The following is a 72089-nucleotide window of genomic DNA, read 5'->3' as shown; positions in this document are numbered from 1 at the left end:
GGTCGACTGTACGTTACATGCTCAAGAGTAAGCTCAGCACACAGCTTGGTCATATTACAACTGGAGGGCCGAACTCACACTGTGGTATACAAAGAGATTCTTAACAAATAATTATTTTTATGTTTTCCCTCAGTTTAAAAAAGGTTTAATTTTCTTCTTAATAAAATTTTTAAGGCAGTACTTCACCGCCGCGAAGCGCGGGTATTTTGCTAGTAAGTAATAAGTCAAGGTGGACAACAACTAATTAAAGGAATACAACACATAAATAACAATATACTGCCTTTTCAACACCCTGTTTACCTATGACGGTGTGGCCTCTCAGAACAACATCAGCATCATTCAATTTGCTGATGACACTACAGTCATAGGGGTGGAGGCAAAATATAGGACAGATGTGGCAGGACTTGTGGCCTGGTGTCAGGAAAACAACCTCTCCCTGAATACAGATAAAACCAAGGAGATGATTATCAACTCAAGGAGGAGGAAGATGCAGCACACTCCCATTTACATCGGTGAGGCTGAGGTGGAGAGAGGAAAAATCTTCAAATTCCTTGGAACCCACATCAGCGAGGACCTGACTTGGTCTTCCAATACACAACAACTCATTAACCAAGCACACAAAAGACTGTTCTTTCTGAGGAAGTTGAAGAAATTTGGTGCGCCAACCAAAATTCTCACCAATTTCTACAGGAGTACAATACAGAGAGTTATCACCTGCTCTATTATTGTATGGCAGAAAAAGAAGGCACTCCAGCGTGTAATTGAAACTCCACAGCACATCTCTGGAGCAACCTTCTCCTCCCTACTGGACATCTACTCTAGTACGGTCATCAGGAGGACGTGTGACATAACTAAAGACGATACTCATCCTCAACACATGCTTTTCACGCTGCTTCCTTCAGAGAGGTGCTACAGGAGCGTGAAATCACACACCATAAGACTTGACTAATATCCACAAGCAATCAGACTTCTCAGCAATGCTAAAAGGTAAAGTCAATTCAAACCACAACTCATAGCCTCATAAATGGTACTGACTGCTGCGGTATGTCATCAGGCACTGTGCACCTTATATTCTGTAATCTTATAATTGTAATTGCTATTTGGTTTTATACTTCTTTTGTCTTTCTGTCTTTGTATACGAAGGTGAGCAAGCAAAGTAAGAATTTCTTCACATGGTTTTAAAATGTGTTTTTACTGTGTATATGACAATAAACTTCTTGTATCTTGCATCTTGTAAAAGTCGACATTCACCCTGAAAGAGTTATAAGACGATGAGTCACCAGGGAAGAGTCACCGATAGTATGAGATGGCATTTCATTGGCAGTGGCAAGCTGGCAGTCACAAACAAAATTCAAAGTCAAAGTGAACTTCATTGTCATCTCAACCATATACAAGTACAGTATGCAGATAGACGAAATTGCGAAGCTCAGGGTCCATAGTGTAACAACATGAAGTGCAAAGAATAAATTAATAATAGAATTTAAATTTAAAATTAAAACACAAACAAGACAAGACAAAGAAGTGGCAGCAATATTGATGTGTAGTTAGCAATATGAACATTGATGCAATGAATGGTATCTGCAATATAGATGCATAAATATAGTCAATAGATGTATAATATAATAAATAAATAATAAATAATAGATATACAGTCATATGAAAAAGTGTGTGACCACTCTCAGCCTCCATAATAATTGACTCTCCTTTCAACAATAAAGATACCAGTGGTATGTCTTTCATTTCCTAGGAACATCTGAGCACTGGGGTGTTTTCTGAACAAAGATTTTAGTGACGCAGTATTTAGTTGTATGAAATTAAATCAAATGTGAAAAACTGGCTGTGCACAAATGTGGGTCCCCTTGTCATTGTGCTGATTTGAATGCCTGTCACTGCTCAATGCTGATTACTTGTAACACCAAATTGGTTGGATGAGCTCGTGAAGCCTTGAACTTCATAGACAGGAGTGTCCAATCATGAGTGGTCAAAGGTATTTAAGGTGGTCAATCGCAAGTTGTGCTTCCCTTTGACTCTCCTCTGAAGAGTGACAGACAGCATGGGATCCTCAAAGCAACTCTCCAAAGATCTGCAAACAAAGATTGTTGAGTCTCCTGGTTTAGGGGAAGGCTACAAAAAGCCATCTCAGAGGTTTAAACTGTCAGTTTCAACTGTAAGGAATGGGATCAGGAAATGGAAGGCCACAGGCACAGTTGCTGTTAAACCAACACAGCAGGTCTGGCAGGCCAAGAAAAATACAGGAGCGACATATGAGCAGGATTGTGAGAATGGTGACAGACAACCCACAGATCACCTCCAAAGACCTGCAAGAACATCTCGCTGCAGATGGTGTATCTGTACATCGTTCTACAATTCAGAACAATTTGCACAAAGAACATCTGTATGGCAGGGTGATGAGAAAGAAGCCCTTTCTGCACTCACGCCACAAAGAGAGTCACTTGTTGTATGCCAATGCTCATTTAGACAAGTCAGATTCATTTTGGAACAAAGTGCTTTGGACTGATGAGACACAAATGGAGTTATTTGGTCAGAACAAAAAGCTCTTTGCATGGCGGAAGAACACTGCATTCCAAGATAAACACCTGCTACCTCCTGTCAAATTTGGTGGAGGTCCCATCATGCTGTGGAGCTGTGTGGCTAGTTCAGGGACTGGGGTCCTTGTTAAAGTCGAGGGTTGGATGAATTCAACCCAATATCAACCAATTCTTCAGGATAATGTTCAAGCATCAGTCACAAAGTTGAAGTTACTTAAGCAGGGGTTGGATATTCCAACAAGACAATGACCCAAAACACAGTTCGAAATCTACAAAGACATTCATGCAGAGTGAGAAGTACAATGTTCAGGAATGGCTGTCACAGTCCCCTGACTTGAATATCGTCGAAAATCTATGGGATGATTTGAAGCAGGCTGTCCATCAAATTGAACTGAACTGGAGAGATTTTGTATGAAGAATGGTCAGAAATACCTCCATCCAGAATCCAGACACTCATCACAGGCTATAGGAGGACAGCGTCTAGAGGCTCAACGGAGCAAAAGGAGGCTCAACTAAGTATTGATGTCATATCTCTGTTGGGTGCCCACATTTATGCACCTGTCTAATTTTGTTATGATGCATATTGCATATTTTCTGTTAATCCAATAAATTTAATGTCACTGCTGAAATCCTACTGTGTCCATAAGGCATGTCAGATATTAAAATGAAGCTCAGCCAATGATAAACAAAAATCCAAAGAATTAAGAGGGGTTCCCAAACTTTTTCATATGACTGTAGATAATACAGAAATGATCAGTGTATGATGATAGTTGTTTAAGACATGTAAACAATGACAGGTCAGAATGTTTCACAGCAGAAAGATATTAAGAGTGTCAAAATCCTTAAAGGCCAGTATGAGATTTTCAGTTCTTTTCTACATGCACACTCGTCTTTGTAGGAAAATGGCTTGCATGTATAAAAGTTCTGTTTTCAGGGGTGGTTGAGGCCATGTGGAAGATCCCTGGGGGCAGCCTGGTGTTAAGGAGTCTGACAGCTTGGGGTTAAAAACTCTCCTGCAGCCTGGCAGATCTGGCTCTGATGCTGCAGTATCTTCTCTTGGACGGCAGAAGTGTGAAAAATCCATGTGAGGGGTGTGAGGGGTCCTGCACAATGCTGCAGATCTTGTGGGCACTACGTTTGTAAAATATATCCTGTAGTGAAGGGAGAGGCACCCCAATAATGTTCTCTGCTGTCATCCATCTTGCGCAGCAGCAGTGAGCAGCCTCAAAGAGCCATGTAAGGAGCAAAGGGTCCATTCTGGCACTTGGCAATGGAGTTTCATTGGTGTCAGAAGTGGGATGGAAAGAAGACCAAATTTGCAATTTTCACAAGCGCTGAGTACAGCAGAGACCATACTGGTCTTGTTTGACTTTTCTAAGTAGTGTTGATCGGTGTAATTCGCCAAAGCATTTTTTGAAGCAAATATGAAGTATTCACCCATGACATTGTTTGCCATACCAACCGGTTTAGAACAACTTTTATTTTTTCCCAGCACCTCAGGCCAGCGTGACATTCCAGAACTCTGAGATGTCACACTAGCCTCACAAAGCTGTAGCATCAGGATTAGATGAGAATACCAACCTATGGTCTGACTGACAAGCCTGTAAACTGGCCCCCATGCACACATGTGTGACACCAGGCATGCAAAGCTTGTAGAGACATACCCAAGAAGCCTCAAAGCTAGAATTGCTATTAACAGGGCCTTCTGAAAAGTGCTGAATTAAGGATCTGAAAATTTCTGTGAGGGCGGCATGGTGGCGCAGTGGTAGCGCTGCTGCCTCGCAGTTAGGGGACCCAGGTTCGCTTCCCGGGTCCTCCCTGCGTGGAGTTTGCATGTGTCTGCGTGGGTTTCCTCCGGGTGCTCCGGTTTCCTCCCACAATCCAAAGACATGCAGGTTAGGTGGATTGGCGATTCTAAATTGGCCCTAGTGCGTGCTTTGTGTGTGTCCTGCGGTGGGTTGGCACCTTGCCCAGGATTGGTTCCTGCCTTGTGCCCCGTGTTGGCTGGGATTGGCTCCAGCAGACCCCGTGACCCTGTTTTCAGATTCAGCGGGGTTAGAAAATGGATGGATGGAAATTTCTATGAATGAGAGGTTTCAGTTTTTGGATTGTAGTAAATTTGTAAACTTTCCGAAAAACATGTCTTTGCTTTATCATTATGGGTTATTTGAGTGTAGACTGATGGTCAAACAAGGCAAATGTATCCATTTAAAATGAAATGTACAAGAGAATAAAGTGTGCAGAAATTGAAAGACACTGAATCCACCATATATGGGACCATCCCAGGAGATAAGAGACATCCGGTCACCTTAGGGGCCCTCGCACTGAATTGCCCTCTCAATGTGTATGGAGTCAGCCCTCTTCATTTCCAATATATTGTACATTTCTGGGCGGTAGGAGCGAGCACTGCCAACTTCTGAATTGTGACCACGTATTGTGCTGCCATTGCACACCTGCTGAATGCGTGTATTTCTGAAAAAAAAAAAGAATCAAACCCCCCTGAGTAAGTGGCAGGAATCCAAAAAAAATAAAAAAAAGGAAATACAAACCTGGAAAAGCAGTTGTTGGCTGAAGGAGCCATCAGCAATTGTAGAAGGAAATTTTTTTATTAGCATAAGAGAATAGCAAATTAGCATATAGAGCCATAGAAAGTAATTAAAAGCTTCTAAAACATTAGATTAAGCATACATTAGAATATAAAAGCAAAATACGATAGGTCTAGCAAATGGTTAACTAAAAAATCAGTTATATTGCATTATTTTATAGGCTTACAGCAAACTTTCCAAAGTAATGAAAAGAAGAGCTAAAAGATGCAGCGAAATCAGTTTTGGACAGGATAAGAGTGGAAGACACCTGTGAGTCAAGGCTAGGAAGAGATAACATGGAAAAGAGGCCTCTGAGAGCAGCTGGATTGATGAATCAACAAAAGGCCTTTTACTACAAACAAGGTCACACTGTAATGCATGTTAACAAATGCAGGCATTAGTTCAAATATTATAAGAATATATTAGCAATTAACTTTAGTGTAGAAATTAAGACAAATCAAGCATGGCAAGCAATGATCAAATGAAAGCACATACTATACTTCTTTTTTAATTAAAGCTTAAGTTTCAGGTCACTATAGTAAAAAGTTTGGAAAGCTTAAGAGAGGAAAACCCATATATGGATTAGTAGCCTTGGCCAGTTAGAAAAAATGGGAACAGAATAGAAAGAGAACACATTTCACTAGCAGACCAGTCTAAGGAGATGATAAGGGTTCCCACGGAAGCTCAAGATTTGGTCGGATGGGAGTCAGCGGAGGTAAGCAAACCAGCTCATTAGAGCAAGGTTAGAAAAGATAGCAAATTACATCAGGAAAGCCCAAAGATGGAAAGAGGAAGCCATCCTCCCAGTCTTAGACCAATCAGAATAAGCCAAACAGACACCAAGAGGAACAATAGACAGTAAAACCAGGTGTAGAATGAATTAATTAAATGAGCTAAAATGATAAGAAATTGTTATAAAAACTCCAATGGCTGTAATGATCTTTGCTCAATCTAATTTGGCCGTATTGGGTTGAGTCCTTGTTATTTTTTGTGGTTGTTTTATTGCAATAAATCCTTAAAATTCTGTCTGTCTATCTTGAGTTCTAATAGCCTTTATTTTTAGGTAAAAAGCCTTCTGATGATGAATTTTTCGCCACGACACAATTCAAAATGGGGAAAAGGAAAAAATCCTCTACTCGCCATTTATGAAAAGCCCGAATAATAGAGCAGATCCATCTGAAGAGGGTGGGCAAACTACTTTGTAAATCGTTACGTACCGTATATGTGACCTTTCTGAAAGGCTCTATACCAAAAATGGATGGCTTGCTTTGAGAGCAAATTAAATAAAAAGGGTGGATTAATTTGGATAGAGATGACAATGCAATACAATACAATTTATTTTTGTATAGCCCAAAATCACACAAGAAGTGCCGCAATGGGCTTTAACAGGCCCTGCCTCTTGACAGCCCCCCCAGCCTTGACTGTCTAAGAAGACAAAGAAAAACTCCAAAAAAATAAACCCTTGTAGGGAAAATAAAATGGAAGAAACCTTGGGAAAAGCAGTTCAGGTAGGTTGAGCATTCAGTAGGCATCAGAAAAAGGGGGTCAATACAACACAATATACAGAACTGAACACAAGTCATCCTCATTACAATACAATAGTGCAATAGAAATATTACAAGTACAGAGCAGAATTTAACAGTAGATGATATCACATAATAGAATTTGGATTTGTCCAGAGTCCTGGAGATGTCGGCCATCAAGCTGCTGGGCCAGCCAATCTGATGAAAGGACCCCTCTACCCGACAATTCCTGCAATCCTCCATCAGAGATGACTTTTCCTTAGGCAGGCAGAACAACTTGGCAGGTGGGCCGTGGCACCAAGTGCCACATTTGAGTACAGAGATTAGAAACAGAATAGGCGAGGGTTAGTATTCAATTCTAACTATCATGTTACTTATGTTTTAGTGCTAATGACTGACAACAGAGATGCAGTCTGTACAGTTAATCAGCAGCTCTAGTCAGGGTGTGCTGAACTGAAGTAGTGAGTCTTTGAAAGCTGAGACCGAAGGGGCATCTCTTACAGCAGCAGGCAGACCAGTCCACAGATTAGAGGCTCTGTTGTGTAAACTAAACACTAATGTATGGCTTTATATAAGAATAGAACAGAATGCCTTTTATTAGCATAAGAGAATAGCAAATTAGCATATAGAGCCATAGAAAGTAATTAAAAGCTTCTAAAACATTAGATTAAGCATAAATTAAAATATAAAAGCAAAATACGATAGGTCTAGCAAATGGTTAACTAAAAAATCAGTTATATTGCATTATTTTATAGGCTTACAGCAAACTTTCCAAAGTAATGAAAAGAACAGCTAAAAGATGCAGCGAAATCAGTTTTGGACAGGATAAGAGTTTGAGGACACCTGTGAGTCAAGGCTAGGAAGAGATAACATGGAAAAGAGGCCTCTAAGAGCAGCTGGATTGATGAATCAACAAAAGGCCTTTTACTACAAACAAGGTCACACTGTAATGCATCTTAGCAAATGCAGCCATTAGTAAAAATATTATAAGAATATATTAGCAATTAACTTTAGTGTAGAAATTAAGACAAATCAAGCATGGCAAGCAATGATCAAATGAAAGCACATACTATACTTCTTTTTAATTAAAGCTTAAGCTTCAGGTCACTATAGTAAAAAGTTTGGAAAGCCTAAGAGAGGAAAACCCATATATGGATTAGTAGCCTTGGCCAGTTAGAAAAAATGGGAACAGAATAGAAAGAAAACAAATTCCACTAGGAGACCAGTCTAAAGAGATGGTAAGGGTTCCCACGGAAGCTCAAGATTTGGTTGGATGGGAGTAAGAGGGAGTCAGCGGAGGTAAGCAAACCAGCTCATTAGAGCAAGGTTAGAAATTACATCAAGAATAGAACAGAATGCCTTTTATTGTCACTAGATACATGTACAATGAGATTAAAAGCAGCTCCTTCATTGCAGACATAACTATTGCACTATTGGGTTATTGCACCTTAACTATTGCACAATAATGATGATTATGTGAAGTGAGTAGTGGATGTTGGAGCCTGAGAGTAATGATATTGCACAGTTATTATCAATACCATTTAGATATTGGATATTTCACAGTTGATGGATAGGAGGAAGTTCAGGGGTTGGGGGTTAGACTGTGTAGTCAGTGCGTGTGTGAGTTTAGAATGGCTATGGCTTTTGGGAAAAAACTGTCCTTGAGTCTGTTTGTCCTTGTTGTGAGGCACCTGTAGCGCCTCCCTGAGGGCAACAGGTCCAACAGATCAGAGCCAGGGTGAGAGCTGTCCTTGATGATGTTTTTTGCTCTGCTGAGGCAGCAGGAGGTGTAAATGTACATTCCAGTTGTGTCCTTCTATGAAAGGCACTATACAAGACAAACATTGATGGATTTTTTGGATAGAGTCCAGCACCTATGCTCGTTTTGAAAAAATAGCCTTGTAAATTAAAAATGAATATATGGCTTTATAAGTACATTGCAGGAGTGCACTGTTGTGAAAGGCGCTACACAAAATAAAAATGGATGGACAGCTGTGGAAAGAGATTAGCGTGTTCGTTCCACTGTATAAGTCAAAGCCCATTGAAGCAGTAGTGCATTACCATGAAAGACACTATACATAGCAATGATGGATTTATTTCTTGGATAGACGTTAGCGGTGTTGAGAATTTTGATCGAGGATCAATGCGCTTCATTATTAGTTTGAGTGCTCTTAGCTAAGTCTAGGCCTGGAACGATGTTAAAAGGACACCATTTATTTTGTTAGAGAGGCCTCTTGCCTGCCTGTCCTCTTCTTACTTGCCTTCTTTTGAGTTTCTGTGAGTCGAGCTGTGAGACACGATCACCATGTGCTCTCTGAGGAAGCAAGCAGGCAAACTTTGTTTTGAAAAATGCAGGAGCGGAGCTTCTTACTGACAGAAGATGAAACAAACTGCATGCCAGGCCATTGCCTGTGTGAGTAAAGGGCAAGCTCTCAAGCTAGAGCACAAAACATATAAGCAATTAAATGGCATTTAGAAGTATTAGAGCTCATCAATACCTTAGACAATAAAATTAAAACACAATGTATTATGAAATCAGTTTGAACACTATAGGGGCTTAAGAGTTGATTATTGAAAGTTAGGGGACTTTTTTCCTGAACAAGTGCCATAATGTAACCAGTAGCTTGGCGTCTGTGAGACCACCGGTCATCTGTGTGCCATGACTTAACAGTGCTGCTGTCTGCATCCATGGGCTTTTATATTAGCACGCACGTATATGTTTTACAGTAGCCTTTAAGTTTATATGGCAATGTTTCTTTATACAGCTTAGTGATAATAATAATAAGATATAGTAGCACATATGAGTGAGCGATTGTTAAAGGCTTGTCTCTCAAACATGAAGCGCTGTGTCAAGGTTCTTTGCAGCTTGGACTTTATCAGTGAAGCTGTACGCTGCTGCTCACTGGCACAGTCGCCTATTATGTTAGCCTTTGCCTTACAGGACTCTGGTGCAACAAGTTCTCATGTATTGAATTATAATTAAGCAGTCCAGTTTTCATACATGGGCCCTTCTGGTCTCAACTTAATTGTTAAGTTAAGAATTGTTTAACAACTGAAAGGCCATCAATCTTAACAGCTCAGGATTAGGCCATAAGAATGAAGGGGGTTGATGCCTACTGCCAGATGGCAAATATGTCCTGCCAGTGAAAAATATTGTTATGGAAAGAAGACTGTCTTCAGGGGCAAGAATATTATTATGAGAAGAACATCAGCTGATTGTTATGGGCAAAGGTAAAGCATCATGGGAAACTCTATACAGTAGATCAGGGATGCCCACACTTTTTCGGCTTGTGAGATACTTTTAAAATGACCAGGTTGAAATGATCTACCTACATTAAAATGCTATATATATATATATATATATATATATATATATATATATATATGTGGAGGACTGCCGGCTTCTCATGCCGGTCCTCACCCCCAGGCCGCCAGGAGGAGCCCTTCCGACAGCAGGATAGTACCCCGAGGTCCAGCAGGGCCTCATGGACTTTGTAGTATTTATACACAGCCCTGCTGGATACCTTGGGGGCCACCAGGAATCGCTGTGGGGGGGCTTATGGGCTCTTCTGTGCCCTATAACCCGGGAGTACGTCACGGTCATGTGACAGGAAGGAATGACTTGCTCCCGGGTTGAAGAAAGGGACTATTTACCCTGACCCGGAAGGAATTAGGAACTATGGATTGATGGGATAGAAACGCCTCCGGGTCAGGGGCTATAAAAGGACGGTGCCTCAGTCCAGACACTGAGCTGAGTTGGGAGGCAGGGTGGCTAAGCGTCTGGGAGTGGAGGATTGGTTTATTAATTATTATTATTGTTTATTGAGAATTGTGGAGAGGAGCGTGCTTTGTGCACTTTATTATTATAATAAATATCATCATTGGATTTTACCTGGTGTCTGACGTATAGTCTGAGGGTACAAGGGTGCGAGAAGCAGCCTATTCCATTACAATATATATATATATGTATACTGTATAAATATATATATATGTACGTATATATACTGTATATATATATATATATATATATATATATATATATACCGAGTATACTTTATACATAAAATATATGTTCTAGTACCTTGCATAACTGAATAACCCTTATGGCACAATAACAATTCAATACATTTATGGTCATTACAGTATTTGGATTTAATAATCTTCATGTTGGAAAAGGCTGACTCGCATAAATAAGTAGAGCTGAATAATGCAGTCAAGGAGGCAGCACATTTCCTCATGTTTGGCTACTTTTCCTCTGTGAGTAAATTCCAGAACTGTCCATGATCCCCAGACTTCAGCTGAATGTCATCCTGTAGTGTCAAAATCTCATCCTCCACTGTAGACGAGTTTTATTTGAAACGGTGTTGCAATTTCTGATGCGAGTGAATCACCCTCAACATCTTCCCTAAATGGATGGCACTTAAATGTAGCGATTGGCTCAAGTAAAGCTGAGTCTTGAATCCGTCTGTCAAAGTCTGGCAGACAATTTTCAATCTGCTTCGTGTAGCGAATGCTGTTAAGTTGCGCACACGCCTTCCATTGCGTCTCCAGCTCTGACGCCAGGTTTCGAATGTTCCCCAAATCAAGGCGCTGCAGCTTTGAGGACAGATGTTGCATTTTTCGTTTGAAAGCATTAACTGAGCTAATCATATTGACCATATTGGTTTTCTCTTTTTCTTGCAGCTGTAAATTAAGCTCATTCAACATATTGTTCAGATTGGAAAAAAATGCCAAGTCTAGCGGCCATTGGTTGTTATTAAGTTGCTTGTATTCTGCATGTTTAATGACAAAGAGAAACTTCTTTATCTCCGGCCAGGGGTCTTGAAATCTCAGTAGGAATTTCTCCCTGGCCATCTGCCTCAATGAAGGCCTCTTTCATCATCTCTCCAACGTGATCTAATGATCGAGTGACTCACCCGGAACGATACTTTGGTGTGTCTGCCTTTGCTTTTGAATTCAGCCGAGTGAAAAATGACGGCTGTCCAAGTAACTGCGATTTTAGTTCCCTCTCCTTTCTCTTTCTCAGATCGTTTTCAGAAGGAAGTCAGTTTTGTAGTTTTTATGAACAGTTTGAAAGTGCCTTTCCACATTTTCCTTCTTTGGAATAGCAATGATAGATTGACAGATCAGACAAACACACTTCGATTGTGACATTGTGAGAAAAAAAAATCGTCTTCCAATTCCACATCCAGCCAATAACCAACAAATTTTTTTTTAAATCCCTTCTGTAGTCGATATAAATTGGAAGGCTAACTGGATCACTTAGATAGCTGGAGTTTTGCAGTAGCTCGCTCATTTGATCGTGCGTGCAGGATGACCAGTGTGTTAGAAGAAAGGAGATCTCAGACTGGCTGCCCTGTATGTCAAATAGTGGCAAATGCCATAGTTGAGATATACAGTATGATAGACTAACCTTTAAAAAAAACATTTTTTGAATGCAACGCGATCAACCTGCACTACATTTACGATCTACCAGACGTATTGGACACCCCTGCAGTAGATGTTGAGAGATTAGTATGGAAGGGGGACATTTGGAGATAAGAACTGTAATATATTCGGGGCTCTCTGGACACTCGGGGCTCACTTCATGCACTGAGACAGGCATTATGTGCTCTGTAATTGTTTTCTGTGCTGTGCAATAAAGTCTTAAATTCTGACTGCCTTTCTCCACGACAGCGGCTATATACAGAGGGGCTGAGGCGCATGATCTGATAGCACAAAGCCGCACAAACCAAACAACGAACCACCTGGATTGGGACCCGAGTGTGGAGTGGGCATCCCCTCAGCACCACACTGGAACAGAGTGAGGTGTTTTACAGTGTCTGGAGTGCCAGTCCTGCCACCAGCCCCATGAGTTTTCCCTGTAAGCTGGAGGACCTGCTGGCAGGGCTGGACGCAGATTAATGTCACACCCAGCAGGGAGCAACTGCAGGTTAAGGACCCCTCCCTGCTCAAGGGCCCAACAGAGTAGAGTCACTTTAAAAATAGGCATATGAATCAAAAAGGAAAGTATGGTGTTATAAGCTCATTGCAGTAGTGCACTACTATGAAAGCCACTATATAAGGTAATGGTGGACCTTTAGATAGAGATTAGTGGCTAAGCTCACTTTAAAAAGAGATTAAAATAAATTAAAGATGAATGTGGCACTCTCCAAAATAAAAATGGATGGGCAGCTTTGGACATAGATTAGCAGCTAAACTCAGTTTTATAACAGGTATGTAAAATTAATGTACTACTATGACAGGCACTATACAAGACAAAGATATATTTATTTCTTGGATAGAGATTAGCGGTTATGCTCATTTTGAAAACAGGTGTATAAACTAAAGAGTGTGAGGAATGGCTGGCAGCTTATCCCAACCAGTACATCCAGGCCATTAAATGGAGTCCTCCCTGCAGTATGGAGGGGATGATTTCCACAGGGCATTATGGGAGATGGAGTTCGACTTCACAATCCTGCTGGGTGCCGTGGGTGCCATCGGAGGACGCTGCAAGGAGACACCAGGATTTCTATTTTCCCTATAACCCAGAATTACTCCCAAGTCACGGGGACAGAAGAACAGAAGTACTGACCCGGAAGTGCTAGTGAATCACATGGACTGAAGGACAGGAGCACATCCGGGTCACGGACTATTTAAAGGACTGTGGGAAACCGGGCAAGCTGAGCCAGAGTTGGGAAGATGTGTGATGGAGCTGCTGGGTGGAGAGGAGGATTTAGTGTGTTATTGATTATTGATTTGTGTATTGTTCGTGGTGGTGGAGGTGCTTTGGGGCACTTTATTAAGAAGAAAAGAAATGAAAATATTTCTAGTGCTTTTTACCTGGTGTCTGGGCATTTGTACTGTGGGTTTGGAGGAGCGACAATGCCCTGAAGTGTCACAAGAGTAATATATGGCTTTATAAGCATATTGCAGCAGGGTACTACCATGAAAGGCACTATACAAGACAAAGATGAACACTTTGGATAGAGATTAGAGGCTATGCTCGACATTAAAATAGCTGTATAAATTAAAAACTGCCTGGCTGGGATGCCTGATGGACAGAGGGACTGGGGGAGAGAGCACATTCAGGGCACTATCGCCCAACCGGGACACTAGAGGGCATGCTGGGAATTGGAATTTGCTAGAGCCCTGTTGAGTTCCGTGGGTGCCGCCAGGGGGAGTTGTGGAGACTGCAGGGTACTTCTGGAAAATTCTAATGGGGCTACCTGGAGTGCTCCTGGGTGCAGCATAAAAGGAGCCAGCTACCCCTACTGTGGGGACGAGGGTAGGGAGGGAGAGGAGAGAGGAAGAGAGAGACAGAGACAAGAAGAAGGAAAAAGAAATGTTGTGCTTTACTGTACTGTGCTGCTGTGGGAAACAGTTTAGGGAAGCGTTTCCCACTTATAATTAAACGTGTGTTGTGCTGAACTTTGTGATAAGTCAAACACAAAGACAACTTCAAAGTGTTGGGGATTGGCCCCGTATATTGCTTTGGTGCAATTTGTTCTGGTCAAAAGTGAAATAAAATCCAGACATTCAACAAAATACAGAGGGATGAGGGATGCTTTAATACAGAAAATGGCCGCTGGAATGATTATACAGGAAGTGATGTCATCAATGGAGGACCGGAAGTGGCGTCATCATCAGAGGCTGGAAGTGACGTCATCATTGGAGGACCAGAAGTAATATCATCATTGGAAGCTGAAAGTGACATGGAAGGTGAGGAAGTGCATGGGAAGCCATTTTCTGGAATGCGGACTGTTGTAGGTGAGTGATTATTTGTCTTCTTTGGCTCTGGAAAATTAGAGAGAGAGGCATAAATACCATCAAACAACCCTTCATCTGTTATTAAATCGCTCACCTCTGGGCTTGTTGACTGTCTCCTAAGCGTGTGTGTTGTGCTGAACTTGTTCCTGGTGTCTGTCTGTGTCGGGTTTGGGCAGCTGATGCGCGCCTCCCTGCAGGCCACATTAAGTATAAGCTTCTTTAATTAAATATACATAAGTGTCTATAATCATTTTGAAAATAAATTAAAGAGGGATGAATGGCTTTATAAACATCTGGCCTGAATCCTGGTTAGAAAAGGCTGACTTATTTGCCCCTGAACAATGGCACATCACATCTGGGGAGAGTCCAGAATAAGCACAATCTGCTGAGCGCCATGCATTTGTCAATGTTTCAGTTAGCCAGGGCCTCGGATGGCATCCTGGACTTGGATTGGCTTGCAGATGGCCATGGGGGGGACAGTGTGGAACACGAGTCACCTTTGACCACAAGTGAGGTGGAACTTGGGTGGTGTGCATGAAGCGATTAAAGTACAAGCTGCTGGGAGTACATGGTGCCACTAACATGACAGACACTTGGAAACACAGTCAAAGGTGCCAACAGTCCCATTTAAGCCCACTCCAATCGACATTAAGACGAATTCCTCCGTCTCCTGCACCCCTGGGACCTTACAGTATGTAAACACACTGAGTGCCAGGGTAGCCACCTGGTGGAATCCTCGGGCCGCATCTGAGCAGATTTCTTTATGCCATATCCTAATTACTTAGCCCGGGTGCATGAGCAGCAGCAGCACTCGCCATAAGCTCGATTGAGTGTTGGTGACACTGTAGTGAGCTGGCATCGCTTCATTCAGATCACAGTGCAGACAAGATTGTGTATTTTTGGACTACCTTGGTACAGACAAAAGAAAATGTCTGTGTAGATAAAACGCTGGCTGCTATTTTTGCCTAAACTTCTTTCTGGGGCACAGGCTTTTTAAGGTATGTTTGCGTATTATTCACTGCGCACCTATTGTGAAAGTCCATGTCTGTCTGTCTGTCTGTCCGCATGAAAGAAATGGAGAACTCGCCCTCTCCAACTGTGGACTAGTTTTGTTGAGATGTGACACACTTATTCTTCAAAGAAATTTGTCGAGACCTTTCCATTTTCGTTCAGATATCTCAAACAGATCACACTGTATGAAGTAAAATGTCAAAATTTCCCCTTGAAAAACAATTTGCGAACTTGTCCAACTTACAAGTCAAGGTAATTACCCACTAGGCCAAGGGGTGTCAGGTTGCACTAATCCCACTTCCGTTATCTCTGCAGGCCAAATACAGGAAAACCTACCAGACGCGCCACCAATGGCATCACTTCTGGTTCCGGCACCACGTACGATGTCACTTCCAGTTCCAGGGCCACGAACGATGTCACTTCTGGTTCCGGCTATGGACGTCGTCACTTCCGGTTTTGCCCTTTAAAGCCGCCATCATTTCTTCAGCACATCAGTTCGATTCAGGACTCAAACCAATGCACATGAGTGCACTCAAAAAAAAAACCATTTGCAGCCAGGAAGAATATATGGCAGGCAACCCCAAACCTTTGTGTGTGTGTCGAGGCCCTTCTTTTCACACCATCTATTGGTAATTCTATTGGTAATTATTTCAACCAGCCTATTGATTGCAGTGCAGCTGTTTCTGTGGAGGTAATTATCCCTTCTTCTACTCAACTGTGTACTCAATGGCTTTTTAAGTAGCTATATTCGCCATTATCCATCATTTTGTCACTTCACGCCAGTAAGTCGGCAATACATTATTCTTCTAAAAAGAAGGCTTTATTACGTCGCTGTTTTTCTTTGGATTGCAACGTTTTACCTTTTATAGGAAAACAGGATTTAACTATTTGGTGAGTAGTTTTCAATTTATTTATAACTAGCTGATTACCCAGTGGCTTCACTCACTGAGTGTAAGGGAAAAAAATAAAATGTATATAAATTATTAAACAGTAAAACATGTAAGAAGTAAAGATACATTGAGCAGTACTGGAGTGCTTTCGGGTAAAGTATATTTTAAAGGCGCTATAACACAACAGGTAAGTAGCACTAACAGCAGCTGAAATGTATTTGGATCATCTCTCGGTAGCAGATCCCTTGTGAAAGGCGCTACACGACCGCTGTGGTATAGAAATGACATTTTCTATGCGATCCTGCAAATCTCTACCTGACAACCTTGCACTACGTGCCTGTGATTTAAGAGAAAAATTATTCTGAGTGGACACCGCCCTTCCGTGCTTAACGGGCAGAAGGTCCAAAAATTCCCAAGTCCAAAATTTAACATGAAGAGGTTGGTACATCTTCTTAGATGTAAACCCTCCATCTTCTTAAAAAAATCACAACAAGCAACCTTGAATGATACAGAGTTTTAGTGACCCGAACTCACCTTACGGGACAGTAAGTAATCATGAAGTGCAATTTACAAAGAGAGTTTTTCTTTGATGGCGCCCATTACACTCATTTGCAAAGATTTCCACTCTCCCAGGAGCCAACGGGGCACTTGAAGTGTCACAAACAGTGTGAGAAAATAGGACGCCGCACGAAACTATGAGGTTCTCGACCCGGCGGAGCAGCCTGACATTCCTCGCCTCCGAGCGTCCACTTTGTTCTCACGACCGCTCGCCGCTGAAGGCGGTGTCATCTTTACATTGTTTACAGCTCGGCACAATTAAAAAGTAGAAAGACGTAAAACTATTTTCCTCATCTCTTCTACTACCAAGTACTGACAATTAAAAAAATAGTTATAATGTGGCAGTTTCCGTGACAGTCACGTGGACGAATAAATAAAACTTCTCTGTCAAAACGCTCCTGGCGGTGGACGGCTCAGCGCTGAAGTCGAGAGAGGAGGGCGTGTTTGTGTTTACTTCAGTAAAATAACTCTCACAAATAATAACAATTCATAAAGACGATATAAAAATGGCGTCCACAAACGAACTGATTAGTTCCTGTATTGTAATATGTTCTGTGGTCATACGTAATTTCCGTTTCGTGTGGTCATACGTAATTTCCGTTTCAAACGCGAAAAGAATTTTATATATATAGATACTACAAATGTTTTATTCATACAGCTGCAGAGTCTGATTTATTGACTTTTAATTTTTATAATAATTGTTCAATATATTTCTAATTTAATTTGATTTGTTGTTAATGATTCTTTAATGTACATAATAAAAAAATATAATCCTTGTCTTGTGGTTCACTCCTCAAATATCCATCCCCATATCTGAGTATACGAGAAAATCGAGGGGAGACCACTCACAATTTTTTTTTCTTTTTGCCAGCATCAATGGCAGTGAGACGTTGTAAGTTTTTCTATTACATAAATTGCTTCCTTCAGTTTGGGTTCAAACCCATGTGGAACCCAAGGGTTTATTCCCCTCGTTGTACACAGCGTGCAGCAGTCACTGTTATTGACGTGAAAAGGTCAGAATAAGAATGAGACAATCAGAGATACAACAACAGTGGAAGAGGTATCTAAGAAGTGGTAGGGTCGTGTGATGAGGAGAGACAATGAAGATGTGGGCAAAAGAATGATGGGAGTGTAAGTCCAGGGGAAGGACAAAGTTGAGGTGAATGGATAAAGTAAAAGAAGAACTGAAGGAAAAGGGTCTGACATGGGAAGGAGGTGCAAGAGGGAGATGAATGGAGAAGGTTGATGAAACACATCGACCCCATTTAGTAGTGGGAAAAAGAAGAAGAAGAAGAAGATAAAGAAGAACAACAAGAACAAGTCTGTAGGTGTTGTTATTTGATTGACCAGTTTTAAGCATCTATGGGTCTAAATAGCATTAAACTCAGAAGAAACTCTCTTGCTGTGGTAAGGATGGACAAGGAAGATGCAAACAAAAGTATAATGGAAATGGAAGTCCAGGGGAAAAGGAAATGAAGGAGGCCAAAGTGGGATTGGATGGACAAAGCAAAAGAAGATCTGGCAAGGAGGTGCAGGACCAAGTTGAATGGAGAAGGTTGATCAAGCATATCGACCCCACATAGTAGCAGGAAACAGAAGACCAAGAACAGTAAGAAGTCGGTAGGATTAGCCAGGGTTGAACATCTATGGGTCTAGATAACATGCAGCTCACTCACTCGTGGGGGGTCTTTCCTATGGATGGATAGAAGAAACTCCCTTGCTATAATAAGGAGAGAGAAGGAAGATGTGGGAAAAAGAGTGATGGGATTGGAAATACAGGGGAAGAGAAAGTGAGGGAGAACAAAGTGAAGGTGGATAGATAAAGTCAAAGACGATCTGAAGGAAAAGGGTCTGACATGGGGAGCAAGTGCAGGACGATGATGAAGCACATCGACTCCACGTAGAAGTGGAAGAAGACGAAGAAGAAATGATAATGAAAAATTGTATATTAATGTCACCCCAAAAACTGGTGTTGTAAATCATAGCAATTTCATCTTACTAATTCAATTTGTGTTGTTACTGTGTACAATGATTTCATTTTTCGAAGCATCAATACATTTGTAGCATGTTTATACTGTCATTTTGTCTCATAATTTACCATATATACTCGTGTTTAAGTTCTCCTGTGGATAAGGTGGGACATTGGTTTTACAGTATAATTTCTGGTATTTTATAATGTCGGTCATAAAAGTTGAATGCAGAAAACTCACGCTATTGGTCCAAGAGATTATAATATGCTAACGCCCAAACTGAGTACGGAAGTGCATTAGGGCCACGGAGAAGAAAAAAAAAGTATATGTTGAGAATAAAGTCGAGGAGAGGAAGAGAGGAAGTCAGTTTAAGATGCATGTACCGAGTAACATGGAACAGGGAACACTTAACAAAGTATTTAATGTGCTACATTACTTATGACAGGTTAGAGAAAATCTAGTAAATGAAACATTGATTTTAAAATGTTGTTTACGACGTTCTACTTTAATGACAAAATAAACTACGAGAATAAAGTCGACATGTCAACTTTATTCTCTGAATTTCTACTTTAATCTTGACGCTTATGTCGACTTTATTCTCGGCAATTCCACTTTAATCTCGATGCTTATGTTGAGAATAAAGTCGACATGCTGACTTTATTCTCAACGTTTCCACTTTAATTTAAAGTCGACATGTCAACCTTATTCTCATAGTTTATTTTGTCATTAAAGTAGAACATCGTAAACATCATTTTAAAATCAATCTTTAATTTACTGGATTTTGTCAAACCTGTCATAAGTAATGTAGCACATTAAATATGTTGTGTTAATTGTTCCCTGTCCTATGTTATTCGGTACATGCTCCTTAAACCGACTTTCACTCTTCCTCTCCTCAACTTTATTCTCGATATATTCTTTTTTTTTTCTTCTCCGTGGCCCTAATACTCTTCTGTCCTCAGGTAGGTGTTAGCATATGGTAATCTCTTGAAGCAATAGCATGAGTTTTCCTCATTCGACTTATACTACCGACATTATAAAAACCGTACCTGAGAGAGTAACCACGGAGCACACACCCTTTTTTCAATGTATTGTGCCTACGTGACCACACAGTAATACCCGAACTATTCCAAAGTGACGTTTGTACTGATTTGTGTTTCTTGTATCTCACACCCTCGTACACTTTTATCGTAAGAGCATCCCTTATCCATGTTGGAGCATTCGATCAGAAGAAAATATGAAGCTGGTTTTAAATTAAACGTCGTTGAAGTGGGGAAAGAAATTGGTAACTGTGCTGCAGCAACAAAATTCGATGCATCTGAGAAACTGATGTAAGATTGGTGGAGGCAAGAAGATGTAAAATAAAAAAATTAAGTGTTGCATTTTTGAACGGGCGTATAAGTCAGGGTCTGATTTTATGATCAATTTTTTGGGTTTCAAGACTCGACTTATACGCAAGTAGTGGAAGAAAGGTTAAGAAGTGAGGTGATGATTAGTGAGCAGCAGTGTGGTGTCATGCCAAGAAAGATCACCACAGATTCGATGTTTGCTCTGAGGATGTTCATGCAGAAGTTTAGAGAAAGCCTGAAGGAGTTGCATTACGTCTTTGTGGACCTGAAGAAAGCATATGACAGGGTGAGGAGAGAGGAGCTGTGGTGTTGGATGAGGAAGTCGGGAGTGGCAGAGAAGTACGTAAGAGTGGTGCAGAATATGTATGAGGGAAGTGTGACCGTGGTGAGGTCTGCGGCAGGAGTGACGGAGGTGGGATTACATCAGGGATCGGCTCTGAGCCCTTTCTTATTTGCAATGGTGATGGACAGGTTGACAGATGAGATTAGACAGGAGTCCTGGTGGACTGTGATGTTTGCTGATGACATTGCGATCTATAGCGATAGTAGGGAGAAGGTTGAGGAGACCCTGGAGAGGTGGAGATCTGAGGGGAGAGGAGAGGAATGAAGGTCAGTAGGTCCACCAAGACAGAATACATTTGTGTGAATGAGAGAGAGGTCAGTGGAATGGTGAGGATGCTTGGAGTGGAGTTGGCGAAGGTGGATGAGTTTAAATAGTTGGGATCAACAGTACAGAGTAATGAGGATTGTGGAAGAGAAACGCAGAAGAGAGTGCAGGCAGGGTGGAGTGGGTGGAGAAGAGTGTCAGGAGTGATTTGTGACAGACAGGGTATCAAGAAGGTCTACAGGACGGTAGTGAGACCAGCTATGTTATATGGGTTGGAGACGGTGGCACTGACCAGAAAGCAGGAGACAGAGTTGGAGGTGGCAGAGTTAAAGATGCTTAGAGTTGCATTGGGCGTGACGAGGATGAACAGGATTAGAAATGAGGACATTAGAGGGTCAGCTCAGGTTAGACGGTTCGGAGACAAAGTCAGAGAGGTGAGATAGATAGATAGATAGATAGATAGATAGATAGATAGATAGATAGATAGATAGATAGATAGATAGATAGATAGATAGATAGATAGATAGATAGATAGACACTTTAATAATCCCAAGGGGAAATTCACATACTCCAGCAGCAGCATACTGTTACTAAACAATATTATATTAAAGAGTGATAACAATGCAGGTATAACAGACAAAAGCTTTGTATAATGTTAATGTTGACCCCCGGGTTGAATTGAAGAGTCTCATAGTGTGGCAGAGGAACGATCTCCTCAGTCTGTCAGTGGAGCAGGACGATGACAGCAGTCTGTCGCTGAAGCTGCTCCTCTGTCTGGAGATGGTCCTAAGATGGTGTTGGTTTGGACGTGTGCAGAGGAGAGATGCTGGGTATATTGGGAGAAGGATGATAAGCATGGCAAGAGGAGAAGAGGAAGGTCTAAGCAAAGGTTTATGGATGTGGTGAGAAAGGACATGCAGGTGATGGGTGTAAACAGATCAAGATGCAGAGGACAGAAATATATGGAAGAAGATGATCCACAGTGTGGACCCCTAACAGGAGCAGCCGAAAGAAGAAGAAGAAGATATACGATAGGCGCCACCATTTGTTTTTCCCTGGCCAAGGCCTTATTGTTTTAAGTTCATTCTGCCAGTTGACATGGCTGTCAGATCATGTGATGTATGATGTCATCATACCCCTCCTCCTCTTCAGGACGGCTGCACGTTACTCTCACTGCTCGGTTTGTGGAGATCAGTCCTTGTAATGCCTGCGGTTATTTCAACACAGACTTCGGAGAGTTAAGGTTTTTTTTTCTTGGATGATATTTTCTTCAGCTTTTAATCTCATTCATCTTCTTTAGCCTTGATTTCCTTTTACCTCCCAGCCCTGCTTTACTTAATGTCCATCTTCTCACTCCGGGCAGAGAAGCCAGCACCCATCATACCACCAAAGAAAAAGTCACGATGGGTACGCCAAGGGTGAACTACAATAAATTGCAGGGCAAAATGAGATTTCTTAAGAACAGAAAGCTTTTGTGTTTTTATTTAAAGAAAGTCCTGATGCCAAATGGTACACAGGCCAATATTGAACACAACCTCGGAGCACAGATAGTGACATTGCTGACAAAAACAGGAAAATAAATGGACAAACAAAAATGACATGAAATAAAAGGTTACTTCTTAAACACTAAACTCATCTTTAGGTTGTGGCTGACGTGATTTTACCTGCTCTACCAATCATTTGCTGCCATTTTGGACCATAGACTAAGCTTCTGTAGTGTTTTCATAGCCCATTGTTGCTTCATCAGTGTGACAATCAGAGTCACGTCAACGTCCCCCTGTACCCTTCAGAAGGGCTGCTAGCCAGGGTAGTAACATGTCCGCCATCGAGGACCACAGCCAAAGTTTACATTTATTGAGCTCTCGTCTTCCACTACTGGTCATGGCCACTTCATCTCTACCAATCAGGATGATTTCCACCCGTTCAGTCAGGGTTGACTGCAAGTGTGAGTGTTGATTTCTACCGATAAATATAATTTTCGCCATTTGAGGATGTATTGATTATTTTGAATGGCTTCTGTCCTTGTTAATTGTTAGCTTTTTACTTTTAGCACTCTTAGAAAGCATTTTAATTAAAGCCTCACGATCTGTGACCAAGTCCTGCTGCTACTTTCGCACGAGGTCAAGCAATGATAGGAAAATCCGATTAATCGAGTGGAAAAGACCCCCGATACCAAGGCTCCTGCTTACCCCAAACTAGCAAGGACATGAGAAATGATGCACTTCCGTAATTGACAAGCGATACCGCCATCTGTACAGAGTGACTCCACCACACGGGACAATGAAGGTCATTTTTCCGTCCTGGACTGGTTTCTCGATTTGACTTTGACCACAGTCATGTTTTCTGTGAAGCTGCCAGTCTGCTAATCTCGACCAACTTTATGTCATTTACAGTGGAGTGACAAAGCTGTCATGTTTCAGCCTGCATTTTCCCCCTTGGTTGGTGTTCACAGTTGTGTCTCATGTCTGTATTGTTTAATTTTATATTATTTGTTTTTATTAATGTTTCTTTTCTTTATAATCTACCTGTTTCTCTATGCATGTGTGTGTGTTGGGAAAGGGGTGTGGCCTAGGTACTATCCCATGTGTTTTTTTTTTCTGTGGATGGCTCCCCAAGGGGCGGGACCACCTGCCAATCACCTCCAGGAACGGCCCCCCTCCTTATTTACGGGACGGCCTCCCATAGTTCCTGGCAGGTCATTGAATGCGCTTCAGGTGGAGTGTTATTGTGCTTTTTAGCTTTTGTTTTTGTGAGTTTCGAACCCGCGCTTTGTTTTTGCTTTCATCTTTGGATTTCATATTGGGCCTGCGTTTTTTGATATTTTTGAACCTCTGCTCTGTTTTCGAACAAGATTTCGGATTCACGATTTCTCCTTTGTGCTCTTTGGAGCCATGGATCCATCCATCTATTATCCAACCCGCTATATCCTAAATACAGGGTCACGGGGGTCTGCTGGAGCCAATCCCAGCCAACACAGGGCGCAAGGCAGGAAGCAAACCCCGGGCAGGGCGCCAGCCCACCGCAGGGCATCTTCGGAGCCTTTTTGCTAAAATTAACCTTTTCTTTAATAAGGATTTCCCTTTGTGCTTCTTGTCGGGGTTTTTGACCGTGTTTTCTTCCCCACCAGAGAGCAAATTTTGAAGGTATTTCGGTACCTGTGCTTTTGGGACTCTCATGACAGTGGCAGCATCATCTTATGGGGGTGCAGGGACAAGGAGACTGGTCAGAGCTGAGGGAAGGATGAATGCCAACAAATACAGAGAGGTCCTTAAAACTCTGCAGAAAATGGAGGGGTCTGAATACTTTCCGAGTCCACTGTATCTACAGATCAAAATGGTTCACATTCATTAAGGTGAGCCATAGCCTAGGATCTTCTCAGGACTATTTCTGTCCTCCAAAATCATTCCATCAGGATCATAGTCATCACGGTGACAGCACAATTGTTATTCAGGTTTCTGCACTCTCTTCGTTGCACCTATTTGTCCACTCAGCTGCATAGTCGTGCATAGGGATAACATCCACATACTGATCAGGATGGCTTTAAGTCATAAAGTGATTTCCATTTATGAAACCACCCGAAGGGTCTTTGGTCTGTCATACCCGGACCATAGTCATAGAGTCTTCATACAAGACAAGATGGTTTCAGTCAGGGCTACTAATGTGGACCACAAGTCATGATTCCTGTGCTCCATTTATTTTCCCAACGGTCATGTCATCATCTGAACAATCGGGTTGGTTCAAGCAGACTAGTCATAAAGTCAGAGAATGATAACAATAACGAGAACAATAGACAGTGTGGTGAGTGCCTGGGGGTGGTACCCAACCGGGACGCCCAAGAGGACCGGAGGAGGGCTTCCGGCTCCTCCAGACCACGATGTGGTGTCCGCCCTGGTTGCTTTGGGGTCCATGGGTTGGGAGCTTGGAAGTTCAACCCTGTAGGGGCCTGTGATCACCGCCAGGGGGCGCCCCAATGCCTACAGAGCCCTGGACCGCCACACCCGGAAGTGCTGGGGGAAGAGGATTGGGGGACACCCAGAGTGCTTCTGGGTGCGCAGCCGGCACTTTCGCCACACTGGGGAGTGCTGGCGGAAGATTGCTGGGAAGCACCTGGAGCACATCCGGGTGTGTATAAAAGGGGCCACCTCCCTCCATTCGATGGCTGGAGTCGGGTGAGGAGAAGGACGAAGTCACTGGAGAAGAGAGTGGAGGCGGCCTGAAGGAAAGGAAGGTATTGAGTGTAAGGCCTGGACTTTGGAGTAAAGTGGGTTGTGTGGCACTTAGACTATTGTAAATGTTGTACAAATAAACATATGGTGGTGAATTTAACATGTCTGCCTGTCTGTGTCCGGGGCTGAGTCCACAACGGTAACGAGACTGATAGTCTTCCATTCATGACCTCTCCTTTAATGGGTCTGCCAACCACAGCCATAGACATTCAGTCAGTCTACCAATAATGATGGTGTTTCTGTTGGTCACTCCGGGTCATAATGTTTCCTCAACTGTAGACCATGTTCTCCATGTCCCAAACACGATCGGTCAATTTATAGGTCAGCCAATCTGAGTCATAATCATGGTGTCTTTATACCCGTTCAGGGGCAACTGGGCAACAGACAACTCGGCGAAAAGACAACCCGGCAATAGACAACTTGGCGAAAAGACAACTCACCGACATCCTTTACCAGTTAGGTAATAGTTAGGTTCAAAGAGATTTTTTAATGATATTTAAATAACAACGTAGGGCGGCGGAAAATCCACAGAATCACCTGCTTTATGAGAGTCCCAATACGTTGAGAGTAAAGATATTCCTTAAGCCGTACTCGCAGGTCACCTTTTGTATTCTAAATAACGTTATCATACGATTACAATCAATACAATTTATATGAAGGATTAACAATTTTGGTTGCAGAAGATAATGTAAGATAGAGCTTGTTCCATCTGCAGAATAAAGTTCATTCGTTAATTATATAAATTTATTTTCAACATTTTAAATCACGTCATTTAAATATAATTAAAAAATCTCTTTGAACCTAATTATTACCTAACTGGTAAAGGATATCGGCGACTTGTATTTCGCCAAGTTGTTTCCTTGCCGAGTTGTCTTTCACCGACTTGTCTTTTCGTAGAAATGTCTTTCGCCGGGTTGTCTTTTCATCGAATTGACTTTCGCCGAGTTGTCTTTCGCCAAGCTGTCTTTTCGCTGAATTGTCTGTCGTTGAGTTGTCTTTCACTGACTTGTCTTTTCGCCAAATTGTCTTTCGCCAAGCTGTCTTTTCGCTGAATTTTCTGTCTTCGAGTTGTCTTTCACTGACTTGTCTTTTCGCCAAATTGTCTTTCGCCGAGTTGTCTTTTCGCTGAATTGACTTTCGCCGAGTTGTCTTTTCGCTGAATTGACTTTCGCCGAGTTGTCTTTTTGCTGAGTTGTCTTTTCGCCGAGTTGACTGTCGCCCAGTTGCCACCGAACACTTTATACAAGTCCTGATGGTTTCAATCAGGACTATTAGTTCTTATATGTCCACTAAGGGACATGCTTTCCGAATTAGAACCTTCTACCGATGAGGATGGTTTCCATTGGCCGTGTCAGGTCATATCGTATCTACTAGTGAGGACCATTTCTGTGTTCCTCTCATTAACCCAAACTCAGGTATCATTATCATTCATCTGCACCCCGATGATAGATAGTCCTCTCTCTCATCGTTTCCCATCACCCACTCACCCCACAGTCCACAGACGTCTGACCAAAAAGACCGCATGGGAAAATTACGCACAAAGATGTGAAAAGAGTTTGAAGCACACAGGATGAAGCAAACTCCGGTTAAATAGTTCCTTCCATCTCCAAATGGAACGGGTGCATCAGCAGTGATCAGCAAAGAGGAGCCGGCCATCGTCCACGGACTTCTCCGTTTCTCATCCCCTTTGGGATTCCAAATCTAATGAAAGCAAGGTGGCCCCCTAATCGCTAACATCCTGCAATTAATCCACTTCCCATTTCTTTTAGCAGTATTTGGTGAGATGATCCAACATAAAGCGTGAAACTCGTGGAGCTGGGCATGGACTAGAGCACTTTGAGCATGCAGCTGTCTCCTTCTCGGGCGTCCTTGGACAGCGGCTCTGAAGCCAGGCTGAGGCAGGTGTTGTTGTATCGGGAGGCCCTCAGAGAGAGGAGGCTGTTATGCCGGTGAGGCCGCGGCCGCAGGTAACCCCTGAGGTGAACCCGGAATTTGTGGTGGAGGGAGGCATAGATGAAAGGGTTGTAGCAGGAGGAGCTCATGGCCACCAGGTGGCACGAGACCTGCAGAATATTAACGTAATTCTTGCTGATGATGAGGAAGTCCCCGTCCAGATCGCGGATCAGGTTGAGGATCTGCAAGGGCAGCCAGCAGAGGGCAAAAGCCAGCACAGAGGTGACGAGCAACATGAAGGTCTTGCGCTTCTTCTTGTTCCATTTGGCCTGGTTTGCCTCCACGGCACCCGGCAGGCTGTGGTGCTTCAGGTGCATGGTGATGGCGCAGTACGACATGATGACAGACAGCAAGGGGATCATGTAAGACATCAGGAGCATCAGGCAGGAGTAGAGGAGCCGGAGCTTCTCGTATCCCATCCAGAATTCTTCACACACCACCAGGTCGTGACCGATGGGGTGCAGGTCAAGATAGCTGGTGTGAATAGACGGGGGGGCGGCCAGGCATAACGAAAGCAGCCAGATCCCGACCACGATCATCCCGCAGCACTTCAGGGTGATCCGTTTGCGGATGGGGTAGGCCACCACCACGTAGCGGTCCACGGCGATGGCCGTCAGGGACAGGACGGACACGTACACCATAGCGGCCTGAATGAGGGCCACAAAGTGGCACATGAAGCGGCCAAAGAGCCACCCTCGAGCCTCGAAGGCATACGAAGCGGTGAGAGGCACGCAGCTCAGGCACATGAGGAGGTCGGCGGCCGAGAGATTTCCGATGAAGAAGTTGGTGGCGTTGTGCAGCTTTTTGTCCACCATGATGCAGGCCAGCAGGAAGGCATTGCCAATGCAAGCCACCACCACCAGGAGGGAGTAGAGGGGGATGAAGAGGGGCTTGAAGCGCAGGAGGAGCTGCAGCCCTGCAAACATGTCGATTGGATCAGTCAGGTTGGATGGACCAGCATGGGCGCTCCTGTTGACGTCCTCCGAGTCAGAAGTGTCCATCATGGTGGCAAGTGTGGACGTCCAGCTACAAAAAAGCAGGTATCATGTTAATCACACGCTTTGATGTCCACTTATATCTAACCAGACTGACCCTCCACTTATATTTTGTATAGCGCCTTTCGTCATACCAGGTACACCAATTACTAATTCAAAAGAAAAGCCCATCTGTAAATTAATGACTCATTTTATAGACCGTCTTTCATGAAGGATAATAATATACTGTTTGTACATTATATAAAGATAGTATGACATAAACAGTACATAAATATTTCAAGGACATCATTTAATCCATCCCTGAAATTATAGAACACCTTTTATAAAGGATAGTGTGATATGTAATGTGTGTTGGACAACATGGTATATAATGTAAAATTCAAGATTCTCTCCATCCTTTATATTATTAAATAGCGTGACTTGTAAAGTAGGTGTACACTGCAAGAGCATCAATCAATGAATCCTTTCATGAATTGCATTATGCACATTATATATTAAATATTCAATATACATTAATTTCAAAAGCAGTCAGTCAGTCAGTCATTGTCCAAACCGCTATATCCTAACTACAGGGTCACGGGGGTCTGCTGGAGCCAATCCCAGCCAACACAGGGCGCAAGGCAGGAAACAAAACCCGGGCAGGGCGCCAGCCCACCGCAGGGCACACACACACACACACACACCAAGCACACACTAGGGACAATTTTAGAATTGCCAATGCACCTAACCTGCATGTCTTTGGACTGTGGAAGGAAACCCACACAGACACAGGGAGAACATGCAAACTCCATGCAGGGAGGACCCGGGAAGTGAACCCAGGACTCCTTACTGCGAGGCAGCAGCACCACCACTGTGCCGATTTCAAAAACATCATTTAAGTAATCTTTTATGTTATATAGCACCTTTAATAAAGGATTGAATAATAAAAATGGGATCTCATGGCCACAGTCTTATTTATTACATAGCAAGTTTCATGAAGGACAGTGTTACATACTGTACATTACATATTCAATAGTATGGCATAAACAGTACACAGTTTATACATTATAAGAGTGTCTTTAAATCATTTTTTTATATTAAATAGCACCTTTCTTAAGAATTGCATGTTATATATTGTCACGCATGCCCAGGTGAGGGACAACTTCAGAGCTCATCCAAGGTATGTCACACACCACTTGGGTGAAAAGGGGACCAACCGCTAAAGATATCATCTTTTTATTCTCTTCTTCAGCAGCGAGAAGACCCCATTGAGAGCCATTAACCCCACCCCTTCCACCCAGACAGCAATAAAAGCCCAATGCTACCAAAGCAGGGCCTCTCATTTGGACCCGGATGAACCTACAGAACAGAGTTCCTCCATCTTTACTTGCTCATCAGAGCTACTGCTTTGTGAGCAGAGAAGGCTGCTTTATGTTCTGTTTTGCTCCCATGAGCACCTGTTTTTTTTGTTTATTGCCACAAAATTCAAATGAGCAAATTTGCAGGCACCCCACTATATACAGTATATATATATATAATGTCACGCATGTGCGTTGGAGGACTCATTCTGCAGGCTTACTTACTCCAGGTATGCAATAACCTGCCAAGATGAGAAGGGGGGCTACAGCCAACTTTGTCTTCTCTGTCTTCTTCTCTCATAGTGCCCAGTGAGGGCACCAATGCCCTGTCCCTTTCACCCCAAGAGAAGATGTCCTTTAGAGGCCAAGCCACTGGGCAGAGTGCCATTTCGTTTGATATAGCCAAAATTATGTAGCAGATTTCATAAGGTCATTGCCTGAGGTAGAGGCAGCCGAGTGGGTTAGAGTGGGGGTCCTTTAATATTATTATTATTATTATTATTATTATTATTATTATTATTATTATTATTATTATTATTATTATTATTATTATTATTCGAGTTCAAGCTAGGCAGCCTAAGGAAAATGTACTATTAACATTAACTCAAAGGATTAGGCTTTTAAACAAATATCTCTGGTCAAGTCAAATCATTTTTAGTCCACGTTCTTCAGGACAGGCTGCATGCCTGTCTCAATATGGCTGCCAACTTGTGTTCCTCATTGTGTTCTCTTCATGGCCATGTTATGAGACAGAGACAGAGAGAGAGAGAGGGAGAGGGAGGAGTAAACCAACTTTACACGCTCCTGTTGTGAACATGCCAGCCCATACCACAGACAGAGATGCAGACTCACAATGTCCACAAGCACACAGTTTACTTTTCTTTCTTCTTTATACACACGAGCACAATCACCAACAACCAATAAGCTAAGTCCTATTCTGTTTTCTTTTCTTGTCCTTATTCTTATTCTTATCCATCCATCCATTATCCAACCCCCTATATCCTAACTACAGGGTCACGTGGGTCTGCTGGAGCCAATCCCAGCCAACACAGGGAGCAAGGCAGGAAACAAACCCCAGGCAGGGTGCCAGCCCACCGTATCTTATTCTTATTCTTTTTCTTATTCTTCTGTCCTTCTTCACTACCACCTTCACTCCTCTCTCACAAGTTCCATCCTCTGCCTCCCGACTCCATCTCCTCGAATGGAGTGAGGTGACCCCTTTTATGTTGCACCCGGATGTGCTCCAGGTGCACTCTGACGATTTTCCTGCAGCACTTCCTGGTTCACCCGGATTCCCTTTCAGCAGCACTTCCTAGTGTAGCAGAAGTGCTGCAGTCCATGGCTCCAGAACTGTCTAGGCGCCCTCTGGTGGTGGCCACAGGTCCCACACAGGGTCGAGCTTCCAAGCTCGAAGCCCGTGACCCCGATGTAATTTAGGGGTGGGGGGGCTGCCCTCTTGCATTCCAGGGAAGATTTTGCCTCTTTCTCAGTCCTTCCATTCTCCAGGCATCCTGGCTGGGCAAGAATCCCAGCCGTCCGCCACACTGTCTAAATCCTTGGACCAATGGGGCGTTGTGGTACAGAATGGCCTCTGATTCAAAACCAGTCCTAAACAGAGCAGTGGGTGCACACACCGCCTTTCTACACCTGCCCTCTAATAGTTGATGCCATTCGTTTAGCTGATGCTTGCCAGTCCGTGTAGTTTTATGACCTTCCCGCGGGGGTTGGCTTATAGAATGTCCTGCACTAAATTCCCCTTTGCCAAATTGGTTCAAAGTACCCACCACCCCCCAACCCTGTAATAAATTACACATCCTGAGTCCGTCCTAAAGATGTAGAGGTTTGATAGTTGGACATGAAAGTACAACAAGCCTAATAAAGCACTAAAATTACAAATGGTATGTCTAATTTACAAACAAAGACATACAAAATATTTATTAGCTTATGTACAAAATATCACTGCACCACACTGACTTACCCTCGTGTTTGAAGAATATGAGACTTTTGTGCTTTTGGAATATCTGCACTTTTTTTTGTTTCCTTGTATCTGAGGCTAGGGATCTGTGCCAGCAATCAGAAGGTTGCAGGTTCGAATCCCATAAAAATGCCAAAGGTAACTCTACTCCATTGGGCCCCTGAGCAGGGAGGGCCCTTAGCTTGTGATTACTCCATCCTGGGAATGACGTTAATCTGCAGCCAGCTGGTCCTGCAACTTATAGGGAAAACCTGGGGGTTGGTGGCAGGACTGGCACTCCAGCCCACCATAAAAAACCCTCACCCCTGTTCCAGTGTGGCGCTGAGGTGTCATTCACTGCATGGCTGCACTTGGATCTCAGTCCGGGTGGATTGCCATATGGTGGGCGCTCTGTTATCAGCGTGTGCTCTCACCCTCTCTTGTCATACCCATAGCCAGACAATAAGGGTCTAACACTGAATCGCGTTTTATTTCAAGTTATTACAAAGGCTAATGACATTCACAGGCTGCACTTTTAGACATTTTATGCAATGAATCAAATGTTTGTTTTTTTTTTCAATTGGGGGGGATTAACTGAGAGAAAATAACTGGTGGCAATATGTTTTAAAGGCTTCTTAAATGATCATGGCGGGGCAGGTTTAAAGTCTGAAGACGCGAATGTAGACGTCAACTGTTTCAGACGGCAGGAGTGGGGGTCCCCCCTTCAATGTCAGCAGATAGGAATGTGTAGTTGAATGAGTTCTGGCACTGGGAAGGCAGAAAGGGGGAAATGTTGGTACTGTGTTTAATTTTCTCCTTCTATTGTAGTGACCTTAACGTGGTGATAGGGACAGCACCCATGGGCTGGCGTCCCGGCCAAGATTGGTCCCATCCCCTTAACTGGCTGGGAGGCTAAAATATCATATGAAAGCTAAATTCTCCACTGACCCAGTAGATGGCAGCATCCTTGGGCTTTGTGACCCATTCGGATACCCGCAGGGAATGTTGGGAACTGTAGTGCAGTGAGGAAGCCAGCAGGGGTCCGTGGGTACTACAAGAGGGTGCTGCAGTGAGTTACGCTCCCTAATTTATGGGATTTCCGATTGACCTTGACCATCTACACTAAAGTGATCTATCTATCTATCTATCTATCTATCTATCTATCTATCTATCTATCTATCTATCTATCTATCTATCTATCTATATATCTATCTATCTATCTATCTATCTATTATATACTGCCTTTTATCTATCCTTCTATTATGTTTTCCTATCTATCTATCTATCTATCTATCTATCTATCTATCTATCTATCTATCTATCTATCTGTCTATCTATCTATCTATCTATCTATCTATCTATCTATCTATCTATCTATCTATCTATCTATCTATCTATCTAAACATGCTAGCAGCAGCAGGGACATATTAAGTGACTCATACCCCACACCACCACCATTTAATTTATGAAGAACTGCACCACTGGCTGGGACTTGAAGGGTACTGCCCCACTTACCCTTAAAGTAGACATTGCACATCTGCAGCCCACTGTGGTTACAACTGAACTTGGAGAAGTGTTGACTATAAAGCGTACTTTATGAAATAAACGTTGCATTCCTGTGTTTCATCCCTTAGCACTGTGTTACTCTCTGATTTAATTTGATGTTTTACTGGTAGCTTCTTCCTTTGTACCAAGAACTGGAGATAATTACACCAATGCTATATCTTTCTATTATTTTAATAGTGAAAGGTCCATCCATCCATTTTCATTAACCTGGATAGGGGCACGGGGCAGCTGGAGCCCATCCCTGCAATAATTTAATAACACGCCCCAGTTATTGCCAGACCCACTTAATCCAAGATAGGGTCACTGGAGGGGTGTAGCCCATCCCATCAAGTCTGGGTGCCAGTTCATCACTGGATTCACTCACGCACACACCCACTCTCACAATGGAGCCAGTTTGGAACTGCCAATCAATCTGATTTGAATAGGAAAGGTGTTATATGAACAAAATATATTATTATTATTATTATTATTATTATTATTATTATTATTATTATAACATGCACATCTTAACCTGAATTGTCTAAGCAGTTTGAAACCAACAGTAATCAATGTTAAAGTTTTCATTGCACCATCTTTTAAATTGTATTTGGTAATACGTGAACTAATAAAATGCATGGCATTTGTCATTTTAATGGCGCATCACAATGTGTAGTAATAATAAACATTACTACAAATGTTTATAATGTGCCTTCTGTTGGGATGTGAAATGTAACGCATATGTCTCTGTTATATGCCATTTAGAATGGGATTTGTAAAAGCAGCGTTAATGTTTTTGATGTGCTATTTGTTAAAATGACAGAGACATAGCAACTGGAAAGACATACAGATATACAAACACACAGACATTTTTTGTAGCAATACAATTGCATTACTACAAATGTGTGTGATGTGCCATCTGTTGGATTGACCAATGCATTTGTGTTACATGCCATTTGGAATGAGATTTGTAAATGTTTGTGATGCACCATCCATTGAAGAACAAATGAAATGAATTGTATTACTAAAATGTGTATGATTTACCCTTTGCTGAAATGACAGAAGCATAGCAACTGGACAGACACACAGATGGATAGTCACACAGACATTTATTTGTAATAATAAAATGTCCTACTACAAATGTTTGTGATGTGCCATCTGTTGGAATGACAAATTCAATGGATATCTCTCTGTTATATGCCATGAGGAATGTAAAATCAGTGTTAATGTTTTTGATGCACCATCTGTTGGAAGAACAAATTCAATGCGTTTTATTATTAATGAAATGTTTGTGATGTACCATCTGTTGAAATGAAAAATGCAATGTACAGTATAAGTCTTGGTTATGTGCCATTTGGTATGGGATTTTTTAAAAGCAGCATTAATGTTTTTGATGCACCTTGTATTGGAAGAATGAATGCAATGCATTTTATTAATAATATGTTTGTGATGCTCCATTTGTTGGAATGACAGACACAATGAAACTAGGCTGACACACAGACACTTATCCTTTTATCAAGGTGGATCTTTTACTCATTTCTTGATTGTCTTCATTTTTCTTTCCTTCCTGCCTTTCCCTGCAGATGTTGAACCCAGGGATTTGGCAGGTGTTCAGCTAACTCCCCTATTGAAGGGTTTTTGCATCACTGTACAAAATCTGACTGTAAATTTACATTTAATTCCTGGCTGCTGGTTGCATTACTTTCAAAGTATTTAAATATGTATTATATTACTGTATGTTACAATAAAAATCAACACCAGATTGTGTCTTCATAATAATTAGTGTGATGTAGCATAATGTTGCTGTAATCACCATTTCCAATTTACATTAATTTCCTCAGTTTTCACATGTCAACTTTAATATTACTGCAAGTCAACAGCCAGTCATTACCTATAAATTTGCAGAGACAATCTTAATAAAAATGTGTTACCCAGCCTAACAAGCGAGTCCATGCTCCACCGAATAAAAACTTATTTGGTATCTGACTGTTGACAGACTGGCCGCTCATTATTAAGTCCTGAGAATTTATTCGACCCGTGGACCCACAAACTGTTTCGGCAAACATTCATATTCTGGGTTCAGTCTAATAATTTAAACTCAAAACATTAATCAACCAGGGTGACTGACCTACCCCAACCACAAATACTAACCTTAAAGTTAGTGTGGGTGGAGTATAGGTGCCTACAGGTCCCTAAGGGTACTTAGCCGTCCGTGCCATCTATTTAGTACACAAGAGGGGACTGGGCAGTCTCATGGTCTGGAATTTTTTTTCTCCAACCGTCTGGAGTTTTTTTTTTGTTTTTTTGTTTTGTTTTTTCTGCCCCCCCTGGCCATTGGACCTTACTCTTATTCTATGTTAATTAATGTTGACTTATTTTATTTTCTTACTGTGTCTTTTATCTTTCTATTCTTCATTATGTAAAGTACTTTGAGCTACTTTTTGTATGAAAATGTGCTATAGAAATAAATGTTGTTGTTGTTGAACTACTGAGAAGGACTTCAGCAATCTTCAAAACTCGACTTGATGTTATTTTTGGAAGAATTAAGTGGATACGACTGGCGAGGTTTGTTGGGCTGAATAGCCGGTTCTCGTCCAGAGTGTTCTAATGTTCAAAAAAACCTACAAATCCCATCAGCCCCAATAATTCTTAGCCATCGGTCAGCTTCGGGTGTTGTCATTGGGATTGGTGGGTGAAATACGCCGTGGCACTGATTTTAAGACTTTAGAGGTGCGCCAGAATAAATAAATAAATAAAAAGAGAGAAAAAGAAAGAGAGACTGGATTAAAAGTCACCAATTACATCGCAGTTTCTTTCTTGATTTATTTGCTTGTCCTGTGCCTGCATGTTTGTGTGATTTCGTCTCATTTGGTAAAATCGTCTTCATCCTCGGAGCGCTCCAAACTTCTACCGAGCTTCACGCGACAACTGGGACGCAGTAGGACAAAACTTTCATAACAATCAGGAAAATGTTCACTTGGCTCCTCGATTAATTTTCGCCACCATCGTAGCTGTGGAGCAGGAGTTTGAGTGGGCTTTAGTGTGTGTGGGTTTATCGTTAACCATTATGTGCTCAGTGCTTCATCACTGAGGTGTTCTTTGTCTTGCTTTTGTTAAATAATTATCTCCGTCGAGGGAGTGGGGAGGGCTTTTGCGTAGCCGTTTAATAATGGATTTTCTCCCCTTCTTCGTATGTTTAATGTATTCGTTATTGTTATTCGAGCCTCTTTGAGTGTGAGTGCTGAGTGTTTCCCTGGCGATCTCGTGATAAAATAATCAAATCGCCGTTACCGGGCGGTGTAAATTTTACCATTTCACAGCTACGCCAACCTTATGGTGGAGATGGAGAGATTGCTTTGGGTTGATTTGGGATGTATGAAGGACGTTCAAAAGGTTTCCGCAGTTTTATATTTTCGTTGGAAACGGTGAAGGCGAGAGGAGTAGTAATTGGGCATTAAAACGTTGGTACGACGCTGTGAAAATTGCATCGCAAACGAAGGAGACCATCTAGAAAAGTGATGTAATTTGATTTTGAATTTCTTAATAATTAGAGTTTATAAAAAGTGCGAAAACTTTTTGAACGTCGTCCCTCGTATTGCAGCTTTGCCAGTTTGTTGTGGGAAAAAACACGCCATAAATCAGCTTTCATAATCACAAAAACTCTTCAATGGACATAGGAGTTTTCTGCCTGCAGTGCACAGGTGTGCGAGCTATCGTAGCAATTTGTAGCGTTGTTGCAAAGGGGGCGTGCCTTATGCAAATATACTCACTTTATGCAAATAGAATTCTGCGCCATCGTGTCTTCACTCAATACAATTGATCACGTAGCTATACACCTTGATAAGTAGATATTTACAGCTAAAACACCGCTTAAATACAAGTTGATGAGAATGCGTCCAAATCATTGTTTATTTATTACATTTGTTTTTTTTTTTTTTGAATGTGAAAATATACAGTCCATGTAACGTATTTTTACAGATGTATTTTTTGTAATACACTTAATTTACATCAGATTGAGTTTTGGAGGTCCTTAAAGTCTGTCAGCCTCACTACATGGCCATTCATTGTGTCTCGCTGGCTCTTTGAGTGAATGACAACTTTCAGATGTTTGTACCAAATGAAACACGTTGCCATCAAAGTCTTTATAGCCAGGATTTGACTTTTAACAGTCATTTTAGCACATATCGGTGGAACGTGATGAAAGTGCGCACACTGAAATCGCGCTGCCCAATCCAAATACAATATCACAGTAATTTGCTGACGTATGACAGACGATGACTTAGCCTGCTGTGATTATGTGATACATTTTTCAATACGGAATTTTATTATGAAAAGAAAAAATGACTGTGAAATGTTGGCTATTTTTTCAGTGTGTAGGACTCAGGCTAACTGCTGCGGCACTCGGTGTGTTCTGTCTGTTGTTGGCTCTCTGGCGCTCCCTTTAATAAAAAATTCATACTGTACTACCTAAAATTAATTTGAAATATTTTTTCTGTTGCTTGGCCCTTTCCTCGTTCTTTTATGTATCTTATATTTTGTATTACCTGACTTTTATCTTTACTGTAATTTTGCTGCCATGTGTATTTATTTAATTATTTTATATGGTTGATTTTAAAGCAATTAGCCCACACCAGGTTATTTTTGGGGTCCCATTTCAGTTTTATAGTCAAATTCATAATCTCTTGCGTTTGGTGGTGGAATAACTACACTCTTAAAAGTAATAGCACTTTATGGTTTTATATTGGGTTGCATGGTTCCTCTCGGCTCCATTGCGTGACAAAGCACCATTTCATTCTGGGATAGATTTTTTGCACATGAAGCGGGCGGGGGGGTATTTGTATTTCTCAAATCTGTTACCGTCTATTCCAAGGGTGGCAAACTGCAGTCCTGGAGTGCCGCAGTGGCTGCAGGTTTTCATTCTAACCCTGTTCCTAATCAGTGACCAGTTTTTATTGCTAATTAACTTCTTTTTCCCTTCATTTTAATAGCCCTGTGTTTAAGGATGTAATGCTCTGAATTAATTATTTTCTTCACTAAATAACAGCCAAACAGAAATCAAATGTAAAACAAGTCAACAGTTGACCAGCTAAATTGGGACTTCAAACTCCAACTAATTTCACTTCAACTAGTTTCTTAATTAGAAGCCAATTGTTGCTGTTAATTAACCTCATTATTTAATTCTATGGCTTGTTGCTGCTCTCATTCTGACACAGCAGACATTTCCATAACTGTTGATTTTCTGGTTTTTTTTCTAAGAGCATTGTCAAAATGTTTTAGGGACCTGAGAGATCAACCTTAGTGAGACCTTCACCTTTCTTTATTTTCAGATATTGTGTGATGGCCACATGTGAGCTGGTCATGTGGCACCTTGTTTTGTGTCTCATTATTGTTTGGCAGCTAATTAAAGAAATAGGAGTTTGAATCATCCATCCATTATCCAACCTGCTATATCCTAACTACAGGGTCACAGGGGTCTGCTGGAGCCAATCCCAGCCAACACAGGGCGCAAGGCAGGAAACAAACCCCGGGCAGGGCACACGCACACACACACACAGGACAATTTAGAATCACCAATGCACCTAACCTGCTTGTCTTTGTAAGGAAACCCACGCAGACACGGGGGGAACATGCAAACTCCATGCAGGGAAGACCTAGGAAGCAAACCCGGGTCTCCTAACTGCAAGGCAGCAGTGTTACCCACTGCGCCACCATGCCGCCCAGGGTTCGAGTCAAGATAATTAAAATGAAGGCAAAATAAGTTAATTAGCAGCAAAAAGTAATGAAGAAGATGGTTAGAATGAAAACCTGAAGCTACTGTGGCCCTCCAGGACTGGAGTTTGCAACCCCTGGTCTATTCATTGTTATTTGCTGTGCAGATCTAAATAAATAAAGGTGCTTACTAGAACCTTCATGTGGGTGGGCCATTAAGATACCTATCGCTATGGCTAACAAGGTGATCCGACCGACGGTCCAGTGGTAAAAAGGAGCACCGAGAGCCTGTTGTGTCCACAGAAGACCCTGGTGGAAGAATTAAGGAGCTTTGGTTGGGGGAGTCTGTGCAGGTGGAAGGATGAGGAAGGCTGACTTGCTGAAGAGAAGTCAACGAAGTGCGAAGGGCGGCAAGGAGAACCAAGCGCAGGAGAGAAGAGGAGGACGAGCACGAGGGGAAGCGCGTGCACGTGCGCGCGCGAACTTCAGACGCGCAAGTGCCGGAGGCCATGGAGCGGTTGAGCTCACCGTGATAAGCGGCGACTTTCTCCGTTGTCTCAAGGGGGTTATGATGTTTTGGAGGCGTTCGCCGTGGCCTCTAGCAGCGGGTAAATTTGCTTAGGTAGTCACGACTTAACCGATGTCTGTGCTTTGTAAGACAATAAACACGGGCCGTTACGTTTAGGGATGAACTGCACATTCTGTGTGCTGTCTCTTCAGTTGCGGTGTTCGGTAAATATAGAATAACCCAACCCGTTTAATGATTAATATACTTGAAGCCCAGGCACTGACTCGCTTGAGTGATCCATTTAACGGCCCTCCACTGCAACTGTCCCCTTTATATGTAAATGGATGAATGCGATTAGCAAGTCGATCTGGATTTGGAAAAAGCATTACAAAAATCCGTCCACATGAGTAACGCTCACAATGCATTTCAATGATGCAGTTCCGCACAATAGCGTATCCGTGTAGACAAAGCTACATAGCTCTCAGCTGGCCCGCTGGAAAATACCGGCCACCCATCTTGCCCAGAGCAGAATCGAGGGGCAACTGGAGCCTATCGGGCACAAGGCAGGAACAATACCTAGACAGGGCCACAGCCCATCACAGGGTCAACACACACATCAGGGACCGATTTAGAATCGCCAGTTCCCCCAACGTTCCTGTCTTTGGAAGGAAACCCACAAATACACGAAGAGAAGATACAAACGTCACGCAGTTAGCATTCGACACGCAGGTTTCCTCACAGCGCCACCCCTGACAAAGGCCATTATTTGAAATTGTATACATTTTAATATCGGGTATAGGCTGCAGTTTTCGTAAACCCAATTAACAACAAATGGATTCCATAACAGGTAAATATGAAGATTAAATATGACATGAAACAAGATATCAAAGTCTGAAAATAAAGTAAAGCCTAAAAATAAAATTATTTCGAGTTTAATCCGCTAACGCAGTTCAGGCAGACAATTTGACCAAGAACGATGCTCATCACGTAGTCGGTGGTCCTGCTCAACAGAGAGACCCTATAAACAAACAAGAAATTACCACGCGAGCGCAAAAATCCAGACTGATCAGAGTTAATCAAATATAAAGCGACACTTCTTAAAATTTAGAAAGTCGCAGATCTGTCACGCTGTTGACTGGCTGGACGGCCGCAGTGTCACCCTTAGCCCGTGGATGTGGTCCCATGCACTCCTATGCCAATGCAGATCTCGGCCATTTCCTTCTAGCGCGCTCCAAATGAGACCACGACGTGCGTGAATTTCATGCGGGTAGCTGGTCTCAGGGGGTCTGTGATTCATTTAGTCAGTTTGTTTTGTGTTTATCAAGAGCCCTTCGAAGAAAACCGCATAACCTGGAAGGCGTTCTACAAAACTGCATATCTTACAAGGACACCAGTGGAGGATTCTGCCCTTGACCATTCGCCTTGAAAGAGAGAAGAAGAGGAGAAGAAACCGTTAAAACAGGGGGTGCTGAAACTAAAAATGAGAACTATAAGATGGGCCGATCATCTAAAGCATATCCGCACATTGCAGACCCGTTCATACTTGCAATGCCTTTTGGACTTCTGGGGCAGATTGACTTCAGTGATAAGGATGACACTGGAACGAAGATTTAGCAGCCAGACCCTTCAAAGGAAAGTAACAATCCATGGCGAATCTTTAAAGAAGTGTTTTAGTCAACAAAAAAGCTTTGACACACGAGTTTAAAAAATGCAGTCCCACGGGACCATCCAAAAACGGACTCGTGCAAAATGCGAGTAAGAAAAGACAAGATTAGAGAGAAAGCCTGGGGTACTTCGTGTTCATAAGGGCGACGTCGTCTGCCCCCCGTTTAATTCAACTGAAGTTGAACATTTAGAACCGATCGTATAGTTAAGAATGAATAGATGCTTGCAGTCACTCAGTGTAGAGATTTTTTTCGGAGAAGTCGTAAACATGGCATGTCGCTGGAAGAAGCAACCGCTCACTTTTGTCTTTCGGTTGTCTGTACCTCGATAAGCAACGAAACAAAGCAGATCGAAATGATATTTTTTTTAAAAATTTTCTTCTGCAAACCTGCTTCTGGTTGGAATACGAAACGAATTATATAGTAGACCGATATAAAAGTTACAGGGACAGAGTCTTAAGGGAGGAGAAGCGTGAAACGGAGCGGCGACAATAAAAAGCGACCGGGAATGGAGACTCGGGTTCAAGCTGCTTTATAACCAATGACCCTTTAAAAAGTCGCCAATTGCTAACGCCGAGCGGGTTCTTGTTTATTCATCTGCCTCTTTGTACATTTAAGGAATACTCCACCTTCATGATAAAGAGGAAAGGCACTATACAAGATCAACGTATTCGGCTCCACGGTTAGTGCGATATGGTTTGACTAGGCAGGTAGGTGTAGTTCGTTTAGGTGAAAATACAGTAAGCCCTGAAATTATAAGTGTAATAAATACATAGCGCATAACATATTAGCTTTTGCAATAACAAAAATATGTATTTTAAGTCGTATTAAGCCTCCCCTATCTTAGATGCACCAGTGACATTATGTGGGTGCACAGACTGACCGCCGTATTGGACGTTGGTTTGCTTCAAAGAGAAAAACAAGACTAAAAGCAGCGCGTTCGTACCTGTCAGCAGAGACAGTCAGAGGACCAGTTGAGCTGATCGGCAAATGGTCCGGAAGTCTGCCTGCAATCTTGTCCATGCCCTTCCTTCTCGGAGCTCTCGACTGTGCTGCTGGTACACGTCCTAAGAGGGCACCTCTCAACTCTTCAAGGCAGGGCTCGTGTGCTCGAGAGAAGGCAGCGCCGCTTCAGCACCAGAGACAGCGACTGCGCCTTTAACTCCTGAGCTGCCGGTGAGCGAGAGGGCTTCATTCCTGGCGGCTTCATCGTTCTTATTCTTATTCTGGATTAAATTTTTTAACAATCATTTCAATTAATTAATCTGTCTTACTTCCTGTAGTTTTGAAGTACGATCTGAACAATTTCAAACAACTGAAAATTAGGTACTTAAAAAGGAAGCTGATTTCACATCAATGTAACGTCTCATTATCAAGGTGGTTTCTAGAGATGCAGGGATCAATTTGAAAATATGCCTTTTCGTTACTTTTGATGCACTCACTCACTGGTTAAACCATCAGAAACACCTGCTTATCTATGCAATTATCTATTTCAGCCAATCATGTGGCAGCAGCACCAAGCATAAAATCATGCAAATGCAGGCCAGGAGCTTCAGTTCATGTTCACATTAGGTATCAGAATTGCTATTTTGACCGTGGAATGATTGTTGGTGCCAACCAGGCTGGTTTGAGTATTAATGTAACTGAAGATCTCCTCGTGCACAGATTTTACTCAGAATGGTGAGAAAAACAAAGAGCAGCCAGCAAATGGCAGTTCTGTGGACAGAAAAGCCTTGTTGATGAGTTAGCTCAGCCCAGTCTGGCCATTCTCCACTGACTTGACAGAAATGCTGCGGTGACTCAGATGAGCACTCTGTACAACTCAGGTGAGCAGAAAAGCACCTCAGAATGCACAGCATGTCAAATCTTGAGGCGGATGGGCTACTAACAGCAGAAGACCACGTCAGGTTCAGCCAGGAACAGAAAGTACAGGCTGCAATGGGCACAAGGTCACCAAAGCTGGGCAGCAGCCTCATATGATGAATTTCAATTTATAATGAGGCACACAGATGGCAGGCACCATCATGGCAATCCATGCAACCAACCCGACTTATGTCAACAGTCCAGGCTGGTGGTGGTGGTGGTATGATGGTGTGGGGAATGCTTACTTGGCACAGCTTGAGCCCGTTATTACCAATCAATCCTCAATTGAATGTCATGGCCTATCTGAGTATTGTAGCTGACCCGGTGCATCCTTCATGACCACATCTTCCAGTGGCTACTTCCAGCACAGTAAAGCACCATGTCAGAAAGCACAAGTCATCTAAAACTGATTTCATGAACATCATAATGTGTTTAATGGTCTTCAGTGGCCTTCTCAGTCGCCGACACCAGTAGAACACCTTGGTGGACCATGTGGCACTTACAAGATTCTACTTTCTGTTATATTAAATACAGTTATATATATTATTAGCCTCTATTATTACTATTGTAATACTTATATACAATATATTGTTGGCGAAATGGGGGCAGCCATGGGCCCGACGCAGCGTGAATACAACAACCAGGGAGATTTGATATTTAATGCTAATGGCTCTTCTCTTATCCTTCAAGAAAACTGATGATTAGAAGACATACCTTCTGAAACTCCATCTGAAATCCATCCAAGACCCAGTCCTCTTCTGGGTATAGCGAAGATATGACTTCATTAGATGACCTAATTTTCGCCTTCAACCCATCTTATCAGCTTCGGCTCACCATTTCAACATTACTGTCAATTATCATTGTCATTTCCATATAAAAGTTCTCTGTATCATGCATCCAATGTCTCATGATTGTCTTTGTTACTTTGACAAGACAGCTATCCTCACGACATACAGTATATGGGACTGGGACCCAAACCTTTATGTGTCTCTCTGGTGTTATTCTGCCTTCACAATACACACACACACACATACATATATATATATACATATATATATATATATATATATATATATATATATATATATATATATATATATATATATATATATATATATATATATATATATATAATAAACTGCTCAAAAAAATGAAAAAAATGCTAAGGACTGGTAATGTGTTAGGAACGAAAGGATGGCAGATCGTGTGATGGAAATGAAAATGATCAACCTACAGAGGGCTGAATTCAAGGACACCCCGAAAATCAAAGGGACAAAATGATGAGGCAGTCAGTCGGTCCATTTGGCTGAAATTTCACTGCAGTAACTCCAAATCATACTCATTAGTTTATATGCCCCCATATGCTTGTATGCATGCCTTATGATGTCCTAATGAGACGACGGATGGTGTCCTGTGGTATCCGCTCCCAGATCTGGACCAGGGCATCACTGAGCTCCTGTACAGGCTAAGGCGTCGGATGGACCCAAACGTAATGTCCCCCTCAGAGGTGTTCTATTGGATTGAGGTCAAGCGAGTGAGCGTGGGGGCCGGTCAATGGGATCAATTCCTTCATCCTCTCGCCACATGAGACCAGGCATTGTCGTGCACCAGGAGGAACCCAGGAGCCATTGCATCAGCATAGTGTCTGACAATGGGTCCATGGATTTCATTCCGATACCTTATGGCAGTCAAGGTGTCGTTTTCTAGCCTGTAGAGGTCTGTGTGTCCCTCCATGGATATGCCTCCACAGATATACCATCACTGACCCAGCACCAAACCGGTCATGCTGAACGACGTTACAGGCAGCATAACATTCTTCACGTCTGTCACATGTGCTCAAGGTGAACCTGCTCTCATCTGTGAAAAGCACAGGACGTCAGAGGTGGACCCGCCAATTCTGGTATTCTATGGTAAATGCCAACAGAGCTCCATTGTGCTTACTAGAGGACGTCGGGCCCTCAGGCCCGAAGTCTGTTTCTGATTGTTTCCTCAGAGGCATTCACACCAGTGGCCTGTCTGCTGGAGGTCATTTTGTAGGCTGTACCAGTGCTCATCCTGTTCTTTTTTGCCCAATGGAGCAGATACCAGTGGGTCCTTCTGATGTGTTAAGGACCTTCTATGAGGGGCCCTGTCCATCTCTCCTGGAGTAACTGCCTGTCTGTCTCTTGGAATCTCCTCCATTCCCTTGAGTTTGTGCTGGGCGCACAGCAAACCTTCTGGCAATGACTGGCATGTATTGATTTGCCATCCTGGAGAATTTGGACTACCAGTGTCACCTCTGTAGGGTCCAAGTATGGTCTCAAGCCACCAGTAGTGACACTGACCGTAGACAAATGCAATAGAGTGACAAAACAGATAAGGAGGGAGAAATGTGAGTGGCCTCCCTCCACCTGTTAGACCATTCATTCCTGTTTTGGGGGTCATCTCAGTGCTGCCCCTCTAGTGCACCAAAGCAGCTGAAACTGATGAACAAGCCCCTCTGCTACTTAACTGACCAGATCAATAGCCCACAACTGGTATTGACTTGATACTCTACTCTCATTAAAAAGGCTGTCTTTCATTTTTTTGAGCAGTATATAATGTTATGGCTGATTTCTGTATTGAAATTTAACTCATCTGGTTCTGTATGTGAGACTTGCCCGGACACCACCAGTCGGAGACTACATCTTTGTAAAAGTCACACATTTATTTAACATAAATAAAGACAGTTCCTTACACGACACAAAGCACACAGCAATAATCACCCACAATGAACTTTCTTTCTCTCAGTCCTTAGCCGCCAATCTCCTCCTAGGAGCTTCGTCCTGCTCCCTCTCCCGACTCTAGCTCCCTGATTGCTGGAAGGCAGCCCCTTTAATTCCTGCCCGGATGTGCTCCAGGTGGCTGATGATGTCCATCCGGCAGCACTTCCTCGGTTTTGTTTCGCCGTAGTGCTGCCCTTTGCACCGGAAGCACTCCGGGCGTCCCTGGCAGGTTCCTCCACCATTTTGTCAAGTGTGGTTGAAGTAACTATTTCCAGGTCCCACAAGGTTTAAGGTGCCCTCTGGCGGTGGCCACGGGTCCCAATGGGTTATAATCTTTTCTCGTGGTCCTTTCCTATTCCAGGGCAGTTGCCCTCTCGTGGCCTGGAAGCTATTCTTGCCCCCTTCTGGTCCTTTTTGGCATCCCAGCCGTCTGTGACATGTATTAATGGGTGGATGGACATGATTGCCTAGAAAATATATTATATTATTCTTCAGGGGAAATTTTCCAATTTAATCTAAAACAGACACAACATGCCCCTGATTCCTAGTTCATGCAGAGTCTCCCAGTTCTCCAAGTTTCTGTCATTTTTGATTATCTACCTGCCTATCAGCTAATGCTGCCAAAATTGTAGCTGACTGAACTTCCATTTTCTGTTGGTTTTGCTCCGATGATGTCACAATGGGCTTTATTCCCCTTGTAAGTTTAAAATGAACAAAGTAGGTTAGCAAAAACGGTAGATGGGCAGCAGCTCGACTTATTTCAGTCTGTCTCTGCTTTTTGCTGAGTGTCCTTAGCCTGGCATGTTCACCTTGTTCACTTTGCTTGCCAACCCCCGGGCTTTGGGGGTTGCTGGGGGTTGGCTTCTCTGTTAGAAAAACCGATTGTATTTAAAGAGTTGGTATGCAGAAAAGTAGAGGAGGACTCTTTGGTCTTGAGTTATTATAGATAGAAAATCAGTCACTCTCTGCTTTAAATACCAATCAATAATAAAGCGTAGTAAAAAAATTAAGTAAAAGCAGAAGTAAAAAAGTAAAATGTAATAAAAAGTAAATTAAAAATTAAATTGCATTAATACCTCATCAAAACAATATTATGAATTACTTTACCCTCTAACTTACATTCTATAAACGTTGCTTTGTTGCATTTCTATTTGCATATTGTTCGGGATATTTTTCTCTTTTTCGTTTATTCGACGATTCATTTTGTTCGTGATTTTTATCACATGCAGTTCTTTTTGTTTAAATTCTTCTTTTCGACGTTCATTATCAGCTCTTGCCGCTCTTTTCCTATCGGGATCTAAAATTCGACTTTCTTCAACAGATCATTTGCTTTCTGCCCTGCCGTTATAATCGACTGCGCTGAAGGGCGAGTTAGCAGCACTGAGTGTCACGGGGTGGGACGGAGAGAGGATGCGTGCAGCAGGAGTAATGATTGGGTGAGCGGTGTGGAGGGGCGTGGTCAAGCCTGAACAACTCGGATACGATGGATTTTTTTTTAATATAATAGGGCGATCATGTCTGTTTTAATTAGTTATATATTCATTTATCTAATGTGGTTTTCATTAAACCGCATGAAGCTCACCTCTGCTTGCATTCCCTGCTACACATTTGTGTCAAATGTCCCCTCGAACCGAGGGTCGCTTGTGGCCTTGTGCGAATTGCGGTCGTGGCTGCAAGCTGCAGTGACATCGCAGAGCTTTTCTCTCTGGCTAGAGCGTTGAGGGTCTCGTTTCTTTTTAAGTTTGAGTTTACTGCTTACATTTTTTATTTCCAATTCTGCTTTTCTAACACTTGTCGGAAGATTCCTTGTGACGCCCAGTCAGTTTGTGTTTCATTTCCATGTGACGTGCGCCACTCCGTTTTGCCTTCACGACAGTTCTTTCCTTGTTGTCTTTCTAATGCCCTCATCACAGTGACAGCGCGCCAGGCTGCTAAAAAAACAGAAATCGCGCCGAGTGTGTCAGTGAAGAGATGAATGAAGAGATCTAAAGACAAATACACAGAACCTTGGATATTGGATTGGGAAGGGGAGCGAGAGACTTTGAAATGAATGTGAAGTGAAAACTCGGCGAGCGGGAAGTGCGTGTCGGGTTTTACGAGAGAAGGTCGCTGCCTCGGGCGGCCATCTGCCTGCGCTTTGTCAGTGTGGGGAGCCGCTGGCCGTGAAAAATACTGAAGTAGAAAAGTCTTATTTTATAGAGCGCCTTTTGTTCTGAAGAAAAGCCTTTTAATGCTCAACAGTGAAGAACTTTACAACAGCAGACAGGTGTAAATGGTGCCTTCCATGCTCTGATGCTCAGCTTTATTAAAAGTGGATTTAAAAAGCATTTAGATCTGCAGTGAAAGAAAGATATTGTGTATACAGAGTGGCTTTCTTGCTTTTCTTATCATATTGTCAAATTGGTTTAAAAAGTAATTAGGTCTGCAGTAAAAGAAAGAAGGAAAGAACGAAAGAGAGGTTAAATATGGCACCTGTCATTCTTGCTCACCGCTACTAAAGCTGGTCTCAAAAGAAAGTGAACCAACTGTCATATTAAAACAAAACAGACAGAGGAACGCATTTGTATTGTGCCTTTAAAATAAGTTTAACATGATTTGACAATTTGTTAGAACAGCTATAAAAGAAAGAGAAAGAATAATATAGCACCTTTCATAATTTACTATTCATCTCTATTAACAGTTTTTTTAAAAGCATACAGATCTGGGGCCTCATGTATAACGCCGTACGTAGAACTTGCACTATAACATGGCGTAAGCACAAAAGCCGAAATGTGCTTACGCACAGAAAAATCCAGATGCAGGAATCTGCGCGTACTCCAACTTCCACGTTCTTCCGCTACATAAATCCCGATCAGCGTGAAAAGTAACGCTTGTGCACGCGCATTATGTAACGCCCCAACTCCTCCCAGAATTACGCCTCTTTGAATATGCAAATCAATATAAATTGCCCTTAAGCGCAGCCTTCTGTGAAAAGACAATGGGAAAAGCACGGGGGGAAATATAAGAATTTCAGCGAATACCAAGTGGAGGCAAAGGAAAAACATACAATTTGTTCAAATAAGCCGTGGTATAATCAACAAAATGAAGTTGATCGAGTGACTTAGCCTGTTGGAGAAACTTGAAAGGTCACATTCACAAAATCGCACATTGCCGGAAATAAAAAAGAAGTCACATATCAAAGTTGCCGTGGAAAGCCGAGTTGTAAGCCCACTGTCTGAGTGTCATATGAAAGTTTATTAGGGTACAGAGAAAAAAGGCACACAGTGGGGAAAAAGCACGAAATGTCCACTTCAATCTCGACATTTCCACTTTAATCACGTAGTTTATTTTGTCATTAAAGTAGAACATCATAAAATTCATCTTAAAATCGTTTAATTAACCAGTTTCTCAAATCACATCGTAATTAAAGTAGCACGTTAAATGCTTTGTTTTGTATTTGATCTTCTATGTGCTCTATGTGTGTGAATCACTACTTGCTTCTTAAACCGGCTCTCTTCCTCCAACTGGACACAGAGTCCATTACATTCGTGATATTACAGCTCTCTGAATAACTAAAATACTGAGATGTATACGTGATGTCATTTTCATGATGATAGGAGTTAAAGCACATTATTAAACATGAGTTTCACTTCGATGAAATAATTTATTGCAGCAGTACAATCAGGGGCGGCTCTAGGCTTGTGGTGGCACTGGGCAGAGGAAGAATCGGTGGCTCCTTCGCCCGCCAATGTCATGCACGGTGGATGGCCACGTCCGTTGCAGACACTAGCCGCCTCGTGCTCATGACACAAGCATTTAACTTTTGCCGAAATTTGTCGCTGCGTTTTTAGCTGTGTTGTTATTTTCTCTTTCTGTTTTATATTCAATATATATTGGCGTAGCCGCCCCAAGAGTCCTTGCTTTTCTTTCCCCAAGTAACCGATCGCCATACAATCAGCTCTGTAATAGACGTTAAGCCATCTGTAAGCTTAGCGCCGATTCTTCAAACGTTTAAGGAACATTGAAATATCTTCGTAGTACATGTTTAATTATTCTATCCTTCACGACACTCCCAGTGAAGAATATAGATTATTTAAATGAAGTTAAAGTTTTATGTGTATAATTTAACAAACATATTTTGCTGCATTTCACCTTAAAAATGATATCGTCATCATATGTAAATACGCTTTATAAAGTGGCTCAGGTTGTGAGATATTATAACTGTAGTTCAAGTTTACAGTGAGGTGATTGTACTTATAAGTACAAACAGTTCTACAAGGAGCACTTGATTGGCTGCATTTAAAGTTCTTGGGATTAAACTGTTTTGAACCGCGAGGTCCGTACAGGAAAGGCTTTGAAACGTTTTGCAGTGGCTGAGACAGCGTGTGCTTAATGCCGTATACTGATAATTCTCTTTCCGATCAGCTGCTGCTGTGATTCACACTCAGATACAGTGATATAAATACTCTGAGTCGTGCAGTGAGAGAAATATGGAAAAAGATGATCCGCTGTGGCAACTCCTAACGGGAGGAGATGAAAGAAGAAGAAGAAGAAGAAAGTGCAGTGAGAGTAACAACGCTAAAGCAGTTATGGTATTTGGAATACTATGGCTGTTCCCTGGACCATTATATTGTTACGAAGTTAATTACAATCAGATGCATTACACTAATAAACAATATGCGGTTAGTTTCAGCGTATTTATAAAGCCGCGTCATGAAAATAATGAGTAATTACACAAGAACAGTACCATTGCTTTGACGCTGGGTGCCGCCAGTCTGTAAAACCGAGCGGAGAACTTGAGTACGACAAGGCATGAGGTACCGTGGAAAAGTGCGTGGCTTTACACCAAGTGTAGGTTTTATACATCGCGATTTGAACGTGGAAAATTTCTTACGCAACATTTCTGTGCGTACGCACCGTTTATACATGAGGCCCCTGAGGAGGGCAGCACAGTGGCACAGTGTATGCAACACTGTCCTTCATGAAACTTGCTATGTAATAAATAAGACCATGGCCATGAGATCCCATTTTTATTGTTCTATCCATCATTTCAGGTGCTATATAACATAAAAGATTACTTAAATGAGGTTTTTGAAATTGGCACAGTGGTGGTGCTGCTGCCTCTCAGGAGACTTGGGTTTGCTTCCCGGGTCCTCCCTGCGTGGAGTTTGCATGTTCTCCCCATGTCTGCGTAGGTTTCCACCCACAGTCCAAAGACATTTGGCATTGGCGATCCTAAATTGTCCCTGGTGTGTGCTTGGTGTGTGGTTGTGTGTGCGCCCTGCAGTGGGTTGGCACCCTGCCCGGGGTTTGTTTCCTGCCTTGCACCCGGTGTTGGCTGGGATTGGCTCCAGCAGACCCCTTTGACCCGGTAGTTAGGATATAGCGGGTTGGACAAAGACTGACTGACAGATCTAAGGTGAAAAGGGAAAAAGGCTATATATTTCTTTCTTTTCTTTTCATGTATATTCACATTGATTTTAAAGCAATTCAATCAGTAGAAAAAGACAAGAATTGTACAGCACCTATCATGCTTTCATGTTCAGCTTTATTGAAATTGGTCTCTCAAGCAATCAGATCAGCTGTAAATTAAAAAATAAATAGTGAGAAAATGTTTGTATACTGCCTTTCATGCATTCATATTCAGCTGAGTTTGAAGTGATTTGAAAAAATAAATTAGAACAGCTATAACAGAAAGAAAGAGACAATAGTATAGCGCCTTTCATAATTTCCTATTTTTCTGTATTATTCTGTATTATTATTATTATTATTATTATTATTATTCTACCTGACAGGGAGAAAATATTTTGTTAGTTGTGGGAATTACAACTCGAAGACACATGATATCCAATACGGTGGTCCACAAGGCTCTATCCGAGGTCCGCTGTTATTCTCAATCTACATGCTTCCGTTAGGTCAGATTATCTCAGGGCACAACGTGAGCTACCACAGCTATGCTGATGACACACAGCTGTACTTATCAATAGCACCTGATGACCCGATTCTATTGATTCACTAACACAATGTCTGACTTGTATCTCAGAATGGATGAATAGTAATTTTCTCAAGTTAAATAAAGAGAAAACTGAAATTTTAGTGATCAGCAATAATGGATACAATGAGGCTATTAGAAATAAACTGGATACATTAGGATTAAAAGTCAAGACGGAGGTAAAAAGCTTAGGGGTGATTGTTGACTGTAATCTGAATTTTAAATCACATATTAATCAGACCACTAGGACAGCATTTTTTCACTTAAGAAACATAAGTAAAGTTAGACCTCTTATATCACTGAAAGATGCTGAGAAATTAGTTCACGCGTTTGTTTTCAGTCGACTAGATTACTGTAACGCACTCCTCTCAGGACTACCCAAAAAAGATATAAATCGTTTGCAACGAGTGCAGAATGCAGCTGCTAGAATCCTAACTAGGAAAAGAAAATCCGAACACATCACACCAGTCTTAGCGTCACTACACTGGTTACCTGTGTCATTCAGGATTGACTTTAAAATTCTGCTTATGGTTTATAAAGCCTTAAATAATCTCGCCCCATCTTATATATCAGAATGTCTGACACCTTATATTCCAAATCGTAACCTTAGATCCTCAAATGAGTGTCTCCTTAGAATTCTAAGAACAAAACTTAAAAGAAGTGGTGAGGCGGGCCCTTCTGCTGTTATGCACCTAAAATCTGGAATAGCCTGCCAATAGGAATTCGCCAGGCTGATACAGTAGAGCACTTTAAAACACTGCTGAAAACACATGACTTTAACATGGCCTTTTTATAACTTCATTTTAATCGTAATTTAACTTAATCCTGATACTCTGTATGTTCAATTCATCATAACAACTATTCATGGTGGCTCTAAAATCGGTACTGACCCTACTCTCTTTTCTGTTTCTTTTTCCGGTTTCTTTGTGGTGGTGGCCTGCGCCACCTCCACCTACTCAAAGCTTCATGATGCTCCAACAATGATGGACGGATTAAAAGGAAGAAGTCTACGTGACCATCATCATCATCAAGCCCTTCCGTGAGAACCCTAAATCCAAAGAGGACTGTTTCATTTATGTTAGGTAGAATGCCCAGAGGGGACTGGGCGGTATCATGGTCTGGAATCCCTACAGATTTTATTTTTTCTCCAGCCGTCTGGAGTTTTTGTTTTTCTGTCCCCTGGCCATTGAACCTTACTCTTATTCGATGTTAATGTTGATTTATTTTTATAATTATGTCTTTCATTTTTCTATTCTTTAATATGTAAAGCACTTTGAGCTACTGTTTGTATGAAAATGTGCTATAGAAATAAATGTTGTTGTTGTTGTTGTATTGACACTTGTTTTTAAAGCAATTAGATCTGAGAAGAGAGAGAGAGAAAGAGATTTATTTGGCACCACTCAATGGTTGGCACAGTAGTAGAGTTGCTCCCTCGCACTAAGGAGTCCAGATCTCACATCCTGTGTCCTCCCTGTGTGGAGTTTGCATGTTCTCGCTATGCCAGTGTGGGTTCGTCCTCATAGTCTAACAACATGCAGGTCGGGTGAATTGGCAAGGCTTAATGTGCCCCGGTATGTTGGTTTGTGTCTGTGTTTGCCCTGCAATGGACTTGACGCCCTGTCCAGGGTTTGTTCCTGCCTTGTGCCCTGTGCTGGCTGCCTTCAGACCCTGGTCTTGATTAAGCAGGTTAGACAATGACTTGATCTTTCATGATATCAACTTTGTTAAAATTGATTTAAAAAACAATTAGATCTGCAGCAAATAAATAATTAAAAATAGCGTGTGTGTTTGCATATATATATATATATTTATATATTTATTTAAATATCGTCAGAGATGGCTAGGGAGGCGACCCACCCAGGACGCCCAGGAGGACCGGAGGAGGGCTTGCGCCTTCTTCAGACCGTGTGGGGGCGAACGCCCTGGTTGCTTTGGGGACCACGGGTAGGGAGCTTGGAAGCTCAACCCTGTAGGGGCCCTTGGTCGCCGCCAGGGGGCACCCCGCTGCCTTCAGAGCCCTGGACTTCAGCACTTCCGCCAAACCTTGGCGGAAGGGTGTCGGCAATATATAAACTGCTCAAAAAAATTAAAGGAACACTTTGAAAACACATCAGATCTCAATGGGAAAAAAAAATCCTCGTGGATATCTATACTGATATAGACTGGGTAATGTGTTAGGAACGAAAGGATGCCACATCGTTTGATGGAAATGAAAATGATCAACCTACAGAGCCCTGAATTCAAAGACGCCCCAAAAATCAGAGTGAAAAAATTATGTGGCAGGCTAGTCCATTTTGCCAAAATGTAATTGCAGCAACTCCAAATTGTACGTAGCACTTTGTATGGCCCCAGTGTTCTTGTATACATGCCTGACAACATCGGTGCATGCTTCTAATGAGATGACAGATGGTGTTGTGGGGGATCTCCTCCCAGATCTGGACCAGGGCATCACTGAGCTCCTGGACAGTCTGAGGTGCAACCTGGTGGCATTGGATGGACCAAAACATAATGTCCCAGAGGTGTTCTATTGGATTTAGGTCAGGAAAGTGTGGTGGCCAGTCAATGGTATCAATTCCTTCATCCTCCAGGAACTGCCTGCATACTCTCACCACATGAGGCCAGGAATTGTCGTGCACCAGGAGCCACTGTACCAGCATAGGGTCTGACAATGGGTCCAAGGATTTCATCCTGATACCTAATGGCAGCCAAGGTGCCTTTGTCAAGCCTGTAGCGGTCTGTGTGACCCTCCAGACAATCATTAACCCACCACCAAACTGCTCATGCTGAATGATGTTACAGGCAGCATAATGTTCTCCATGGCTTCTCCAGACCCTTTCACTTCTGTCACGTGCTCATGGTGAACCTGCTCTCATCTGTAAAAAGCACAGGGCACCAGTGGTGCATCTGCCAATCCTGGTAATCTATGGCGAATGCCAATCGAGCTGCATGCTGCTGGGCAGTGAGCTCAGGGCCCATTAGAGGACATGGGGCCCTTGGGTCACCCTCATGAAGTCTTTCTGGTTGTTTGGTCAGAGACATTCACACCAGTGGCCTGCTGGAGGTCATTGTGTAGGGCTCTGGCAGTGCTCATCCTGTTCCTCCTTGCCCAAAGGAGCAGATACTGGTCCTGCTGATGGGTTATGGACCTTCTATGGCCCTCTCCAGCTCTCCTAGAGTAACTGCTTGTCTCCTAGAATCTCCTCAATGCCCTTGAGACTGTGCAGGGAGACACAGCAAACCTTCTGGCAATGACACGTATTGATGTGCCATCCTGGAGAAGTTGGACTACCTGTGCAACCTCTGTAGGGTCCAGGTATCGCCTCATGCTACCAGTAGTGACACTGACTGTAGCCAAATGCAAAACTAGTGAAGAAACAGTCAGAAAAGATGAGGAGGGAAAAATGTCAGTGGCCTCCACCTGTTAAACCATTCCTGTTTTGGGGGTCATCTCATTGTTGCCCCTCTAGTGCATCTGTTGTTAATTTCATTAACACCACAGCAGCTGAACCTGATTAACAACCCCCTCTGCTACTTAAGTGACCAGATTAACATCCCATAAGTTTCATTGACTTTATGCTATACTCTGGATAAAAAGTGTTCCTTTAATTCTTTTGAGCAGTATATATTGTCACGCACGTGCAACTAGGAGGACGTTGTATGGAACAGGCAAAGATAATTCCACGCCAGGCCAGGGGGTGACGGGGTGCACTAAACCTTCTCCTGTTATTTCTACAGACCAGCTGCTGGAAAACCTGTCTGATTCAGAGCAGATGACGTCACTTCCGATTCCAGCACCCAGAAGAATATCACTTCCGGCACCCAATCTGACATCCGAAGAACATCACTTCCGGTTCCCTTACGTCACTTCCTGTCCGTTCCCTTAAAGCTGCCATCTTTGCAAACCCTCAACAGTTCTGTTTTGGACTCTGTACTGAGAACATCTCTGTATTATTTAAAAACCTTTTGTAGCCAGGAATAATATTCGGGTGGCTGCCCCAAACCTTTTTAAGTGTGTCCAGTCCGTTCATTTTACGGTGGCGTAGCCTGGAGAGAACGGAAGTCAGACCAAGACAAAGACTCAACACACTATACACAACGCAAGAAAAGTCAGATGGGTAAGTACTGCTCCCGAATTGCCAAGTGGGGGTCGGTCGGGGTGTGTCGGGAAAAGCTTGAGTATGCTTCGGCCCATCATCCTATTAAAGGTCCAGGGAAGAGTAGAACCAGGACCCGCAGGATAGAGCCTGGTGCATCTGGGAACACAATGGGGACTTATAATGGGATCTGCCCCTAAATATCCCACAAAAGGCAAGCCTTTTGATAAAGGTGGTAGAAACCCAGGCTGGCAGGTGAAAAACCTAATGGCCTGGATATATAAAACTGCTAAGGCAGCAAAAAAACATGCAATGGCTTTATGGGCTAAGGTGGTTAGTTGGCTACAACCCCATAAACAATCAAGCCATCAAATAGCGGAGCAGGTGGCCTGCACTTTGTTGCTCCGAAATAATTCGCCCAGCCAGCCTGGGGCTTTACTGATAGAAGAATAGCGCAAGAGAACACTGTGAACCCAGGCGTACTTGCGTTCCTACCATAGAGTCTCGTAGCTACAATGCGAGGCGTACTCGAGTGGAACCTCGGATGCGTCGGCCGGCTCCGCGAAGCGACGAAGGGGTCTGCAGACTGATATAGGGGGAGGCGCGGTGACCCTCTGGCCTTTTCACCTACAGGGGAAGTGCTAGTTAATGGAATTAAGGTTATAACTTTATATGATTCCTTCAGTAACATTTCTATTGTTGCTCGCTATCTGGTGTTACCGCGACAGTGGCTAAAGATTAAAACCTGCATTATCTGTATTCATGGGGATGTCCGGTATTATAGATCTGTTATATATGTCAGGACGGCGTATTAAAAAATTTGACGGTGGCAGTGATGAATAATCTTCCCTTCGCCGTGATATGAGTTAGAGATTTGTTAGACATTAAAAGTGGTAACACAGACGCTTCTTCCACAAGATCGCTAGGTCTAGTCACGGACACGGAATCAGCGCCCTCAACTTCTTCCACTCCGTGTACACAGCCAGCTGGGGAGCGAAGTTTGGCCTCTGGTGATGACAGGGAAACACCCGGGACGTCTCAGCCAGATTCGTCATCAACAAGCGCTGAGTCGACTCGGGATGAAACCCGACCACTTGAGGTCGAATCCGATCCCCTCACACGCCTGCAATTTCAATTCAGACAGACTCTGGCTTCATTTAAAAGGGCGCAGTGGAAACGACGACTCCCTTAAGTTTGCAAAAAATGCAGTCGTTCTGATAGACGGTCAACGCACATTACATCCGATGCCACAAGGTCCTCACTTTGTGTTAAATAATGACCTTTTTGTACTGGGTGGCAGAACATGAGGGAGAAATAAGGTTACTGTTGTTAGTGCCACGGATTTACCGGCGACAAGTCTGTGAACCAGCACACACCCATCTCCTGGGAGCCCATTTGGGACCCGAAAAAACACTTGAGCGAATTAATCCCGATTAATCCCGATTCTTTAAAGAGGAGGTCCGCTGCTTTTGTACGTCCTGTCTGGAGTGTCAATTGAGGCAGATTCCTAGGAGGGACCATGCTCCTCTAGTTCCATTACCCTGAACAGATGTCCCTTTTGAGCATATTGGAGTCGACCTGGTGGGACCCCTAGAACCTTCAGCCAGATGTCATAAATATATAATTCTCATGGTAGATTATGCTACCCGGTTTCCTAAAGCTGTTCTGCTGCACTCAGCTACTTCAAAAGCTATCGCATGGGAATTAATAGGAGTCTTTGCGTGAGTTTGGCATCCCTAAAGAAATCTTGGCGGATCAAGGGATGCCTTTTACCTCGCAGACGTTCAGGGAGACTGCCAAACTACTTCAAATAAAACATTTAAAAACCTCGGTATATCATCCTCAAACAAACAGTCTTGTAGAGATGTTCAATCAAACTCTCAAACAAATGTTATGCAAGGTAGTCAACGAGGACCGAAGAAACTGGGATCAGCTCCTCCCCCTCGTCCTTTTTGCATATCAGGAAGTCCTACAATCCTCCACGGGGTTCTCACTTTTTGAATTACTATATGACGACAACCCCGGGGCATATTGGACATTTTAAAAGAAGGCTGGGAGGAAGAGGCCATCCCGTCAAAAAATGTATTGGAATATATTGCACGATTATGTGATAGATTTGAGAAAATTAGACCTATATAGGTCTGATACTATAACTGTAGTACGTCTCTTTGGGAGTTCCACCCGGGAGATTGAGTCATGGCTTTAGTTCCTACCTCACATTCCAAATTACTGGCTCATTGGCAATCCCCCTATGAAATTAAGGAGAGGAAGGGACTTGTCAATTATTTGGTGAAACAACATGTATTAAATCTTAATTTTAGAGATAATCTGACTCGCCAACAATGACAGGAGCTCGAAGTAGTCATCCTGTCTGTCCCTGAGGGAGTAAGTGAAAGTCCAGGGCGGACCTCCCTGGTTACACATGACATTGTGACGAAACCTGGGGTTATAGTCCGAGAACACCCGTGCAGAATTCTCGAGGCAAAAAAGGCTGAAGTGGAGATGGAGATTAAGGAAAGTTATAGTCCCTGGTCCAGTCCTATTGTCATGGTCAGTAAGCCTGATGGAATTTGGAAGTTCTGCAGTGGCTTCCATCAGCTTAACCAAGTCTCCCGATTCGATGCCTATCCGATGCTGTGAGTGGACGACCTCTAACGAACGGCTAGGTAACGCCAAATTCTTGACTACTTTAGATATGACTAAGGGGTACTGGCAGGTTCCCTTAACGGAGTCCGCTAAGGAAAAGACAGTGTTTAGCACCCCTAGTGAGCACTGGCAGTATCGTGTTCTCCCATTTGGATTGAATGGGGCACCTGTGACATTCCAACGTCTGGTGGACAAAGTACTCCGTCCTCATAATTCTGTGCCTACTTGGATGACATTGTCATCTATTCTAGCACCTGGGAGGAACACTTACAACAAGTTCCAGCTGTATTGTGGTCACTAGCACAAGCTGGTCTTCATATTAATCCAACGAAATGCTACTTTGGGTTGGTCGAAGCCAAATATTTAAGCTATTTAGTGGGCGGGGGTATGGTGAGGCAACAGTGTTCTAAAATAGATGCCATTTTAAATTGGCCCCGTTCGATAAATAAGAGGCAGGTTCAGGCCTTTCTCAGCTTAACGGGTTACTATCGCCAGTTTGTACCCAGGTTTTCTGAGAGAGCAATGCCCTTGACAAACCTCACAAAGAAGAGGAAACCTAATCACGTGGTATGGGATGAGACAACAGAGGCTGCAAACAGTGACCTGAAAATGGCCCTTACGTCAGCTCCTATATTGAAAGCGCTTGACTTTTCTATGCCTTTCATCCTCCAGATGGACGCTTTGACACAAGCCTTGGAGCCATGCTGAGCCAAAGTGTTGATGGAGTCGAACACCCCATTATGTACCTGAGCTGGAAACTGCTGGATCATGAAAGCAGGCATGCGGCAGTGGAGCGGGAAGCTTTGGCTATTAAATGGGCGATTACTCAGCTGAGACATTACCTCTTGGGGTGTGAATTCACTGTTGTGACAGACCATGCACCATTACAGTGGATGGCATTGCATAGGGGGTCCAATCAACGTGTCACAAGGTGTTTTTTAGATCTACAGCCTTATAAGCATTTGGTCGTTTATCACCGTGGTGTACTGCAAACCAATGCCGATGCCCTTTCTTAATGCCACGACTTCTCAGACTGGTACGCCCAACCCGATGGGTCTGGGCGCTCATGTCACACACGTGCAACTAGAAGATCGTTGTATGTACCAAGCAAAGGTAATTCCAGGGGGTGGCGGGGTGCACTAAACCTTCTCCTATTATCTCTACAGACAGCCGTGGGAAAACCTGTCTGATTTAGAGCAGATGACGTCACTTCCTGTTCCGACACCCTTAAAGCCGCCATCTTTACAAACCCTCAACAGTTCTGTTTTGGACTCCCTACTGAGAACATCTCGGTACTATTTAAAGAGCCTTTTGCAGTCAGATGGATGCCCCAAACCTTTTTAAGTGTATTGAGCCTATTCCTTTTACTCTCTCTATATATATATTATCTCTATATATAATCTTCATTTGGATCTTGATATTTGTTTGTCTGCAAATGAATTAGAAGAAGGAGCACTAGATGGCAGTAGAGAGACAGCTAAAACATAGGCACTGCATTAAGAATCTCCTCCAGGCTTATACTACTGAAGACTGTAGTACTCCAGTCACACCTCAAAACACAGACATTCAAACTAAACAGATTGTTGTGATTTAAATTAACTAAAGAGATCTTCATTTAGATCTTGATCTTTGTCCGCGAATTCCACACATGCGTAGACCACCTTCCATTTTACTACGTCGTTGTTACTCACGGATGTCAACAATGTGCCGGAATAACGAAAGGGGTGGTGGACAGTGTTACGCTGGTTAGCTCCTGAGGCCTGCTTAGAGAATCAGATTGCCGAAGATAAAAGGTACGTGCCTACGTAACATATGACTGAAAGAAAGACAGTAGGTTAAATGAATGACAATGTAACAGCACATTCCGGAAATTATTATTGTTACGTTGTAGCCGGCGAGTGCTGCGCGTCTCACAGTTGTACCGTGGCTTGCTCACATGTCAGTGAAGTGATCCCTATTCATGCTTTGAAGAGCCTGGATACCTATGTGTCCCCCTTTTATAACCATTGCTCCGTGTATATTGCCTTACTCTTTGGTTTGCCACAAAGTAACCTGCGAGATTGGAGAAAGGTTGAGAAGACATCGTGAGAGGAAACGACAGTGTGAACGGACAGAAGCAGAAATGCTCCCACACCACCACATAATTACGATTCGGACAGTGATTCCGAGTAGGCCGTTCCTATCGAATCAATGTCCAAGGGTTTTCTTTTGTAATTTTGTTTCCCTTATAAAAAATCATAACGCTGTGCGACGAAGGGCCCAGTTCACGACTGGCAGCCGCGTTTAAACAGGGAGCCCTTCACAGACAACTTTAACACACACAACGTAGTTGGGCGCACATGGCTAGTGTATATATATATATATATAGTAATAAAGACAAAAAAACAAGTCTTAACGTTTTGGGGTTTCCATCCCTGTATACTGTAAGTTAGTTCATTTGTTATGGGTCAGTTCATACACAGAACACACAAGACAGCTGGTACAACAACAGACGGACAATTTATGGGGTGGGAACGGAAGTGGACAGATGGAATGATGGGAAGGAACCATGGTGGTAGATGGGTGGTAATGAAGTCATCAGTTGGGGACCAGAGGGAAGGAAGGAACCCAGAAGTAGCTTGCCTCTCTATCGAGTCCGGGTGAATTCATGGCGGTGTTGCTTCGTTTTTCCTGAGGAAACAAAGAAAGAGAGGTTAGTACCCCATCGTTGTCCCTTGACATGACGTTTTGCGGTGCGCGTCGGGCGTGACATGACCCCCTCCCCAGCCCAAACCCATCAGGTCGGGCGGCCCGAACTGAGAGGTCGTGAACCCGCGAGAGAGCGTCAGTGTTAGCCTGGAGGTTACCTCGACGATAAGTGACAGTGAACTTATACTGCTGCAGGTCCAAAAACCACCTGGTGACTTTAGGATTCAATCCCTTATGAACAGCCATCCACAGGAGGGCATCATGGTCTGTCACTAGGGTGAACTTGCGACCCAACAGGTAGTACCGCAGGTGAGTTACCGCCAACTTTATTGCCAGAGCCTCCTGTTTCACCACTGCATACCTTGTCTCCCAGTCCAACAGTTTCTGGCTCAGGTAGATCACGGGGTGTTGGACACCATTGATGGTTTGGCTCAGTGCGGCACCTAGACCTGTGTCTGAAACATCAGTCTGGAGAAGGAAAGAAAGAGAAAAGTCAGGAGTTCTCAAAACAGGTGCCTTTGTGAGGGCCATCTTTAAGTCATTAAATGCCCGTTCCGTCAGTTCATCCCACACCACATGGAAAGGGGCCCGTTTCTTTGTCAGATTTGTCAAGGGGGTGGCTCTATCAGAAAATCGAGGTACAAACCGGCAGTAGTAACTCGCCAGTCCTAAGAAAGCTTGCACTTGCCTCTTGGTTATCGGACGGGGCAATTCAAGGATGTCTTTGACTTTTGAACACTGTGGTTTCATCAGTCCGCTTCCCACCAGGTAGCCTAAATACTTGGCCTCATTCAATCCATAAGGCGGGTTTCGCTAGTGTCAGGAGGACGGCGTAAACCTGCAGCACATGCTCCTCCCAATGACCACTTCATCGAGGTACAGTAGATGGCACAGTAGGACTGGTGTGGCTTTAGCACTCTGTCTACCGGATGCTGAAAGGTCGCTGGCACCCCGTGCAGTCCAAATGGGAGAACTTTATACTGCCAGTGTCCACTAGCGGTACTAAATGCCGTTTTTACTCTTGTGGATGCCGTTAAGGGAATTTGCCAGTATCCCTTAGTCATGTCAAGAGTAGTCAAATAACGTGCCATCCCCAGCCGCTCAAGGAGTTCATCCACGCAGGGCATGAGGTAAGAATCGAATTTGGAGACTTGATTGAGACGCCGGAAGTCGTTACAAAATCTCCATGAGCCATCGGGCTTAGAAACAAGAACGATGGGACTGGACCCCGGCTGTGACTCTCCTCAATGATGTCCATGTCCAACATCCGTTGTACTTCTAGCTCTACCTGAGCATGTTTTGCCTCTGTGACAATAGATATATATATAGATATAGATACAGATATAGATATATATAGATAGATATATAGTGCATTTCATGCTTTTGTGTATAGATATATTCAAGTTGATTTCAAAAGTAATTAGATCTGCAATAAAAAGGAAAGAAAGAAAGATTTATGCTGCACCTTTTCTGTTTTCGTGTTCAGCTCCATTAAAATTGGTCCAAATAACTTAAATCAGCTGTAAATTAAATAAAGAAAAAGAGAAATATTGATATAATGTCTTCCATGTTCAGCCAAGTTTAAAGTGATTTGAAAACTAAAGAAAGAAACAAAGAAATGTATGTACTGTGAAAAACTCAGACCACACAGCAAAAAGGTTTGGGGGCCGGCAACCATATACTTGAAAGTCAGCTGTCAAAGAATTAAGATTTAGTTCAAAGGTATTAACAGACCTCAGTCCAAAACAATACTGGCAGGCAGACAAAAATCATGGTGGTGTTAAAGCCGGGCAGGGGAAGTGGCGTCATCGGGTCCGGAAACTGGAAATTATGTCATTGGGCCCAGGACGGGAAGTAGCGTTATCGAGCCCAGGCAGAATTTCCCGTGTTCGTCTGTAGAGGAAAAAGAGAAAGAATCAGTGCGCTCTGCCATCCCCTGGTCCGGCATGGACTTATCCTTTTTTGAGCCCTTTAGCCTCCTCCCGTGCATATGTGTCTGACAATATACTCTACCAATCAAAAGTTTTAGAAAATCTCAGTTTCTCTTCTAATTTAATCAGTTGAAATGCAATGAATGAGATAAAATGGTGAAAAGGTAAGCCGTAAAACTGCCAGAGGTTTAAATTTAAAACTTCTGCTTAGCAAAAACTGAAAAACTAAGGAAAGTTCAGAATATTACAAATGGGCCTTCTTCAGGGAACACTAATAAGTCACAACCTACAGATATTCAGCCGCAATTCAAGTAAATGAAGCCTTGCAAACACACAATTTTCACAGGTGTCCTAACTTCTGTCGATTACTTAAAAACGCCTCTGTGTGTCTTAAAGTAGAGTTGGAACAGACTGTGTCACTGCACCCTCTGAAGTACGAATTGGACAATATTCCAAGAAAATGGCAATTCGCAAATGAAATGAGACAGGGTATGGTTACCCTTAGAAGTGTAGGCCTATCATTTAGAGAAATTGCAACAAAAAAAATCAAAGTGTCAGTGATTGCCGTGGCATCCTACATGATCCAAAGGCAACTGGAAGAAACTCTGATAGGAGGAAATCTGGCCGAGCCAAAGTCACTGGCCAATAAGAAGACACGTTCCTGAGGGTCACCAACTTTCATGATTGGCACCTCACAGCACAAGAGCAAATGTCACAGTTTGGATTGTGGAGAGGAGACTTTGCGCTGCAGGGTTGACAGGGCGAGTGGCAGGAAGAAAGCCATTCCTTAAAGGACATCATCTTGAAATAGCGGCTGTGGATGACTGCAGACTGGAAGGAAGTCTTATGGACTTGAATCCAAATTTGAGATCTCCAGTTCGTCACACAGAGTGTTTGTACGCTGTCGAGTCGAGTGTGTGACACCAGCTTGCCAAACATGGAGGAGGAGGTTTGAGGGCCTGGGGCTCATCTTCTGGAGGGAGAATTAGTGACTTGCACAGAGTGACTGGCATTCTGAACCCAAAGGGTTACCACAGTTTGGCTGTTATGTGAGCAAAAGGTGCAGGCTACTTGGGTGAATTAAAAATCTGAAGGCACTTAATGATTCCTTGAATTATTTTATTTGCCATTCTTTATTTGTTCAATGCCTTTTATGAAACATTAAGACATTAAACTGCATGCATTTCCATCAAAATCAAAAAAACCTGAGGTGCTCTAAAACATTTCACTGTTAGTGTATATATAGCGCCTTTCATAGCTTTCTGTTGAGATTGATTTTAGAAGCCAGTTAGACTGAAGGTGAAAGGAACAAAAGAGAAATGAAAGCGTATCGCGCCTTTCCACTGACGCATTCCAATCCTTCCCCACAAACCAAATAACTGTGCAATATAAAAGACTTCACCCCAGCGTCGTTTCAAAGCTTGGCATTTATGCCAACTGCTAATTTTCATCCATTACTTACCGATTAGTAAAATTTACATGTAGCGGGCCATTTAATGAAAAAGGAAAATGAATTGAGGGACGCGTGTGCCGTCGGCTAGCAGGCAGACAAATACCACAGGGCACGGAGTTCACGTGGGAATCGAAAGGAAGAGAACGACTCGCCTCCCATCGGCCGTGGAGACCACCCTTCAAACCGCAAAGTGAAGGTCACAGGATGAGGGGCTCTTGCTCTTTTCTATCTGTTGTGGATATTTCGGGTCTTAAGAGATGTTGGTGAGGTTCGATATCCCGCTAGTATTCCACATATGCCTCACGCAGTGAGAGTGTAGAACACCAGGACAAGGCACTTGATATACGTTATACTTAACTGTACATGAACCGCTTTAAAGTTCTCAGCACTAGGGGGCTTTTCAAAGACTGCAATCATTCAACAGGGTGGGAGTTTTTACCTGAGACACTCCGCTCTCATTTGAAGAGCTATATAGTGGCCACCACTAGAGGGCGCTGCTTCAAAGGTGATTGCGAGGCTGCAGTCCAAGACACTTCATATGTCTTATGCTTACCTGAACGGCTATAAAGCTCCTACCAGTAGGGGGCGCTTCACATATTATAGTAACACCCTTAACAGGCTTTTAAGGTAGAAGCAGAAAGAGATTTCTCAGATCTGCGCTTCTGTGCCTTTTATTAGGGTGAGAACTAATCCTTACAGGGTGGTGGCCTTCAGTTTTTATGGTCAACATTAGTGGAATTGCTTTCCGGAGCAGCTGAAGGCGTCTCAGTCAGTGGACGTTCTTAAACAAAACCATTCACAGCTTTCCGTTTAGTGTTGCTTTCTCATATTGAAATTTGCTTATTTGGTAATTTTATGGTTTTGTTTCTTGTTGTTCTTGATAATCCTCTTGCGTGTTTTTTGTTGCTTATTTGAGTGGCGTATTTCTTCTTTCAAATTTTACCTCTTTACCTCTGTTCTATATTTTTTTCTTTTTTCTTGTACAGCAAACTGCATTGCAATTGCTGTGAAAAATAGTTCTATATAAATACACTTTGATTTGGTTTTCAATTTGATTTGATCCCACAGGAGTGATTGCAAAGCACCTACCAGTATGAGGTAATACTAGACACAATGTACCTAATGGTTATTTAAACCACTATAAAGCTTCTACCACCAGGGGGCGACTCACATACCACTATCAGATGGGTTGACTGCAAAACTCCAAGCAGTACGAGCCACTTGATGTATCTGATGCTATAAAACTCCTACCAGTAGGGGGCACTTCAAATACTGCAATCACTTAACATGGGTGATTGCTACGCTCCCATGAGTACGAGCTACTGCTTGATATGTCTAAGGCTCATTTGAGAAGCTGTAAAGCTCCTGCCAGTAGGGGGCGTTTCACATACAAATCATACAAAAGACGACAGCAAAGCTCTCTTTATTTACCTTACAATTCTAGTATATGACGTGTCTACCACTAGGGGGTGCTTTAATTATTGAAATCATCCAATAGGAGTGATTGTAAAGCTCTTAGACTCATTAAGTAGAGCTAACATATCTAACGCTCATTTAAATTTCGATAGACCTCCTGCCAGTAGGGGTCGTTTCACATACCACTCTTCCAAAAGATGATTGTAAAGCTCTTACCAGTACAAGACACTTGAATTACTTTATACTTCCTGTATATAAAGCTTCTACCACTAGGGGGTGCTTTAGATATTGCAGTCTTCCAGGAGGAGTCACTACAAAGCTCTTACAAGCATTGTATACAGCTTGACTTACCTAATACTCATTTGCATAACAATGAACCTCCAACCAGTAGGGGCATTTCACATACAAATCTTCCAAAAGATGACAGCAAGCTCTAACCATTACAAGACACTTGATTTACTTTATACTTCCTGTATATACATCTTCTACCACTAGGGGGCGCTCCAAATATTGTAGTCATCCAACAGGAGTGATTGTAAAGCAAGGTAGAGCTTGACATATCTAATGCTCATTTGAATATCGATAGACCTCCTTACCTGTAGGGGGCGTTTCACATACCACTCTTCCAAAAAATGACTACAAGACTCCTGCTATTCCTTAGTCTCATGTGGTCATCCATAACACTCCTACCACCAGGGGTGTTTCAAGCATTACAATCATTCAACATGGTGATCGCAGATGCTTTAGACATTTTAGGTATAATTTGCCCAGCAATAAAACTCCTGCCTGTAGGGGGGCATTTCACATACCACCCTCCTAAAAGGTGATTGCAAATCTCAAACCGGTACAAAGCACTTGATATGCTTATGTGATCAATCATTAAGCTTCTACCTCAAGGGGATGTTTCAGACGTTACAATCATCCAGCATGCTTATCGCAAACCTTCTACAAGTATCACGTAAAATGTGCCTACCAATAAAGCTCCTGCCTGTAGGGGGTGTTTTACCTTTTACAGTCAATTAACAAGGGTGATTGCAATGCTCCAACCAGTCCAGGACACTTGATGTTCCTTCTGCTTGTATGGATAGCCATAAAACTCCTACTGCTAGGGGATTTCAAGTATTACAATCATCCACAAGGAATGATTGCAAAGCTCTTGGAAATATCAGGTACAGTCTGACAAGCTATAAAGCTCCTACCTACAGGGGCATTTCACATGCCGCCATCTTGAAAGGTGATTACAAAGATCCAACCAGTCCTGGGGCCTCATGTATAAACGGTGTGTACGTACAGAAATGTTGCGTAAGAAGTTTTCCACATTCAAATCACGATGTATAAAACCTGCACTTGGCATAAATCCACGCACTTTTCCACGGTACCTCATACCTTGTCGTACTCAAGTTCTCCACTCGGTTTTGCAGACTGGTGGCACCCAGCGTCAAAGCACTGCTACTGTTCCTGTGTGGTTACTCCTTATTTTCCTGACGCTGCTTTATAAATACACTGAAACTAACCGCATATTGTTTATTAGTGTAACGCATCTGATTGTAATTAACTTGTAACAATATAATGGTCCAGGGAACAGCCATAGTATTCCAAATACCAGAACTGCTTTAGCGTTGTTACTCTCACTTCTTCTTCTTCTTCTTCTTTCAGCTGCTCCCGTTAGGAGTTGCCACAGCGGATCATCTTTTTCCATATTTCTCTCACTGCATCACTCGGAGTATTTATATCACTGTATCTGAGTGTGAATCACAGCAGCAGCTGATCAGAAAGAGAATTATCAGTATACAGCTTTAAGCACACGCTGTCTCAGCCACGGCAAAACGTTTCAAAGCCTTTCCTGTACGGACCTCGCGGTTCAGAAACAGTTTCATCCCAAGAACTATAAGTGCACTCAATCAATTGCTCCTTGTAGAACTGTTTGGACTTATAAGTACAATCACCTCACTGTAAACTTGCACTACAGTTATAATATCACACAACCTGAGCCACTTTATAAAGCGCGTATTTACATTTGATGACGATATCATTTTTAAGATGAAATGCAGCAAAATCTGTTTATTAAATTATACAGATAAAACTTTAACTTCATTTAAATAATCTATATTCTTCACTGGGAGTGTCGTGAAGGATAGAATAATTAAACATGTACTATGAAGATATTTCAATGTTCCTTAAACGTTTTGAAGAATCGGCGCTCTAAGCTTACAGATGGCTTAACGTCTATTACAGAGCTGATTGTATGGCGATCGGTTACTTGGAGAAAGAAAAGCAAGGACTGCAGTGGCGGCTACGCCAATATATATTGAATATAAAACAGAAAGAGAAAATAACAACACAGCTAAAAACATGCGACAAATTTCGACAAAAGTTAAACGCTTGTGTCATGAGTACGAGGCGGCTATGCAGTGTCTGCAACGGACGTGGCCATCCACCGTGCATAAGACACCATATTGACATTGGCGGGCGAAGGAGCCACTGATTCTTTCTCTGCCCAGTGCCACCACAAGACTAGAGCCGCCCATGAGTACTGCAGCAATAAATTATTTCATCGAAGATCGCACACAATCACTGCGCCGTGAACACCATGTTTAATAATGTGCTTTAACTCCTATCATCATAAAAATGACATCACGTATGCATCTCAGTATTTTAGTTATTCAGAGAGCTGTAATATCACGAATGTAATGGACTCTGTGTCCAGTTGGAGGATGAGAGCCGGTTTAAGAAGCAAGTAGTGATTCACACACAGAGCACATAGAAGATCAAATACAAAACAAAGCATTTAACGTGCTACTTTAATTACGATGTGATTTGAGAAACTGGTTAATTAAACGATTTTAAGATGATGTTTATGATGTTCTACTTTAATGACAAAATAAACGACGTGATTAAAGTGGAAATGTCGAGATTGAAGTGGACATTTCGTGCTTTTTCCCCACTGTGTGCCTTTTTTTTCTCTGTACCCTAATAAGCTTTCATATGACACTCAGACAGTGGGCTATGACTCTTCTTTTCGCGGCGACTTTGATATGTGACTTCTTTTTTATTTCCGGCACTGTGCGATTTTGTGAACGTGAGCTTTCAAGTTTCTCCAACACGCTATGTCACTCGATCAACTTCCTTTTGTTGATTATCCCACGGCTTATTTGAACAAATAGTATGTTTTTCCTTTGCCTCCACTTGGTATTCGCTGAAATTCTTATATTTCCCCCCGTGCTTTTCCCATTGTCTTTTCACAGAAGGCTGCGCTTAAGGGCAATTTATATTGATTTGCATATTCAAAGAGGCGTAATTCTGGGAGGAGTTGGGGCGTTACATAATGCGCGTGCACAAGCGTTACTTTTCACGCTGATCGGGATTTATGTAGTGGAAGAACGTGGAAGTTGGAGTACGCGCAGATTCCTGCATCTGGATTTTTCTGTGTGTCAGCACATTTCGGCTTTTGTGCTTACGCCATGTTATAGTGCGAGTTCTACACACGGCGTTATACATGAGGCCCCAGGACACTTGATATGCTTTGTACTGATAGGAACAGCTAGGAGGCTCCTACCACTTAGGGTTTTAAACTGCTGTCCCACAGGGTGACTGCAAAGCATTGACCAGCAGAGGGTGCTTCAAACATCTCATACTCATGTGATCCACCGTGAAGCTCCTACCACTTGGGGGTTGATTCAAATAGCACAATTATCCAACATGTTTACTGCAAACCATCTAGAAGAATAACAATTTCCATAGCAATAAAGCTTGGCCATTTGAAATGCCTTTTGTTTATATTGTGATAAATGAAGATCAAAAACAACTTTAAAGAGTTGCCCCGTATAATGATTGTCGTTCAGAAATTGGTCAAAATGCAATATGAAGCTCATACATCAGACAAACAATAGAGCTGCGATGGTCGTTTTTATACAGAGAGAAAATGGCTGAAGGAAATGAGTTGGCAGGAAGTGATGTCATCAGTCTGGGACGGAAGTGACGTCATCAGAATGGGGCCAGAAGTGACATCATCTGCGGGAGTCGGAAATGATGTCGGTTCGTAGGAGGATACTTTTGTGGAGCCATTTTCTGATATGGGAATTATTGTTAGTGAGTGTGCATTATTTTTCTTCCTTGGCTCTGAAAAGGTAGAAATAGATATCAGTGCCATAATTCAACCCTTGTCAGATAATAAGTCGCTCACCTCCGGGCTTGTTGACTGCCTCCTAAGCGCACGTGTGTGACAATATGAACAACTATGAAGATCCTACCACTTGGGGGTGTTTCAAATCCCGCTATCCTAAAGTAGAGGGTGCTCATGTGATCAAGCATACAGTTTGACCAGCAATAAAGCTCCTACATAGAGGGGCGTTTTACATGCCATCATCCTAAAGGGTGATTACGAAAATCCAACCAGTCCAGGGCACTTGGTATGCATTGTGCTTATAGGAATAGCTATGAAGCTCCTACCACTTGGGGGTGTTTCATAACCCACTGTCCTAAAGGATAATTTCAAAGCACTAACCAGTAGAGGGCGCTTGAAACACCGCTTACTCACGTGATCAACCATGAAGCTCCTACCAGTTGGGGATGTTTCAAATAGCACTATCATCCAACATGTTGACTGGAAACCAGCAATAACTAGCAATAAAGCTCGGTCATTTGAAATGCCACTTTTCCAGAAGATGACTGCAAAGCTCTAACCATTACAAGACACTTGATTTACCTTTGACTGCCTGTATATAAAGCTTCTACCAATAGGGGGTGCTTTAAATATCGCAGTCTTCCAGCAGGAGTCGCTACAAAGCTCTTACAAGCATCACATACAACTTGACTTACCTAATGCTTATTTGCATAATGATACACCTCCAACCATTAGGGGGCGTTTCACATACAAATCTTCCAAAAGATGACAGCAAGCTCTAACCATTACAAGACACTTGATTTACTTTATACTTCCTGTATATACATCTTCTACCACTAGGGGGCGCTTCAAATATTGTAGTCATCCAACAGGAGTGATTGTAAAGCTCTTAAACTCATTAGGTAGAGCTTGACATATCTAATGCTCATTTGAATATCGATAGACCTCCTTACCTGTAGGGGGCGTTTCACATACCACTCTTCCATAAGATGACTGTAAAGCTCTAACCAGTACAAGGCGTCTACTATTCCTTAGTCTCATGTGGTCATCCTTAACACTCCCACCACTAGGGATGTTTCAAACATTACACTCATCCAACATGGTGATTGCAGATGCTTTAGACGTTTCAGGTATAATTTGCCCAGCAATAAAACTCCTGCCTGTAGGGGGCATTTCACATGCCGCCATCATAAAAGGTGATTGTAAATCTCAAAGCAGTATAAAGCACTTGATCTGCTTATGTGATCAGTCATGAAGCTCCTATCACTAAGGGGTGTTTCAAATAATGCAATCATCCAACATGTTGATTGCAAACCATCCGGAAGAATTGGGCACAATTTGCCTTGCAATAAAGCTCCTACCTTTTTGGGGGTTTACACATTTCACATACCACCATCACAAAAAGTGATTGCAAAGCTCCAACCAGTCCAGGTCACTTGAAATGCCTTGCAGTTAAATGAACGACCAAGAAGATCCTACCACTAAGGGGGTGTTTTACATATCACTATCCCACAGGGATGGGTGGCACGGTGGCGCAGTGGTAGCGCTGCTGCCTCGCAGTTAGGAGACCTGGGTTCGCTTCCGTGTGTGGAGTTATGTGTCTGCGTGGCTTTCTTCCAGGTGCTCCGGTTTCCCCCCGCAGTCCAAAGACATGCAGGTTAGGTGCATTGGTGATTCTAAATTGTGCTTGGTGTGTGTGTGTGCGTGCCCTGCGGTGGGCTGGCACCATGCCCAGGTTATGTTTCCTGCCTTGCGCCCTGTGTTAGCTGGGATTGGCTGCTGGCAGACCCCCGTGAGCCTGTAGTTAGGATATAGTGGGTTGGATAATGGATGGATGGATGGACATCCCACAGGGTGATTGCAAAGCACTGACCAGTAGAGGGCGCTGTGATCAGTCATAAAGCTCCTACCACTAGGGGGTGTTTCAAGCGTTACAATCATCCTACATGGTGATTGCAGAAGCTCTTGATGTTTCAAGAATAGAAATCTCCTGCGTGTAGGGGTCATTTCACATACCACCCTCTTAAAAGGTGATTGCAAATCTCAAACCAGTACAGAGCACTTGATATACAGTTGTGCTTGAAAGTTTGTGGACCCTTTAGAATTTTCTATATTTCTGCATAAATATGACCTAAAACATCATCAGATTTTCACTCAAGTCCTAAAAGTAGATAAAGAGAAACCAGTTAAACAAATGAAACAAAAATATTATACTTGGTCATTTATGTATTGAGGAAAAATGATCGAATATTACGTATTTGTGAGTGGCAGACGTATGTGAACCTTTGCTTTCAGTATCTGGTGTGACCCCCCAATAACTACAACTAAACGTTTCTGGTAACTTCTGATTATTCCTGCACACCGGCTTGGAGGAATTTTATCCCATTCCTCCGTCCAGAAGAGCTTCAACTCTGGGATGTTGGTGGGTTTCCTCACATGAACTGCTCACTTCAGGTCCTTCCACAACATTTCCATTGGATTAAG

The 72089-nt window shown here is 42.7% G+C and overlaps 1 protein-coding gene across 1 annotated transcript; it reads right to left on the bottom strand.

The window, feature by feature from the left end:
• Positions 1–26190: 26190 nt before the first annotated feature.
• Positions 26191–41969, bottom strand: si:dkey-202l22.3 (7 transmembrane receptor domain-containing protein). The gene is made up of 2 exons (XM_039770117.1): positions 41623–41969; positions 26191–27993 (listed from the first exon to the last, which is right to left on the bottom strand). Exons 1-2 carry the CDS (start codon positions 41697–41699, stop codon positions 26841–26843), a joined length of 1230 nt encoding a protein of 409 aa, XP_039626051.1. The 5' UTR covers positions 41700–41969; the 3' UTR covers positions 26191–26840.
• Between the last annotated feature and the right edge of the window lie 30120 nt (positions 41970–72089).

The sequence above is a fragment of the Polypterus senegalus genome, chromosome 11, assembly GCF_016835505.1.
Source record: "Polypterus senegalus isolate Bchr_013 chromosome 11, ASM1683550v1, whole genome shotgun sequence".
In the NCBI taxonomy this organism is placed as follows: domain Eukaryota; kingdom Metazoa; phylum Chordata; class Cladistia; order Polypteriformes; family Polypteridae; genus Polypterus; species Polypterus senegalus.
Note: the sequence above shows the minus strand (reverse complement) of the source record. Positions and strands in the feature narration are given on the sequence as shown.

What these genes read in the sequence shown, in the direction of transcription:
- si:dkey-202l22.3 (XM_039770117.1), bottom strand. Translation starts at nt 41,699, where the DNA reads ATGGACAAGATTGCAGGCAGACTTCCGGACCATTTGCCGATCAGCTCA. An exon ending in CTGACTGTCTCTGCTGACAG is followed by an intron (nt 27,994 to 41,622) that starts GTACGAACGCGC and finishes GCTTTTTTGTAG; the next exon opens with CTGGACGTCCACACTTGCCA.